Source organism: Bombina bombina, chromosome 8 (assembly GCF_027579735.1).
Source record: "Bombina bombina isolate aBomBom1 chromosome 8, aBomBom1.pri, whole genome shotgun sequence".
NCBI classification, from domain to species: Eukaryota; Metazoa; Chordata; class Amphibia; order Anura; family Bombinatoridae; genus Bombina; species Bombina bombina.
Window position 1 is genome coordinate 56,975,174 of NC_069506.1, and position 72,089 is coordinate 57,047,262.

The following is a 72,089-nucleotide window of genomic DNA, read 5'->3' on the forward strand; positions in this document are numbered from 1 at the left end:
AAGAAGAATCTGCCTGTAATTTCTATGATCTTAGCAGAAGTAACTAAGATCCATTGCTGTTCTCACATATTCTGAGGAGTGAGGTAACTTCAGAGAGGGAATGGCGTGCAGGTTTTTCTGCAATAAGGTATGTGCAGTTAATATATTTCTAGGGATGGAACTTGCTAGAAAAATGCTGCTGATACCGGATTAATGTAAGTTAAGCCTAAATGCAGTGATTTAATAGCGACTGGTATCAGGCTTATTAACAGAGATACTCTTTTAAAAGTGTAATATGCTGGCATGTTAATCGTTTTTATATATGTTTGGTGACAAAACTTATTGGGGCCTAGTTTTTTCTCCACATGGCTGGCTTGATTTTTTCCTGAAGCTTTCCACTGTTGCAAAATGAGTGGGAAGGGCCTATTTTAGTGCTTTTCTGTGCAGATAAAAATACTGACAGAGACATTCAGCTTCCCTCTGCTTGATACAGGACATCTCTGAAGGGCTCTAAAGGCTTCAAAAGTCGTGTTTGAGGAGGGTAACAATCACAGTAGACTGTGGCAGTTGTTGTGACTGTGTTTAAAAAACGTTTTTGTCATTTATTATTCTGTTTTTGTTATTAAGGGGTTAATCATCCATTTGCAAGTGGGTGCAATGCTCTGCTAACTAGTTACATACACTGTAAAAATTTTGTTAGTGTAACTGCCTTTTTTCACTATTATTTCAAATTTTGTCAAAATTTGTTTCTCTTAAAGGCACAGTAACGTTTTTTATATTGCTTGTTAACTTGCTTTAAAGTGTTTTCCAAGCTTGCTAGTCTCATTGCTAGTCTGTACAAACATGTCCGAAACAGAGGATACTTGTTCATTATGTTTAAAAGCCATGGTGGAGCCCCATAGGAGAATGTGTACTAAATGTATTGATTTCACCTTAAACAGTAAAGATCAGTCTTTATCTATAAAAGAATTGTCACCAGAGGGGTCTGTCGAGGGGGAAGTTATGCCGACTAACTCTCCCCACGTGTCGGACCCTTCGCCTCCCGCTCAAGGGACGCACGCTAATATGGCGCCAAGTACATCAGGGACGCCCATAGCGATTACTTTGCAGGACATGGCTGCAATCATGAATAATACCCTGTCAGAGGTATTATCCAGATTGCCTGAATTGAGAGGCAAGCGCGATAGCTCTGGGGTTAGACGAGATACAGAGCGCGTAGATGCTGTAAGAGCCATGTCTGATACTGCGTCACAATATGCAGAACCTGAGGACGGAGAGCTTCAGTCTGTGGGTGACATCTCTGAATCGGGGAGACCTGATTCAGAGATTTCTAATTTTAAATTTAAGCTTGAGAACCTCCGTGTATTGCTTGGGGAGGTATTAGCTGCTCTGAATGACTGTGACACAATTGCAGTGCCAGAGAAATTGTGTAGGCTGGATAAATACTATTCAGTGCCGGTGAGTACTGATGTTTTTCCAATACCTAAAAGGCTTACAGAAATTATTAGTAAGGAGTGGGATAGGCCCTGTGTGCCCTTTTCCCCACCTCCTATATTTAGAAAAATGTTTCCAATAGATGCCACTACACGGGACTTATGGCAGACTGTCCCTAAGGTGGAGGGAGCAGTTTCTACTTCAGCAAAGCGTACCACTATCCCGGTTGAGGACAGTTGTGCTTTTTCAGATCCAATGGATAAAAAATTAGAGGGTTACCTTAAGAAAATGTTTATTCAACAAGGTTTTATTTTACAGCCCCTTGCATGCATTGCGCCTGTCACTGCTGCGGCGGCATTCTGGTTTGAGGCCCTGGAAGAGGCCATCCATACAGCTCCATTGACTGAAATTGTTGACAAGCTTAGAACTCTTAAGCTAGCTAACTCATTTGTTTCTGATGCCATTGTTCATTTGACTAAACTAACGGCTAAGAATTCCGGATTCGCCATCCAGGCGCGTAGGGTGCTATGGCTCAAATCCTGGTCAGCTGATGTGACTTCAAAGTCTAAATTACTCAACATTCCTTTCAAGGGGCAGACCTTATTCGGGCCTGGTTTGAAAGAAATTATTGCTGACATTACTGGAGGTAAGGGTCATACCCTTCCTCAGGACAGGGCCAAATCAAAGGCCAAACAGTCTAATTTTCGTGCCTTTTCGAAATTTCAAGGCAGGTGCAGCATCAACTTCCTCTGCTTCAAAACAAGAGGGAACTTTTGCTCAATCCAAGCAGGCCTGGAAACCTAACCAGTCCTGGAACAAGGGCAAGCAGGCCAGAAAGCCTGCTTCTGCCTCTAAGACAGCATGAAGGAGCGGCCCCCTATACGACAACGGATCTAGTAGGGGGCAGACTCTCTCTCTTTGCCCAGGCGTGGGCACGAGATGTTCAGGATCCCTGGGCGTTGGAGATCATATCTCAGGGATATCTTCTGGACTTCAAAGCTTCTCCTCCACAAGGGAGATTTCACCTTTCAAGATTATCTGCAAATCAGATAAAGAAAGAGGCATTCCTAAGCTGCGTACAAGATCTCCTTGTAATGGGAGTGATCCATCCAGTTCCGCGGACGGAACAAGGACAGGGGTTTTATTCAAATCTGTTTGTGGTTCCCAAAAAAGAGGGAACCTTCAGACCAATTTTGGATTTAAAGATCCTAAACAAATTCCTCAGAGTTCCGTCATTCAAGATGGAAACTATTCGAACCATTTTACCCATGATCCAAGAGGGTCAGTACATGACCACAGTGGACTTAAAGGATGCCTACCTTCACATTCCGATTCACAAGATTCATCATCAGTTCCTGAAGTTTGCCTTTTTAGACAGGCATTGCCAATTTGTAGCTCTTCCATTCGGGTTGACTACAGCCCCAAGAATTTTTACAAAGGTTCTGGGTTCACTTCTGGCGGTCCTAAGACCGCGAGGCATAGCGGTGGCTCCTTACCTGGACGATATCCTGATACAGGCGTCAAGCTTTCAAATTGCCAAATCTCATACAGTGATAGTTCTGGCATTCCTGAGGTCGCATGGGTGGAAAGTGAACGAAGAAAAGAGTTCTCTATCTCCTCTCACGAGGGTTTCCTTCCTAGGGACTCTAATAGATTCTGTAGAAATGAAAATTTACCTGACGGAGTCCAGGTTATCAAAACTTCTAAATGCTTGCCGTGTTCTTCACTCCATTCCGCGCCCCACGGTGGCTCAGTGCATGGAAGTAATCGGCTTAATGGTAGCGGCGATGGACATAGTGCCATTCGCGCGCCTGCATCTCAGACCGCTGCAATTATGCATGCTCAGTCAGTGGAATGGGGATTACACAGATTTGTCCCCTCTACTAAATCTGGATCAGGAAACCAGAGATTCTCTTCTCTGGTGGTTATCTCGGGCCCATCTGTCCAAGGGTATGACCTTTCGCAGACCAGATTGGACAATTGCAACAGATGCCAGCCTTCTAGGTTGGGGTGCAGTCTGGAACTCCCTGAAGGCTCAGGGTTCATGGACTCAGGAGGAGAAACTCCTCCCAATAAATATTCTGGAGTTAAGAGCAATATTCAATGCTCTTCTGGCTTGGCCTCAGCTAGCAACACTGAGGTTCATCAGATTTCAGTCGGACAACATCACAACTGTGGCTTACATCAATCATCAAGGGGGAACCAGGAGTTCCCTAGCGATGTCAGAAGTCTCCAAGATAATTCGCTGGGCAGAGACTCACTCTTGCCACCTGTCAGCAATCCATATCCCAGGTGTAGAGAACTGGGAGGCGGATTTTCTAAGTCGTCAGACTTTTCATCCGGGGGAATGGGAACTCCATCCGGAAGTGTTTGCTCAATTGGTTCTCCGTTGGGGCAAACCAGAATTGGATCTCATGGCGTCTCACCAGAACGCCAAGCTTCCTTGTTACGGATCCAGGTCCAGGGACCCAGAAGCGGCACTGATAGATGCTCTAGCAGCGCCTTGGTTCTTCAACCTGGCTTATGTGTTTCCACCGTTTCCTCTGCTCCCTCGTCTGATTGCCAAAATACAAACAGGAAAGAGCATCGGTGATATTGATAGCGCCTGCGTGGCCACGCAGGACCTGGTATGCAGACCTAGGGGACATGTCATCCTTTCCACCATGGACTCTGCCTCTGAGACAAGACCTTCTAATACAAGGTCCTTTCAATCATCCGAATCTACTTTCTCTGAGACTGACTGCATGGAGATTGAACGCTTGATCCTATCAAAGCGTGGCTTCTCCGAGTCAGTAATTGATACCTTAATACAGGCACGAAAGCCTGTCACCAGGAAAATTTACCACAAGATATGGCGTAAATATCTTCATTGGTGTGAATCCAGGAATTTACTCATGGAGTAGGGTTAGGATTCCTAGGATATTGTCCTTCCTCCAAGTGGGTTTGGACAAAGGATTATCAGCTAGTTCTTTAAAGGGACAGATTTCTGCTCTGTCTATTCTTTTACACAAGCGTCTGGCAGAAGTTCCAGACGTTCAGGCCTTTTGTCAGGCTTTAGTTAGAATTAAGCCTGTGTTTAAACCTGTTGCTTCTCCATGGAGCTTAAACTTCTTTCATGGAAAGTTCTTTTTCTGATGGCTATTTCCTCGGCTCGAAGTGTCTCTGAGTTATCTGCCTTACATTGTGATTCTCCTTATCTGATCTTTCATTCAGATAAAGTTGTTCTGCGTACAAAACCTGGGTTTTTACCTAAGGTGGTTTCTAACAAGAATATCAATCAAGAGATTGTTGTTCCATCATTACGTCCTAATCCTTCTTCAAAGAAGGAACGTCTTTTGCATAATCTAGACGTAGTCCGTGCCTTGAAGTTTTACTTACAGGCTACTAAAGATTTTCGCCAAACATTTAACCTGTTTGTTGTTTACTCTGGACAGAGGAGAGGTCAGAAGGCCTCGGCAACCTCTTTCTTTTTGGCTTCGGAGTATAATCCATTTAGCTTATGAGACTGCTGGACTGCAGCCTCCTGAAAGGATTACAGCTCATTCTACTAGAGCTGTGGCTTTCACCTGGGCCTTTAAAAATTAGGCCTCTGTTGAACAGATTTGCAAGGCTGCAACTTGGTCTTCCCTTCATACTTTTTCCAAATTTGATACTTTTGCTTCTTCGGAGGCTGTTTTTGGGAGAAAGGTTCTACAGGCAGTGGTTCCTTCCGTTTAAGTTCCTGCCTTGTCCCTCCCATCATCCGTGTACTTTAGCTTTGGTATTGGTATCCCACAAGTAATGGATGATCCGTGGACTGGATACACTTAACAAGAGAAAACATAATTTATGCTTACCTGATAAATGTATTTCTCTTGTAGTGTATCCAGTCCACGGCCCGCCCTGTCCTTTTCAGGCAGGTCTAAATTTTTAATTAAACTACAGTAACCACTGCACCCTATGGTTTCTCCTTTTCTTGGCTTGTTTTGGTCGAATGACTGGATATGGCAGTGAGGGGAGGAGCTATATAGCAGCTCTGCTGTGGGTGATCCTCTTGCAACTTCCTGTTGGGAAGGAGAATATCCCACAAGTAATGGATGATCCGTGGACTGGATACACTACAAGAGAAATAAATTTATCAGGTAAGCATAAATTATGTTTTTATTTTCGCTGTTCTGGTGATTTTTTACATACTTTTATTAACCTCTCACAATAGAAATATATCATTCTTTCATTTGGAAGACAATTCAAACAAGGGGTTTTGTGTATAGGTATCAGGTGTTAATGCTAGGGCTTATAGGTCCATCTCTAATGAATAATAATAAAAAAAAATTGGAAACTGGATGCGTATGTTTTATTTATATATATATATATATATATATATATATATATATATATATATATATATATATATATATATATATATATATATATAAATATACATACATACATACATACATACATGAATTCATTATTAAAATGAGTTAAAGGGACAGTAAACCCAAAAATTTTCTTTCATTATTTAGAGAATACAATTTTTAAAACGTTTCAAATTTACTTCTATTGTCAAATTTGTTTAGTTTCTAACAGGAACTGAAAAGCTCATCATTTTAGAATGGAATTACAGAAGAAAGGGACAAAATAAATATTGTATATTGCAGAGTTATTTTTCTATATACTATTTATCATTTTTATATACCTATCTCAAAGTGTTTAATGTCCATTTAAGTGCACAATACAGCTGATAAAAAGCCAGCAACGTCACTGATCTGTGAATGTTCACTGCATATGCCACAGGGTGGGAGAATACTCAAACATGGCAGCTCCCAGTATGAAGATGTGGCGCTTCACCAGTCGGCACCAGTGAGAGGTTAAAATAAGAGAATGGCTTTAAAGAGAGCTTGGGGAGTTACAATCATGCTATTGTAGTTGTGCCAAGCAGGTAAATGTCCCTTTAACTACACAAATCTGTTTTGAGACAAGTGTTTGCATTGATAGCATTAGCAATGTGTTCCCGTCGCTTGGTGTATAATGAGTCACCATGTCCCGGGGGAGAGCAGTGCGGGGGTCAGCATCAGTCTGCAGCTTGCGGACACGTGTGTGCGAGCCCAGCCTTGTGGGCGGACACATTGGGACAAGACTGCTCTTGTAAATGTGTGCAGCTGCAAGCAGCACAGAATGCCAGACTCCCTGAGGACTGACGGTGCTGCCTGCGTCCGGTGCTTGACATTTGTTTACATTTAAGTCATTACAAAGGCTGATCGCTTATAAACCCGCTAAATATAAAGAGTGCTTAGTATCCAGAAGATCCTGAGAGTGCATCTTTTATATTATCTGGACTCTCCTTAAACTGTTTTTTAGCCTGTTTCATTGTCAGGTCAGTAAACTATTCAGCTTGTGTTTTAATATTGTAGTGTTGGCTGTTAACCTGTGTAGAATATACACATTATTTGTGTGATATATATATATATATATATATATATAGACATAGACACACACACTGTGTGTATGTGTCTATATATATATATATATATATATATATATATATATATATATATATATATATATATAGTGTATATATGTATGTGTGTGTGTCAGTAATGTGGGGCAGGAGTTAATACTGTGATGGCACTAGGTATCTGCATTGAGGTCTAGTGGGTGGACATAAACATACAAACTCTCCCTCTTTCTTCTCACCCTAGAGTGCTGCTGGATATTATTGTATATAGTGTTCAGGTACATGATCCAAAACTGGCCTTAATATTATTTGTTCCCAGTAATTTCAAGAGGCAAAACCTAAAAAGTAAAAAACAAAGTTAGTTACAGGTTACTGGCTTTTCGTTCATTATTATTTTTGATGATGATAATCTGTGTGTATGAAGTTTATCTAAGGGTCTGTTAACTGCATGATATATAACAAAGCTGAGGTGTGACATTTCTATAGTGAGCAGATTAGGTTTATTCAGCAGAGCTAATAGAACAGGCTGAGGCATATTTATATAGACCCAAGCTCAGTCCGTATGAGAAGAACTATATAAGGGAATTGTAATTAGGATCTTATAGGGGAGGGTCTGTTTGAGAATTACATGAGGGATAGTGGGCTCCAATAGTAAATACTGAGTAGTATAAGGGTCTGGCACTGTTATACACTGGGGGATGTAGTAGGTTAGTGCCCGGCGCTGCGCATTTTATGACAGCGCTTTCAGTGCATGTGAGCGGCTTCCTGACGTCTCTCCCTTTCTCTTGCAGATGATCAGCCGCTGAGCACAACCAGATCATGGACAAACCAGCGAACACGTCTCCCGGTACCGGGCCGCAGGAGGCCTCACTACCGTTCTTCGATGCCGCTCACGCCCTGCACCTGCTGCGCGGCATTAACGAGCTCCGCACCGAGCAGAAATTCTTCGACATGACGGTGAGCGCCGGCGGCCACGACTTCCAGTGTCACCGCACCGTGTTGGCCGCGGCCAGCAACTACTTCCGAGCCATGTTTGCCGGACGATTACGGGAGAGCCAGGCCGAGCGAGTGCTCCTGCACGACGTCACCGGCCCTATCCTGGCCCTGCTGCTGGATTTCTGCTACACCGGGCGGGTGACTGTCACCCAGGAGAACGTGGAGCTGCTGCTGCAGGCCGCCGACCTCTTCCAGTTCCCCTCAGTGAAGGAGGCCTGCTGTGCCTACCTGGAGCAGCAGCTCGATGTCAGCAACTGCCTGGAGATCCAGGACTTTGCCGAGGCCTACGCCTGCCGGGGCCTAGCGGAGAGCACCAAGCGCTTCATCCTGGCCCACATGGTGCAGCTGACCCAGGCCCACGAGGTGGAGCGGCTGCCGTGGAAGCGTATGCTGGAGTACATTAGCGATGACCGGCTGTGCGTGGACAAGGAGGAGACGGCCTATCAGATCGTGCTGTGCTGGGTCAGAGCCGACCTCAAGCACCGGCAGCACTTCTGGCCCGAGCTCTTCCAGCACGTCCGCCTGCCCTTTGTCCGCCGCTTCTACTTGCTGGCGCATGTGGAGAGCGACCCTTTGGTTTACTACAGCCCAGCCTGCCTCAAACTCATCGGGGAGGCCAGGCAGTTCCAGTCCTGCGAGTACGACCGGCATGACCTGCCCTGCGAGAGAATGAGGCCGCGACCCTCCACGGGTCTGGCTGAGATCCTGGTGGTCATTGGAGGCTGTGACCAGGACTGTGACGAGCTGGTCACCGTGGACTGTTACAACCCGCTCACCGGGCAGTGGAGGTATCTGGCCGAGTTTCCAGATCACTTGGGTGGCGGATACAGCATCGCTGCTCTGGGCAATGACATGTATGTGACAGGTGAGTGACAAGTGACAGATGAGTGACAGGTGTAGGGGACATTCAGGGTCAGTACATGGGCTAATCAACTGCTTCCCCCAAATTAGTCACATTTAAATAAAACAGGTGACACCACAGTTTATGCTGTGCAGATTGGTATGGGGTGGCTTATACATGAAACACATTGTGACATTTTACATTTTATTTTTTATCATGTATGGAAGTGCTGCAGTTCAATATATTAAAAAGGACTAAGTAAAAGCAACTTAGACGTTAAAGGGACAGTCTAGTCAAAATTAAGCTTTCATGATTCAGATAGAGCAGGCAATTTTAAGCAACTTTCGAATTTACTCCTATTATCAATTTTTCTGCATTCTCTTGGCAAGAATATAAGCTTAGGAGCCGACCCATTTTTATTTCAGCACCTGGGTAGAACTTGCTGATTGGTGTCTTAATGTAGCAACCAACTAGCAAGTGCTACCCATATGCTGAACCAAAAATGAGTTGGCTCCTTAGCTTACATTCTTGCTTTTTCAAATAAAGATACTAAGAGAACAAAGAAAAATTGATAACAGGAGTAAATTAGAAAGTTGCTTAAAATTGCATGCTCTATCTGAATCCACGAACGGTTAATTTTGACCCAACTATCCCTTTTAAAACTAACGGGAATTGCATTAATTATGAGCAATTACTACTTAAAGGGACAGTAAACCTTAAAAATAATGTTATATAATTCTGCACATAGTGCAGAATTATATAACATTATTTAGGTGCTATAGCCATAAAACCCTTTTTTACCTTTTAAAATGTAAAAATGACAGCGCTTTTACAGACCCGCTCTCTGCTGAGCGGGTCTGTAATATTTAGTCAGCGCATCGGGCCAGCTGTATAGTCACAGCCCGGCCCGACCGCACCATAGCACTAAGTGCAGCTCACTCCTGTGACAGGAGCGAGCTGCACTTAGTGCTATGGCGCCGTCGGGCCGGGCTGTGACTATACAGCTGGCCCGATGCGCTGACTAAATATTACAGACCCGCTCAGCAGAGAGCAGAGAGCGGGTCTGTAAAAGCGCTGTCATTTTTACATTTTAAAAGGTAAAAAAGGGTTTTATGGCTATAGCACCTAAATAGTGTTATATAATTCTGCACTATGTGCAGAATTATATAACATTATTTTTAAGGTTTACTGTCCCTTTAATTGCTTACTGGGTAACTGACAACTACCACAGAAAACGTTGGATTATTCAGAACAGGAAGAACAAAGGACAGGTTTGAAAATCCTTAGAGCAGTGTTTCCCAAGAACCCCTAAAAGGCCAGATTGTCATATCTTAACTAGAGCACAGGTGAAATAATCAGCTGATAGTTGAGAGCAGGTTAGTAACCATGGTTACTGATCAGCTGATTATTTCACCTGTGCTCTAGTGTAAGGGATAGGAAAGTTAAAATTGCATGATTCAGGTAGAGCATATAATTTTAAGACCCTTTTAAATTCACTTCTGTTTTCAAATGTGCTTTGTTCTCATGGTGTCCCTTGTTGAAAAAGAATACACACTAGTGGGAGCTAGATGCTGATTGGTGCCTGCACACATTTTTGTCTTTTGTGATTGACTGACTAGATGTTTTCATCTTGCTGCCAGTAGTGCAATGCTGTTCCTTCAGCAAAGGATAACAAGAGAACAAAGCAAATTTTATAATGGAAGTAAATTGGAAAGTTGTTTAAAATTGTATGTTCTATCCAAACCATTGAAGAAAATTTTGGGGTTTCCTGTCCCCTTTAAAATACGAAAATCTGTCCTGTTAGGGGTATTTGAGGACCGTGGTTGAGAAACACTGGCTTAGAGCGTTGGACACAGGCTAGAGCACTATATGGCAACAGTTTTGCAACAATGCTTTTTTCATATAGGTGGTGAGAGTCCACAATCCATTATTCCTGGGTATTACTCTTCCCTGCCACTAGGAGGAGGCAAAGATACCCAAACCCCAAGTGCTCTATAAAACCCCTCCCACCTCACTCGAAAACTGGTCTTGTCTTTGCCGCCACTGGAGGAAGGTGAAGAATGAAGATGTGCTTGTTGTTGTTCAGTGGTTCTCAGACTAAGTTGAGGCCTGTTTCCCCTCAGAGTGCAGTGTTCAAGGGATCTATTGGTAGTGACCGGTTTTTCATCTGTTGGGAATTAGTCACAAGCCTTCCACAGGTGTCCTTTGCTTCCTCCTGTTAGGTAGTCGATATACATCTATTCCAGATCCTCTGCTGATCTGTTGCAGCACTGGTTTGGCTTTCTGCTGTTTTTTTTCCAGTAGACGAGTGTCTATAGGTAAGTACTGTTTTTATTTAATTTGGGCACTGTTTTTATTTAATTTGGGCACTCTATTAGCCTGATAACTTATTTTGTATATAGCATTGGGACAGATTTATTTTTAAGTTATTCCCCTTTTTTTCTTAATATATTTCTTAGCTTGCATCAGGTTTAATTTTGCGCTCATTGGCTTTGAGTCTGCACGCATCAGGATAGCATATGTAGGCTTCTTGGAATAGTGTGCATTGGGTTTTTGCTCGCTGGTCACTTTTGATAAGCTTTTCCTCCTATCTGACGTATGAAAATGCACGCTCCTTCATCACTTAGGTGTGCTATTTGCAGGTCGGATATGGTGTCTCTGTCTCTCAGTGCGTTATCCTGCATGTTGGATTAGCACGCTTTTCTCTTTCTTCAAGAGCGCTTTTTTGGTGTTATAATTGCATGTTTTATTTCATGTGCACATTACTAGTGTTGTAGTTTTCTGCTGTTATGGAGCCTTCTGATTCTGTCCCTAAAACTACTTTAGAAGCTGAGCCCTCTGAACATTCTCTCCTTTCTGTGTTAAATGTGTTTATTGTAAACATACTGAGATATTAAACTCCAGCACATTTATGTAGCACGTTTTAATGCATTAAGACCATTATAATGCTGCTCTTGCTTCTAAAGATTTTACTGCTCCTTCTGTTTGTGCTTTACAGGGGCGTTCTTCAGATCTCGCTCCTGGAGTCAAGAACTTTAATTTGTTCTACAGTTTCTGAAATGGTGTCAACTATGCCTCCTTTAACCCTTTCCTGCCAGGGCTAAAGTGTCTACATCGGAACAACTGTTCCGATGTAGACAAATTGAAATCACATTGTGAGATTTCAATTATTGGATTGGGTCTGGGGGGCATCCCTATAACCCTAGGAACGCCCTCCAGACCGTGATCAAATCCAGGAAGCACTGAAGGCTTCAGGACAGCCATTGGCTATGACGTTCTATTCCGTCATAACGGCTCTAAAGCCCAGTGTAATTATGTCGGAATAGAACGGCATAACGGCGTTAAAAGGTTAAGTAAGCGTAAAAGGTCAGTCCATAATTTACCTTCTATTAGTTCTAAGCCTGCTGAGGTTAATGTTTCTAGTCATGAAGCTGCAGAATCCTTTAGAAGGAGAGGATTTCTCTGATGATCAGTGGTCTTCTGGTTTCTTATTTAAAGGGACATGAAACCCAATTTTCTTTTACAAGATACGATGAGTCCACGGATTTCATCCTTACTTGTGGGATATCGCCTCCTGGTCAGCAGGAGGAGGCAAAGAGCACCACAGCAGAGCTGTATATATAGCTCCTCCCTTCCCTCCCACAACAGTCATTCTCTTTGCCTGTGTTAGTGATAGGAAGAGGCAAAGTGAGGTGTTAGTTTTAGATTCTTCAATCAAGAGTTTATTGTTTTAAAAGTAGTGCTGCTGAGTGCTGCTTTATTCTGGGGTGTAGCCTAGACCAGATCAGTCTCTTCAGTTAAAAGAGAAGCATTTGGTAGCTTTAAAGCAATGGGAACTTGTGGGATATAATTCTCACTGCGCCTCCCAGACTGTGATGCTGCCCTTCCTGTGATGGCCTAAGATGAATCTAACTCAGGCTTCATCTTTCTATAGGACTACAGGAGGGACCCAATGGACCTCTGAACCCTGTTGAGGCTGTCTTGCTGTCGGACAGCATAGGAGGTAAGTTCAGTCTTTATTTCTCTATAGGATAGTCCTCAAGGGACCTATATACCTCAGGGAGGTTTTCTGCACTTACATATGTTTATGGGAATTAGGGGCTCTGTCAGTGAAGAGATTTTTCCTGACAGCATGCCGCAGTGCTATTCTTGTATGGGGACTAAGTCTTTTTTGCAAGCTGGCTGCACATATTTTTATTACATAAAAGATGCTTTAAACTCGGGTTTTGTTGTCACTCCCGGGGCTTTGTCATGGCCATATCTAGCAGCTACCCACTGCATGTTGTGTGGAGAACGGGCGGTTGTGTTTGTCCCTACCGGAGTTTTTCTTGTTATGCTTAATGGCGACCGGGAGATGATTTACGCCCACGATGGGCAGGGTTTTTGATCTGGTAAGGCTGTTCTTTAGGACAGAGAGCTATCGGTCTTGTTTTGTCGTACTGTTAATTTGTCTCTCCCGATACCCAATACAGTTGTCTTTATATGGGTAATATATGACTTCGGATGGATCATTGCCATATGTAATTGAATATGGCGACCGGGAAATAGCTGGCGGTACGCCCACGAGGGGCGGAGTTCATACAGAGCGCCAAAGTAAAGGGCACCAAGACCGCTCCTTACTCCTATTTGTCTCACGGAGTGGAGGACCTTAATTTGTTAGACATTTTTCCTTCTTGCCATGTTATAAGTTCGCAAGGAATGGAGGAATCTAGTTGGACACTTCCGGTTTTCGGAAGTTAGGTCGCTGTTGTTGTGAGCAGCTATGTGCATACTGTAAAGAGCCAGTCTCACACAAAACACAGTGATCTAGTTTTATAAAGGATTTCTGCTTGTCCGTGTCAGTTCATCCGTTGACTTTGGATGAAAATACACACAATAAATTGTCACTTTAGGGTTAGAGACAGTATTATATTTTCATGTGTTAATGTTAGTTATACATTCTTTTTCTAGCGACAGCTGTTAGCAGTCTGGTACCATTGGTCAATCCATGACTCATTTTTCAACCCTAATATAGTGTCCAGAATGATTTATGACCCACAGGCAGTGCTTTGCGGTTCTCTGCAAGGAAATTATCTTTGATATTCATAGCAATATTCATATTGTTATTGGATATTTCTGCACAACAGAAATAAGGCGTTCTTTTTAAATTTAAAGAGGCAGTAACATATTTTTTCTCTGTAAATTTTATTGCACGAATTGCAGGGGCTTATTTGTTTATTCATCCTTTATGAAGTGGGATGGTACAAAAGATATTAAGTCGGTCATAGACACAAAGTTGAGTCACTTTTAGATTTAGAGAGACAGTACTGTTTTGTTCTATGTGCATTATAATACATGACTGTCAGCTGTTTATTTGTTGCTTCATCCTTTCTTGAAATAAACTTTTTGTTAACCTAAGTTTTTTTTTTCTACTCAGTGAAATATCTAGTTACTGTTTAAGATGAAAGAGTCAATAACATTTTTTTTAGTCACTGTCCCACGATGGGTGCCCTTTTACTGGCGCCTCGCCTACATCCTAAGATTGGCAGGTGCCCAAACTTGCATGTAAATTTCTGAAGCTACGTTATGCAATATTGCGCGCGAATATCATTTACTTTTGTACGATAAAGTAAATAGTCTCAGTTTTAGCAGTTCAAGTGACAGTAAGGGTCATTTTTATTAGGACTTTACTGCTGTTCCTTGGTGTGCATTCATCCTTTGTGACTTAGGATGGAACAGAAGCACACAACAGAGTTTCCTTTAAGATATATAAGGAATTAAATATCTTAACTTAGCTAATTCAGTTATAATATTTCTGATATTTCCTTGCAGATTACCAAGTTGGCGGCTAAGAGTTAGGAATTTTCCGTCTTAGCACGCAGTGCCTTATGGTTGAATTCTTGGTCTGCGGATGTGTCATCTAAATCTAAGCTTTTGGCTATTCCTTACATGGGGAGGACCCTGTTCGGGCCTGACTTGAAGGAGATTATTTCTGACATCACAGGAGGTAAGGGTCATTCCCTCCCTCAGAATAAGAAATTCGAACAGAGGGGGCGACAGGGTAATTTTTGTGCCTTTCAAAACTTTAAGGAAACCAGTCTTGGAACAAAGGTTAACAATCCAAGAAGCGTGCTGCTGTTTCCACATCAGCGTGAAGGGTTGGCCCACGATCCGGGACCGGATCTAGTGGGGGGCAGACTGTCTTTCTCATTCAGGCTTGGATAAGAGATGTTCAGGATCCCTGGGTATTAGAAATAGTGTCTCAGGGATACAAGCTGGAATTCAGAAATTCTTTCCCCAGAAGAAGGTTTCTTCTTTCTCGATTGTCTGTAGACCAGATAAAGGGAGAGGCGTTCTTACGCTGTGTAAGAGACCTCTCCTCCATGGGAGTACTTTGACCCATTCCGATACAGGGACAGGGGTTTTATTCAAATCTGTTCGTATTTCCCAAAAAAGAGGGACCTTTCAGACCTATCTTAGATCTCAAGAGTCTAGACAAGTTTCTTAGAGTTCCATCTTTCAAGATGGACGCTATTCGTACCATTCTTCCATTGATCCAGGAGGGTCAATTTATGACTACCGTGGATTTAAAGGCTGCATATCTTAATTTTCCTATCCACAGAGATCATCACAAGTTCCTGAGATTTGCCTTTCTGGACAAACATTTTCAGTTCGTGGCTCTGCCTTTCGGTCTGGCCACGACACCCAGATTTTTCACAAAGGTTCTTGGGTCTCTACTGGCGGTTCTAAGCCCGCGGGGTATTGCAGTGGCGCCTTCTCTGGACAATATTCTGATCCAGGCATTATCTTATCGTTTGACAAAGTCTCCTTCCGACATTGTTCTATCCTTCCTGAGGACTCATGGGTGGAAGGTAAATCTGGAAACGAGTTCGCTAGTTCCACAGACAAGGGTTCCTTTCTTGGGAACTCTAATCGACTCTCTATCCATGAAAATCTTTTTGACGGAGGTCAGAAAATTTAAAGATTCTGAACACATGCCGAGCCCTTCAGACCAATCCTCGGCCGTTAGTGGCTCAGTGCATGGAGGTAATTGGATGGATGGTAGCGGCAATGGACATTGTTCCGTTTGCTCGGTTTCATCTCAGGCCTCTGCAACTGAACATGCTCAGACAGTGGACTGGAGATTATACAAATAATCGCTGGATCATCTATCCCAGGGGACATGCTTCCGCAGACCCTCGGTGATAGTGACAACCGATGCCAGCCTGATGGGCTGGGGAGCAGTCTGGAACTCCCTGAGGGCCCAGGTTGTATGGACTCGAACGGAGTCTCTCCTTCCCTTCAATATCCTAGAGTTGAGAGCAATATTCACTGCACTTCAGGCTTGACCTCAGTTGGCTTCGGCCAAATTCATCAGATTCCAGTCGGACGACATTACGACTGTAGCTTACATTAATCATCAGGGAGGAACAAGGAGTTCCTTAGCGATGACAGCAGTATCCAAGATACTTCAGTGGGCGGGTTCTCACTCTTGTTATCTGTCGGCGATCCACATCCCAGGTGTGGAAAACTAGGAAGCTGATTTTCTGAGCAGACAGACATTTCATCCGGGAGAATGGGAACTTCATCCGGAGGTATTTGCCAACCTGATTCTCAGATGGGGCAGGCCGGAGTTGGATCTTATGGCGTCTCGTCAAAATGCCAAGCTTCCGCAATACGGGTCCAGGTCCAGGGATCCCCAGGCCAAGCTGATAGATGCCTTGGCAGTACATTGATCTTTCAGCCTAGCTTATGTGTTCCCTCCATTTGCTCTCCTTCCCCGGGTGATTGCTCGAGTCAAACAGGAGAGGGCTTCGGTGATCCTCATCGCTCCTGCGTGGCCTCGTAGGACTTGGTATGCCGATCTGGTGGACATGTCATCTCAGCCACCATGGAAGCTTCCATTGAGGGAAGACCTCATTCAGAGACCCTTCCATCATCCGAATCTAGTTTCTCTGCAGCTAACTGCTTGGAGATTGAACGCTTAATTTTATCCAAGCGAGGGTTTTTTGATTTGGTTATCGATACCTTGATCGAGGCGCGTAAGCCTGTTACTAGGAAAATTTACCATAAGATATGGCGTAAATATCTTTATTGGTGCGAATCCAAGGGCTACTCATGGAGTAGGGTTAGGAATCCCAGGATTTTGTCTTTTCTCCATGACGGATTGGAGAAAGGGTTGTCAGCAAGTTCCTTAAAGAGACAGATTTCTGCTTTGTCTATTTTGTTACACAAGCGTCTGGCAGATGTTCCAGATGTTCAATCTTTTTGTCAGGCTCTGACTAGAATCAGGCCTGTGCTTGGACCAATTGCTCCTCCTTGGAATTTGAATTTCGTTCCGTTTGAATTTATGCATTCCATAGATATTAAGTTACTATCTTGGAAAGTTTTATTTTTGGTTGCTCTATCTTCTACTCGCAGAGTATCTGAGCTTTCAGCATTACAATGTGATTCTCCTTATCTTATTTTTCATCGGATAAGGTGGTGTTACGTACCAAACCTGGCTTTCTTCCTGTGGTTGTTTTTGAATAAAAAAATTAATCAGGAAATTGTTGTTCCTTCCTTGTGTCCTAATCCTTCTTCTAAGAAGGAGCGACTGTTGCATAATTTGGACGTGGTCCGTGCCTTGAAGTTTTACTTACAGGCCACTAAGGATTTTCGTCAATCGTCTTCCCTGTTTGTTATGTTTTCTGGGAAGCGTAGGGGTCAGAAGGCTAAGGCTACCTCTCTCTCATTTTGGCTGACGAGTATCATCCGTATTGCTTATGATATTGCTGGACAGCAGCCTCCTGATCGAATTACGGCTCATTCCACTAGGGCTGTGGTTTCCTCATGGGCATTCAAAAATGATTCTTCTGTTGAACAGATTTGCAAAGCTGCAACTTGGTCTTCTCTTCACACTTTTTCCATATTTTACATATTTGATACTTTTGCCTCGTCCGAGGCTGTTTTAGGGAGAAAAGTTCTTCAAGCAGTGGTGCCTTCCGTTTAGGTTCCCTGTCTTGTCCCTCCCTTTTCACCCGTGTACTATAGCTTTGGTATTGTATCCCACAAGTAAGGATGAAATCCGTGGACTCATCGTATCTTGTAAAAGAAAAGGAAATTTATTCTAACCTGATAAATTTGTTTCTTTTACGATACGATGAGTCCACGGCCCGCCCTGTTTTTATATGACAGGTCTATAATTTTGTTAAACTTCAGTCACCTCTGCACCTTGGCTTTTCCTTTCTCTTCCTAACTTCGGTCGAATGACTGGAGGGGGAGGGAAGGGAGGAGCTATATATACAGCTCTGCTGTGGTGCTCTTTGCCGCCTCCTGCTGACCAGGAGGCGATATCCCACAAGTAAGGATGAAATCCGTGGACTCATCGTATCGTAAAAGAAACAAATTTATCAGGTAAGAATAAATTTCCTTTTTTCTTTCTTTCATGATTTACAGAGCATGCAATTTTAATCATCTTTTCAATTTACTTTATCTAATTTGCTTCATTCTCTTGCTATCCTCTGTTGAAATGCATATCTAGATAGGCTCAGTAGCTGCTGATTGATGGCTGCATATAGATGCCTCATGTGACTGGCTCACCCATGTACATTGCTATTTATTCAACTAAGGATATCTAAAGAATGAAACAAATGAGATAATAGAAGTAAATTGGAAAGTTGTTTAAAATTGTATTCTCTATCTGAATCATGAAAGAAAACGTTTGGATTTCATATCCCTTTAAGGTTGAACATATTTGTTTACTTTTAAAGGAGATTTTGCTTACTTTATAGGTTAAGAATCCTAAGGCTGTAAATTGTTAAAGTGATGGTAAATCCTAGCATTTGTGAGACACTAGGATTTTCCATTGGAACAAATAAAGGGGATTTTCAGTCATGAAGTATAAAATACTTCATGCTGAAAGTTACTTTGTTTGAAGCATTCGCTGCACTTAGCGCCTCAGACAGCCCATGGCAGAACGCTATTTTGCTGAGGTGATGTTTCCATGTCTTAGCCAATAGGCGGCTTGGCGCCAGCTGGGACACACGGCTATTTGCTAAAAGGTGGAAACGTCACCTCTCAGCAAAATAGCGTTCTGCCGTGGGCTGCTTGAGGAGCTCGATGCACTAGGATTTACCATCACTTTAAGACTTATTTTATAAATCTATGGTTAAACCTCCTGAGGCGTTTCCTATTCCTGATGCAGTCTCTGAGATATTTGCTAGGGATTGGACTAAATCAGGTAATCCATTTTTAATCCTTCAGCAAAGTTTAAGAAAATGTATCCTTTACCGGCTTCTAATATTTAACTTTGGGAAACCATTTCTAACGTTGATGGGGCCATTTCAACCTTGGATAAGCGTACTACTTGATACCCCTTTGGAAGATACTTTTTCCTTTAAAGGGACACTAAACCCAAAACTTTTCTTTCATGATTTAGAAAGAGAATACACATTTAAACAACAATTCAATTTACTTCTATTATTTATTTTGATTACATTTTTAGATACCCTTAGTTGAAGAAAAAGCAATACACATGGGTGAGCCAATCACATGAGGCTTCTAAGTGCTGCAACCAATCAGCAGCTACTGAGCCTATCTAGATATGCTTTTCAGCAAAGAATATCAAGAGAATAAAACAAATTAGATAATAGAAGTAAATTAGAAAGTTGTTTAAAATTGCATGCTCTTTCTATATCATGAAATTAAAAAAATGGGTTTTATGTCCCTTTAAAGACCCTTTAGATAGAAATTTAGAATCCTTTCATATGAGGGCTTTTAAGCAAGCTGGTTATATTTTTAGGCCAGCAGTTTCTATTGCTAGTGTGGCTGCTGCTTCTTCCATTTGGTTAAATAGCAGAATAACCAGAAAACTTCAGATGGCCCTCGGTTTACGCCGGTTCAATTTACGCCGTTTCAGAATAGCAACCTTTTTTCAGTCATGTGCAGCAATTAAAAAAGCCAGTAGGTGGAGCTGTCCGCTTGTTTTGCAGCAAAATTATGCAACTTAACAGGTCTGAAATTGATTTGTGTACACAGAACAGACATTAGCTAACGAACAACAAGATTTAGCAGCCACTTCCCTATTATCTTCCTGTCCAGCTGCTTGAGGTGAGGGTGCCTAACTGCCTATTAATCACTGCAGATTGAAATGCATAGAACAGGTGCAGACCCAATAGTATCTAACATGCTAACAATGCAGAGAACTGATTGCAGAAAAATGCAAGTAAAAAAACATTTTTTGTTCATTAAACTTAGTTTGATGATGATACAATCTATATTATTAGGTTTAAAATGCTGTTTATCATTTAAAGTCTTCATTTCAAAGCTTTAAAAATAATGTATTAGGTGTTACTTATGTCAGTTTTGAGAGGGGCCTGGAACCTAACTCCCTCACTTCCCACTGACTTACATTATAAACTGGGTCTCAATTTACAACGGTTTCGATTTACAACCATTCCTCCTGGAACCTAACCCCGTATGTGTGTGTGTATATATATATATATAGATGGATAGATAGATAGATATATAGATATAGATAGATAGATATAAATAGATAGAGATAGATATAGATATATATAAATAGATATATATATATATATATATATATATATATATATATATATATATATATATATATATATATATATATATATATATAGATTAATTCTACGAGTATGTCTTAGGCAGTACTTTCTATGAGAGCTTTATGGTTATTGGTCTGCTGGCATGGCTTTTAAATTCAGACTTTTATCTCTCTCTTTGTAGGAAAATATGTTGTTTAGATTCTAATATATGTACTGTTACTGGAAATAAGGAAGCTTTTCTTCCTCTGGACAAGAAGTCCAAAGGTTAATTCAAAGCTTCTAATTTGTTTCCTTTAATCAGAACAGGAGCAGGGATCAGAAATCCGTTTTCCTCTTCTCAGATATTAAGTTCCTCTGGCTCTGTCTGGAAGCCTACTTTAAACTGGAACAAGTTTAAGCAGTCCATAAAATCTACTCTGTCATTCAACTCTGCATGAATGTGCGGCCCCCGATCCAGAGGCTCTGGTGGGGGGCAGGTTGCACCATTTTCTGGAGGCTTGGTTTCAGTCTGTTCAGGACCCCTGGGTTCTAAATATAGTCTCACATGGTTATCTGATAGGTTTCAGAACAAGCCCTCCCAGAGGAAGGTTTATTCTGTCCAATGTTCCAAAGAATCCGGTAAAGGCTCAGGCCTTTCCCCCCCCCCCCCCCCAATCCATTTCAGATCTAGAATCCATGGGAGTGATTGTTTCTGTTCCTTTGTTGGAACAGGGTATGGGATCTTATTCAAATCTTTTCATTGTGCCAAAGACCAAGTTTCAGACCTTCTCTGGATCTAAAAGCTCTAAACAAGTTCCTTGGAGTTCCTACTTTCAAAATTCAAACTACTCTGCCTTTTGTTGAGCAAGGTCAGTTTGTGTCCACAATAGAGTTAAAGGATGCTTAAAGGGCCACTAAACCCAAAATCTTTCATGATTCAGATAGAGAATACAAATTTAAACAACATTACAATTTACTTCTATTATTTATTTTTTCTTACATGGTGTATCCAGTCCACGGATTCATCCTTACTTGTGGGATATTCTCAATCCCTACAGGAAGTGGCAAAGAGAGCACACAGCAGAGCTGTCCATATAGCTCCCCTCAGGCTCCGCCCCCCCAGTCATTCTCTTTGCCGCTTTAACAAGTAGCATCTCCACGGGAGGGTAAAGTGAATGTGGTGTTAGATTTGTAGTTTTTATTTCTTCAATCAAGAGTTTATTTTAAAATAGTGCCGGTTTGTACTATTTACTCTGAGGCAGAAAGTGATGAAGATTTCTGCTGAGAGGAAAACGATTTTAGCATGTTGTAACTAAAATCCATTGCTGTTCCCACACAGGACTGTTGAGTACCGGAGAACTTCAGTTGGGGGGAACAGTTTGCAGGCTTAACTGCTTAAGGTATGCTCAGTCACTTTTTTTCTAACAAGACTTGGTAATGCTAGAAGACTGACAGAAATCCCCATGTGGGAAGGTAAGCCATATTCTGAGACTCAGTATAGAAGGATGGCTTAGTTAAAGGGCTTAAATCACTGGTGGACACTGTTATGGGGAAATCGATTTTATTACTATAATCTGATATTTGCACAAGTGTTTATTATGTTTGAACCACTTTTTTTTTTTTTTTTTTTTTATACACCTGGCATATTTTTAGACACCTAATTTGGCTTAGGAAGGCCCCACAACTCCGGAGTGAAGAGGGAGGGGGCCTAATTTTCGCGCCTCAGTTGCGCAGTTCTTTTTGCAAGACAGCTTCATGCAGCTTTACGTGTAGAGTCCAGAGATTGCAGGAGGACTCCAGGGAGGCTTATTTTCGTCCAAAACTAATCCCCAAGGAAGGTAGGGCCACAGCAGAGACTGTGGCATGGTGCTGTAGTGTGTTAAACCGGTGGCAAACTTCAATTTGCTCCGGTTTGGGCAATAAGGGGTTAATTGTATTGAAACTTAGTGTGCAATCATTTCAAAGCATTAGGATCATATGGTGAAAATTTCATAAAGATTGGATGTTTTTTTGAGATTTGGTAAAAAAGTGTGCGCTTTTTATTATTTAAAGGCACAGTACCGTTTTTTCAAAAAGTGTTTTTTACTGTATTTGAGTGCTGTCTAAGTCTGTTTAACATGTCTGAGCCTACAGATAGACCCTGTTCTATGTGTTTAAAAGCCATGGCGGTACCCCCATTGCATTTGTGTTTAAAGTGTGCTAAGGTATCTAAACATTTTAATGACCATGCAGTTACACTTAAAAATGTAGCCCAAGATGATTCTTTGACGGAAGGTAATGATAGTCCTCCTTCCTCTCCCCATGTGTCGACACCAGTTACGCCCGCGCAAGCGTTGCCTAGTACCTCTAGTGCATTGGCCCCTATTACATTACAACAATTAGCAGCAGTCATGGATAATTCCCTTGCGGCCTTTCTATCCAAACTGACAGTTTTTCCAAAGAAACGTGATAGCTCAGTTTTAAGAACAGAGGATGAGCAATCAGAAGCTTTGGATGATTTATCTGTTGTACCCTCACAACACTCCGAAGTGGCAGTGAGGGATGGTCTGTCCGAGGGAGAAATTTCTGACACAGGAAAAGTTTCTCAGCGGGCAGAGTCAGATTCCTTAGCGTTTAAATTTAAGCTGGAACACCTCCGCGTCCTGCTTAAGGAGGTTTTAGCTACGCTGGATGATTGTGACCCCATGGTGGTCCCAGAAAAAATGTGTAAAATGGACAGGTTTTTAGAGGTCCCTGTATACACTGATGCGTTTCCGATCCCGAAGAGGGTGGCGAATATTGTGACTAGGGAGTGGGAGAGACCAGGTGTACCTTTTGTTCCCCCCCATCTTTAAGAAAATGTTCACCATAAATGACCCCAGGCAGGACGCGTGGCAGACGGTCCCTAAGGTAGAGGGAGCAGTTTCAACACTTGCTAAGCGTACAACTATACCAATAGAAGACAGTTGTGCTTTTAAAGACCCTATGGATAAAAAATTGGAAGGTTTGCTGAAGAAAATATTTGTTCAGAAAGGTTTCCTTCTTCAGCCAATTGCCTGCATTATTCCTGTAACTACTGCAGCGGTTTTTTGGTTTGAGGTGCTGGAGGAGTCGCTCCAGAGGGAGACTTCATATGACTAAGTCATGGATAGAATTCATGCTCTAAAGCTGGCTAATTCTTTTATCACTGATGCCGCTTTCCAATTAGCTAAGTTAGAGGCGAAAAATTTGGGTTTTGCCATTATGGCGCGAAGAGCGCTTTGGCTAAAATCATGGTCGGCTGAGGTGTCGTCCAAAACAAAGTTACTAAACATTCCTTTCAAGGGAAAGACCCTTTTTGGTCCCAAGTTGAAAGAAATTATAGTGGATATCACTGGGGGTAAGGGCCATGCCCTCCCGCAGGATAGACCGTTTAAGGCCAAAAACAAGGCTAACCTTCGCTCCTTTCGCAACTTCAGGAGCGGACCTGCTGCAACCTCTGCTGCCGCAAAGCAAGATAACGCTTCACAGCCCAAAGCAACCTGGAAACCCTTGCAGGGCTGGAATAAGGGTAAACAGGCCAAAAAGCCTGCACCTGCTAACAAGACAGCATGAAGGGGTAGCCCCCGATCCGGGACCGGATTTAGTAGGGGGCAGACTTTCTCTCTGCTCAGGCTTGGGCAAGAGATGTTCCAGATCCCTGGGCATTAGAAATTGTTGCTTAGGGGTATCTTCTAGAATTCAAGGACTCTCCCCCAAGGGGAAGGTTCCACATTTCTCGTTTGTCTTCAGACCAGACAAAGAAACAGGCGTTCTTACGCTGCGTAGAAGATCTTCTAAAGATGGGAGTGATATACCCAGTTCCAATTGCAGAACAAGGACTGGGTTTTTACTCAAACCTGTTTGTAGTTCCCAAAAAGGAAGGAACTTTCAGGCCAATCCTGGATCTAAAAATTCTAAACAAATTCCTCAGAGTTCCATCTTTCAAAATGGAAACCATTCGGACAATCTTGCCGATAATCCAGGAAGGTCAATATATGACTACCGTGGATCTAAAGGATGCGTACCTACATATTCCTATCCACAAAGATCATCATTAGTTCCTAAGGTTCGCCTTTCTGGACACGCATTACCAGTTCGTGGCCCTTCCTTTCCGTTGGCCACCGCTCCCAGAATTTTCACAAAGGTGCTAGGGTCCCTTCTTGCGGTACTAAGACCGCGGGGCATTGCAGTAGCACCTTACCTAGACGACATCTTAATACAGGCGTCGTCTTTTTCACAGAGCCAAGGCTCATACGGACATTGTTCTGGCCTTTCTAAGGTCTCACGGGTGGAAGGTGAACGTAGAAAAGAGTTCTCTGTCCCCGCTCACAAGGGTTCCCTTCCTGGGAACACTAATAGACTCGGTAGAAATGAAAATATTTCTGACAGAGGTCAGGAAGTCAAAGCTTTTAACTACTTGCCGAGTTCTTCATTCCATTCTTCGGCCTTCTGTGGCTCAGTGCATGGAGGTAATCGGATTAATGGTTGCGGCAATGGACGTTGTTCCTTTTGCCCGAATTCATCTACGACCACTGCAACTGTGCATGCTCAAACAGTAGAATGGGGATTATGCAGATTTGTCTCCTCAAATACAAATGGACCAGAAAACCAGAGACTCTCTTCTCTGGTGGTTGTCTCAGGATCACCTGTCTCAGGGAATGAGATTCCGCAGACCGGAGTGGATCATTGTCACGACCGATGCCAGTCTGTTAGGCTGGGGTGCGGTCTGGGACTCCCTGAAAGCTCAGGGTCTATGAATCTCTTCTCCCGATAAACATTTTGTAACTGAGAGCGATATTCAATATGCTCCAGGCATGGCCTCAACTAGCGGAGGCCAAATTAATCAGATTTCAGTCAGACAACATCACGACTGTAGCATACATCAATCATCAGGGAGGAACAAAGAGTTCCCTAGCGATGAAGGAAGTAACCAAGATCATCAAATGGGCGGAGGATCACTCCTGCCATCTATCTGCAATTCACATCCCAGGAGTAGACAACTGGGAGGCGGATTTTCTGAGTCGTCAGACTTTCCATCCGGGGGAGTGGGAACGCCACCCGGAGGTTTTTGCTCAGCTGACCCAGCTATGGGGCATTCCAGAATTGGATCTGATGACGTCCCGTCAGAACACCAAACTTCCCCTTTACGGATCCAGGTCCAGGGATCCCAAGGTGGCATTGATAGATGCTTTAGTCGCGCCTTGGTCATTCAGTCTAGCTTATGTTTTTCCACCGTTTCCTCTTCTCCCTCGGCTAGTAGCCAGAATCAAACAGGAGAAGGCTTTGGTAATTCTGATAGCGCCTGCGTGGCCACGCAGGACTTGGTATGCAGACCTAGTGGACATGTCATCGGTTTCACCATGGAAACTGCCATCGAGGCAGGATCTTCTAATACAAGGTCCATTCAAGCATCCAAATCTAGTTTCTCTGCAACTGACTGCTTGGAGATTGAACGCTTAATTCTAGCTAAGCGTGGGTTCTCTGAATCAGTTATAGATACTCTGATCCAGGCCAGAAAGCCTGTCACCAGAAAAATTTACTATAAGATATGGCGGAAATATCTTTGTTGGTGTGAATCCAAGGCTTACTCGTGGAGTAAGATTAGGATTCCAAGGATATTGTCTTTTCTCCAAGAAGGATTGGAGAAAGGTTTGTCAGCTAGTTCTTTAAAGGGACAGATATCTGCTCTGTCTATCCTGTTACACAAGCGTCTGGCAGCTGTACCAGACGTTCAGGCGTTTGCACAGGCCCTAGTTAGAATCAAGCCTGTCTACAAACCAATGGCTCCTCCATGGAGTCTAAATTTAGTTCTTTCAGTTCTTCAAGGGGTTCCGTTTGAACCTTTACATTCCATAGATATTAAGTTATTATCTTGGAAAGTTTTTTGTTTTTGGTAGCTATTTCTTCTGCTCGAAGAGTTTCTGAATTGTCTGCTTTGCAGTGTAATTCTCCTTATCTGGTGTTCCATGCAGATAAGGTTGTTTTGCGTACCAAACCTGGTTTCCTTCCAAAAGTGATTTCTAATAAGAATATTAACCAGGAAATCATTGTTCCCTCTCTGTGCCCTAATACATTTTCGAAGAAGGAACGACTGTTACACAATCTTGATGTGGTTCGTGCTTTAAAATTCTATTTACATGCAACTAAAGATTTCAGACAAACATCATCCTTGTTTGTTGTCTATTCTGGTAAGAGGAGAGGTCAGAAAGCGACTGCTACCTCTCTTTCCTTCTGGCTGAAAAGCATCATCCGATTGGCTTATGAGACTGCTGGACAGCAGCCTCCTGAACGAATTACAGCTCATTCCACCAGAGCTGTGGCTTCCACATGGGCTTTCAAGAATGAGGCTTCTGTTGAACAGATTTGTAAGGCAGCAACTTGGTCTTCACTGCATACATTTGCCAAATTTTACAAATTCGATACTTTTGCTTCTTCGGAGGCTATTTTTGGGAGAAAGGTTTTGCAAGCAGTGGTGCCTTCCGTTTAGGTTACCTGACATGTTCCCTCCCTTCATCTGTGTCCTAAAGCTTTGGTATTGGTATCCCACAAGTAAGGATGAATCCGTGAACTGTATACACCATGTAAGAGAAAACAGAATTTATGCTTACCTGATAAATTACTTTCTCTTACAGTGTATCCAGTCCACGGCCCGCCCTGGCAATTAAGTCAGGTTCAAATTTATTTTTGTAAAACTACAGTCACCACTGCACCCTATGGTTTCTCCTTTTGCTCCTAACTGTCGGTCGAATGACTGGGGGGGCGGAGCCTGAGGGGAGCTATATGGACAGCTCTGCTGTGTGCTCTCTTTGCCACTTCCTGTAAGGATTGAGAATATCCCACAAGTAACGATGAATCCGTGGACTGGATACACCGTAAGAGAAAGTAATTTATCAGGTAAGCATAAATTCTGTTGTTGCTTCATTTTTTAGATATCCTTAGTTGAAGAAAAAGCAATGCACATGGGTGAGCCAATCACACAAGGCTTCTATGTGCAGAAACCAATCAGCAGCTACTGAGCATATCTAGATATGCTTTTCAGCAAAGAATATCAAGATAATAAAACAAATTAGATAATGGAAGTAAATTAGAAAGATGTTTAAAATTGATTTCTCTTTCTAAATCATGAAAGGAAAAAATGTGGGTTTAATGTCCCTTTAACTTCATTTTCCAATTCACATGGAAAATGATAAATTTCTAAGGTTTGCCTTTCTAGACCAGTATTTTCAGTTTGTTGCTCTACCATTTAGTCTGGCTATAGCTCCTAGAAAATTCTCAAAGGTCCTGGGTACCCTTTTTGTCTGTAATCAATCAGTGTTTCCTTACTTGGACAATATCTTGGTTCAAGTTCCATCTTTTCATGTAGCAGAATCTCACACCAGCAGGCGGTTGTTTCTTCAGCAACATGGTTGTAGAATCAATTTTCCAAAGAGTTCTTTGGTTCCTTGGACAAGACTTGGTTTTCTGGGCGTACAGATGGAATGTTTCCTTGAGTCTCTCTTTGACAGATCAAAGGTTGAAGCTGGTATGAGCTTGTCAAAACCTTCAGTGTCTGTCTTTTCCCTCAGTCGTTCTTTGCATGAAGGTGTTAGGTGTCACAAGCAAATGTAATCGCATTCAAAGCAGCAATCATGAGACCTAACACTTCCATGCAATTACGTATGCTTGTTTCCACATGAGGCATCTTCAGCATTGTGTGCTTCAGCAATGGTGCAGGGATCATACTCAGCTGTCTCAAAAGATCTATCTAGATCACAGAACAAGCCAGCCCCTGTCTTGGTGGCTTAATCAAGCCACCTGGGTCTCAGATGACACAAGGGGTTTGGTTTCCTCTGGTGGCGGTGGGGCAGTTGTCTCAGGTTAATTTTGCTTATGCTTGTCAATCGTTTTAATTGCATGAAAAAAAAATAAGTGAAAGTATTTATCTTGTTTGTTCTATTTGAGTTGTGGATTTAGTTTCTGTGTGGAAAAAAAAATAAAAAATCTTTTTATTCTGCCCTTGTTTCTCATTTACCTGTGGACCCCAAAGCTTGTGTATTAAGTCCCAGGAGTAATGGATCATGGACTCTTGCCACCTGTATGAAAGAAAACAATATTTATGCTTACCTGATGATAAATTAATTTTTCATGGTGGCGAGAGTCCATGAGATCCCACCCTGGTTTTTTTTGTGTTGGTGTACTTTTCCTCTATTTTCTTTTCCTTCTTCTCTTGCTTGGCTACACGTCAAACTAGTTTTTTTGTTTTAGTGAAGTGGGAGGGGTTTTATATAGCCCTTTGGGTTTAGGAATCTTTGCCTCCTCCTAGTGGCAGGGAAGAGTGATGAATCATTGCCTCTCATCACCATGAAATAAATGTATTTATCATCTAAGCATAAATGATGTACTTTACACTGTTGTACATTTTTGCAAACACTGCTGCTGTCATGTAGTGCTCCAAGTATATAAAATTATTAAAAGGACACGGAACCCACCATTTATTATTTCATGATTCAGATAGAACATACAATTTTAAACAACTTTCCAATTTACTTCTATTACCAAATTTGCTTAATTCTCATGGTATCCTTTTGAAGGAGCTGCAATGCAATACAGGGAGCTAACAAAACACATCAAGTGAGCCAATGAAAAGAGGCATATATGTGCAGCCACCAATCAACAGCTAGTCCCCAGAAAAGCATTGATGCTCCTGATGCCTTTCAACAATGGATACCAAGAGAAGGAAACCAGTTGGATAATTAAAGTAACTTGAAAAGTTGTTTAAAATTATGAGCTCTACCTGAATCGTGAAGAAACAATTTTTTTCGTGTTTCGTGTCCATTTTAAACACTAATTGCTTCTGTGTAAAATGTGTGCTTTGTCCCATGCTTCCAAGCGAGGCCAAAAAGCAATATCTGTAAAATAGGTGTTCAAAATGCTGCAAACTGCTTAAACCAGCTGTTTGATTTGCAGGTTACAGATTTTCTTTTTTTTGTCCTCCTAGGGAGTGTGGGACAAACACATTCTTTACACAAGAATGCGGTATAGTGCCCAGATGTGCACTCTACCGAGGTTACCTAGGTATGCTCTACAAGAAAGGACACCAGCAAAGCTAATTTGATCATATATATTTTTTTTTTATTTTTTTAAATGTATTTTTACGCTCTGTCTGAATCATGAAAGAAAAATTGAGTTCCTTGTCCCTTTAAAACGCACACAAATACGCAAAGACCCTTTCAATTCTCAGTATAACTGCTACGTAGCTATATTATATGATCCTCTTTGTTTGTTGCCATTTGGCAGATTACAGCACCTTTTGGCTCTTTCGTCCTGGCTAGAGTCCATAATAGAGTTTTTACTTTCTGCAAATAAATATCTATCACGCGGCTGTATATTAATAGCTCCGAGGCTAAAAGATGGAGTGCTCCAATCAACAGCTTAATCCAAAAATACTTTTACATGTTTTTGTAGAAGAGAGAACATTTTCAAATCCTGATTAATTAAAAGGGTTTTGCTTAATTTGTATAGCCTTGTTGCACGGATGACAGAGTTCAATCATAAACCAGTGTACTGAGAAGACGGTTACACATTTTATTTATTGAGCATGTAAGGAAGTACGTATACAGCAGGGCATGACACATAAAGGATCCAACCAGCTATGGCTCCTTAAAATGTTAAATTGGCTTCCAATTGTTTGTGTACATGCATCTCTATGTAAAATCATGGCATGACTCTCAACAAAAAACACGTATAGCTGGCTCCTCTGCATTCTGGTTTCGTCCTAAGATACATTTTCAACCCTTTTGTAGAATAATCTGTTATGGAGAGGGATATTGGAGATATTTTGGTTTATTTTTTTTATTTTTTTATAACATTCACGTACATGTCATGGAAAGGGGTTATTTACAGAGTTTAAAACGTATGGGATATTGCACATTTAGGTTTATTTTTGTATGTGACATAGCAGTTTCTGCTAATTTTGAAGCCCAATAAAATGGGATGAGCTTGCAGGCAGAGTAGACCACACACACACACTCTAAAGGAGCTCTACCAAGGTTGGCTTAAGAGCTGCAATGCACAACTGGGAACTAGCTGGTTATTGGTGACTTAACACATATGCCTCTTGTCATTGGATCACCATATGCGTTTAGTTATGAGGTATGTCCCAGTAGTGCATTGCTGCTATGGCGATGATTTTAAAGTGAATGTAAAGTTTCATGAATGAGTGTCTGTTTTTTAAAAATTCTATTAAAAACGGGCCCTTTAATTCATGAAACTTTACACTGCAGCATTTTTAAAAAAATACTTAACTTTTTCTTCAGCAAAGCCGGACCGGCGATCCCTCGCCCGCTTCTCATGCTGTGTTCAGCACAGCAATGACGAAACTGGCTTCATCCAATCACGACGTGGTCTCACGAGTTGGAACGCTCTGGGGTGCACGCCATGATTGGAGGAAGCTGTTTTCGTCATTGCTGAAGTAAGTACAGAGGAGCTGCGGACGGTGGATCGCCGATCGAGCTTTGCTGAAGAAAAAAGTTGTTTTTTTTTTTGTTTTAAAAAACGCTGCAATGTAAAGTTTCATGAATGAAAGGGACCCTGTTTTTTTTTAAAAGTATTTTTAAAAACCTGTACACTCATTCATGAGTTTCCATGTTTTCAGGTGTTAAACACATATCCAAGCAAAATTGCAATAATAAAATGCTCTAAAACATTAAAGGGACGTAAAATAAGTGGTATTTGAATACTGGTGCATGGGCCCTTACAGGATATGTGCATATGCCGCAGAAAAACAGTAATCGTTTTACTAGAACCATTTTTACTAATGAAATCCTATTGGAAAAATGCTTCTGTTTCACATTGAAATGCACATTTTATTTTCTAACCCTTTAACGCCTTTTCTGAAGTTAAACACATGGCTCTGTGTACAGCATTTTATCATTGCTCCTTTATGTCCCATTAATATCTGATGTCTCACCCCCTGCAAAGAATACTCCTTTTGCTCAGTTATACACTCTAGTAGTCATTTTTTATTATGGGAAAGAAACACATTTTAAAAATCAAACAAAATAAAAGTGAACATAGTCTTGGTATTAAAGCAAAAATTGGAATCCACATGAATGCTTTTCAGTTTTGAATAGAAGCATTTATGTAATATACACGTATTAGGAAAAATGCTTCTAATAAAAGCTATAGCTGCTTCAAAAGTGTATTTAAGTATGCACCGTGCACCAGCATTTTAAGCACAGCACTTGCTCAGAGAGCTTGTACCATCTGGTAATGACTCACTTTGTTAATTGCTGACATGATACAAGCCCCACTGGTGCTCTGAGCGGCTGCAGTATATAAAATGTTGGTGCACTAAGAATATCTAGCTATGCTTCACATGCACGTGCAGAGAAAAATGTCAACACTAAAACAGTCATAACTTTTACTAGAAGCATTTTTGCCAATACATTTATATTACAAATATGTTTCTATTCAAAGATGTTATTCATCTGTGCTTTTGACTGGAATGTCCCTTTTTAATTTAACTTTTGACTGTGCATCTCTAATAGGAATACTTTGAGCACCAAGCATGATTAACGTTTCTTTGTTTTTTCCAGGAGGATCAGATGGCTCGAGGCTTTATGACTGCGTATGGCGATACAATTCTAGTGTAAATGAATGGACGGAGGTGTCGCCAATGCTGAGAGCACGAGAATACCACAGCTCCACAGTACTTAAAGGGATGCTGTATGTTATTGGCTCGGACAGCACAGAACGTTACGATCATAGTTTAGATTCATGGGAAGCACTAAGGCCAATGCTCTACCCAATGGATAACTGTTCTACAACTTCCTGCAGGGGAAAGCTATATGCTATTGGTTCATTAGAAGGCAAAGAAACCATGGTAATGCAATGCTATGACCCTGACACTGACCTGTGGTCCTTGGTGAACTGTGGACGGATGCCGCCGTGGTCTTTTGCACCAAAAACTGTGACTCTGAACGGTCTTATTTATTTTGTCAGGTGAGTCTATGCAGTAACTCGTGAATGTTATGAGAGTATAAACAGTGGTGTATTTTAAAGGGACATGAAACCCAATATTTATCTTCTCATGATTCAGATAGAGCATATCATTTTAAACAACTTTCCAATTTACTTTTAGGATCAATTTTGCTTTATTCTCTTGGTATCTTTTGTTGAAGGAGCAGCTATCCACTACTGGGAGCTTGTGGCTCACATCCGGTGCGCCAGTGACAAGTGACATGTGCAGACACCAATCGGCAGCTATTTTTCATGAGTTCATTGCTGCTCCTGAGCATACCTAGGTATGGGTTTTCAGCAAAGGATACCAATAGAACAATGCAAATCCCATAAGAGAAGTGATTTGGAAAGCTGTTTCAAATTACATGCTCTGTCTGAATTTCTACTTTACTGTCCCTTTTTAATATTACGTTCTCTTTCTTTATAGCAAGAAATTATCTTCTTATTATTAAAGGAACACTGAACCCAATTTTTTTCTATCGTGATTCAGATAGAGCATGACATTTTAAACAACTTTCTAATTGACTCCTATTATCAAATTCTTTTCATTCTCTTGGTATCTTTATTTGAAATGCAAGAATGTAAGTTTAGATGCCGGCCCATTTTTGGTGAACAAACTAGGTTGTTCTTGCTGATTGGTGGCTAAATTCATCCACCAATAAAAAAGTGCTTTCCATGGTACTGAACCAAAAAAATAGCTTAGATGCCTTTTTCAAATAAAGAAAGCAAGAGAACGAAGAAAAATTGATAATAGGAGTAAATTAGAAAGTTGTTTAAAATTGCATGCTCTATCTGAATCACTTAAGAAAAAATTTGGGTTCAGTGTCCCTTTAAGGTTCTTATTGTTTCTTAGTATTGCAGTTATTTTTATGATAGCTTTTGTGCCTTTTTAATGCATAATTGTGCATGGAGGTAATTTTGTTGCAGATCATTATTAGTTCATTATAAGTTTCCACCCTTGTGTGTATTTTTTGTTTTTGTATCTTTTGTTTACATCTAGCTCCCATGTACAAATCATGCCGCCATAGGGTGATTAAAGGGACAGTTCACTATTCGGAACGGAGCATTCAATTTTAAACCGTTTTTTAGTTCTATTAATTTTTTTTTCCTTCTTTCGCTTTGTATCCTTTGTTGAAAAGGATACCTAGGTAGGCTCAGGAGCAGGGATGCAATCCTGGGAGCTAGCTTGTTATTGATGGCTACACACATATGCCTCTTGCTATTGGCTCACCAAAAGTTAAAACTGGAAAGTTGTTTAAAATTCAGTGATTTCACTCCTTGATTGTCCAGAACACTCGAGCAGCAGTGTTTTTAACCTATGCTTGGCCAACCAAACAGGTTAAATTGCTGCTGCAAACCTCACTCTGTGCTTGAGTTAACCCCTTAAATGCCCAATCACTTGCAGCAGTGACCTGACCATTTTCTTAGTCCCAGGGTTACAATGCCAAGTAATGGGTTAAAAGGACAAGGATGAGAGCACTGCATGTGTGATGGAATGGCCCAGTTGTCAGCCCTGCATCCCTCTTGTTCAAAGAAAACAGGAGCAGAGCACTTTTCTATGCACTTTGTAGACCTGTAGCAGAGTGCCCTATGTGAGGGTTACACATATAATAAGCTTGGATATATATACTGTACATCAGGGCTCGACAAACCCAGAGGCCAGGGAGCTACTGGCTCCTAACCTTTTGGGTTATTATTCACATATCTTTATACATTATATTACTGTCTGGCTCCTAAATTTTAAAAAGATTTGTTGACCCCCCCTGCTGTACATTTATTTTTGCTTTAGCTGTCCCTTTTAAGCTACTGAAAAAGGGGATGTTTTAAGAAGTTACATTGACTTTTTATTATTTTAAATATTTTAACACAATGGAAAGTATTTAGGTACATTAGATCCTATTTCAGTTTTATGAGCTCGGCCGCTTGTAAGAAGTTGAGCTATAAATAAAGGATTGTACTGAGACAGAACGGATCATGTAAAACAGTCTAGCAGTGTTTGTACATTAAGAGAACATTGTGTTCCCTTGAATACTCAGATCCTTGTACGTAAACATCATACAAAGAATTACTCTTCTGAATATGATCGTAAAGGATTAGGATCTGGATAGGATCACAAGACGTCTTATTTTACACTGCAGGGAACTGAGCACCTGTATTACTAATGTATGGATCTGTTTGGATTTCTTCCAGGTCTTTTCATCTTCTGAGTTTTGCGTTTTGCTCTGGTTGTATGTAGACTATTGCTATAGCCTTTAACCCCTTAATGACCGGACCATTTTTCAATTTTCTTACCCTTAATGACAATGGCTATTTCTCCAACATAGGTGTGTCCGGTCCACGGCGTCATCCTTACTTGTGGGGATATTCTCTTCCCCAACAGGAAATGGCAAAGAGCCCAGCAAAGCTGGTCACATGATCCCTCCTAGGCTCCGCCTACCCCAGTCATTCTCTTTGCCGTTGTACAGGCAACATCTCCACGGAGATGGCTTAGAGGGGCTTATTAAGACTGTAGACTTTTTCTGGGCTAAATCGATTGATTATTAACACATATTTAGCCTTGAGGAATCATTTTATCTGGGTATTTTGATATAATAATATCGGCAGGCACTGTTTTAGACACCTTATTCTTTAGGGGCTTTCCCAAAGCATAGGCAGAGCCTCATTTTCGCGCCGGTGTTGCGCACTTGTTTTTGAGAGGCATGGCATGCAGTCGCATGTGAGAGGAGCTCTGATACTTAGAAAAGACTTTCTGAAGGCATCATTTGGTATCGTATTCCCCTTGGGGCTTGGTTGGGTCTCAGCAAAGCAGATACCAGGGACTGTAAAGGGGTTAAAGTTCAAAACGGCTCCGGTTCCGTTATTTTAAGGGTTAAAGCTTCCAAATTTGGTGTGCAATACTTTTAAGGCTTTAAGACACTGTGGTGAAAATTTGGTGAATTTTGAACAATTCCTTCATGTTTTTTCTCAATTGCAGTAATAAAGTGTGTTCAGTTTAAAATTTAAAGTGACAGTAACGGTTTTATTTTAAAACGTTTTTTTGTACTTTGTTGTCAAGTTTATGCCTGTTTAACATGTCTGAACTACCAGATAGACTGTGTTCTGAATGTGGGGAAGCCAGAATTCCTATTCATTTAAATAAATGTGATTTATGTGACAATGACAATGATGCCCAAGATGATTCCTCAAGTGAGGGGAGTAAGCATGGTACTGCATCATTCCCTCCTTCGTCTACACGAGTCTTGCCCACTCAGGAGGCCCCTAGTACATCTAGCGCGCCAATACTCCTTACTATGCAACAATTAACGGCTGTAATGGATAATTCTGTCAAAAACATTTTAGCCAAAATGAACACTTATCAGCGTAAGCGCGACTGCTCTGTTTTAGATACTGAAGAGCATGACGACGCTGATAATAATATTTCTGAAGGGCCCCTAACCCAGTCTGATGGGGCCAGGGAGGTTTTGTCTGAGGGAGAAATTACTGATTCAGGGAACATTTCTCAACAAGCTGAACCTGATGTGATTGCATTTAAATTTAAGTTGGAACATCTCTGCATTCTGCTTAAGGAGGTATTATCCACTCTGGATGATTGTGACAAGTTGGTCATCCCAGAGAAACTATGTAAAATGGACAAGTTCCTAGAGGTGCCGGGGCTCCCAGAAGCTTTTCCTATACCCAAGCGGGTGGCGGACATTGTTAATAAAGAATGGGAAAGGCCCGGTATTCCTTTCGTCCCTCCCCCCATATTTAAAAAATTGTTTCCTATGGTCGACCCCAGAAAGGACTTATGGCAGACAGTCCCTAAGGTCGAGGGAGCGGTTTCCACTTTAAACAAACGCACCACTATACCCATAGAGGATAGTTGTGCTTTCAAAGATCCTATGGATAAAAAATTAGAAGGTTTGCTTAAAAAGATGTCTGTTCAGCAGGGTTACCTTCTACAACCAATTTCATGCATTGTCCCTGTCGCTACAGCCGCATGTTTCTGGTTCGATGAGCTGATAAAGGCGGTCGATAGTGATTCGCCTCCTTTTGAGGAGATTATGGACAGAATCAATGCTCTCAAATTGGCTAATTCTTTCACCCTAGACGCCACTTTGCAATTGGCTAGGTTAGCGGCTAAGAATTCTGGGTTTGCTATTGTGGCGCGCAGAGCGCTTTGGTTGAAATCTTGGTCGGCTGATGCGTCTTCCAAGAACAAGCTACTTAACATTCCTTTCAAGGGGAAAACGCTGTTTGGCCCTGACTTGAAAGAGATTATCTCTGATATCACTGGGGGTAAGGGCCACGCCCTTCCTCAGGATCGGCCTTTCAAGGCAAAAAATAAACCTAATTTTCGTCCCTTTCGTAGAAACGGACCAGCCCAAAGTGCTACGTCCTCTAAGCAAGAGGGTAATTCTTCTCAAGCCAAGCCAGCTTGGAGACCAATGCAAGGCTGGAACAAGGGAAAGCAGGCCAAGAAACCTGCCACTGCTACCAAGACAGCATGAAATGTTGGCCCCCGATCCGGGACCGGATCTGGTGGGGGGCAGACTCTCTCTCTTCGCTCAGGCTTGGGCAAGAGATGTTCTGGATCCTTGGGCACTAGAAATAGTCTCCCAAGGTTATCTCCTGGAATTCAAGGGACTTCCCCCAAGGGGGAGGTTCCACAGGTCTCAGTTGTCTTCAGACCACACAAAAAGACAGGCATTCTTACATTGTGTAGAAGACCTGTTAAAAATGGGAGTGATTCATCCTGTTCCATTAAGAGAACAAGGGATGGGGTTCTACTCCAATCTGTTTATAGTTCCCAAGAAAGAGGGAACGTTCAGACCAATCTTAGATCTCAAGATCTTAAACAAGTTTCTCAAGGTTCCATCGTTCAAGATGGAAACCATTCGAACAATTCTTCCTTCCATCCAGGAAGGTCAATTCATGACCACGGTGGATTTAAAGGATGCGTATCTACATATTCCTATCCACAAGGAACATCATCGGTTCCTGAGGTTCGCATTCCTGGACAAACATTACCAGTTCGTGGCGCTTCCTTTCGGATTAGCCACTGCTCCAAGGATTTTCACAAAGGTACTAGGGTCCCTTCTAGCTGTGCTAAGACCAAGGGGCATTGCTGTAGTACCTTACTTGGACGACATTCTGATTCAAGCGTCGTCCCTTCCTCAAGCAAAGGCTCACACGGACATTGTCCTGGCCTTTCTCAGATCTCACGGATGGAAAGTGAACGTGGAAAAGAGTTCTCTATCTCCGTCAACAAGGGTTCCCTTCTTGGGAACCATAATAGACTCCTTAGAAATGAGGATTTTTCTGACAGAGGCCAGAAAAACAAAACTTCTAGACTCTTGTCGGATACTTCATTCCGTTCCTCTTCCTTCCATAGCTCAGTGCATGGAAGTGATCGGGTTGATGGTAGCGGCAATGGACATAGTTCCTTTTGCACGCATTCATCTAAGACCATTACAACTGTGCATGCTCAGTCAGTGGAATGGGGACTATACAGACTTGTCTCCGAAGATACAAGTAAATCAGAGGACCAGAGACTCACTCCGTTGGTTGCTGTCCCTGGACAACCTGTCACGAGGGATGACATTCCGCAGACCAGAGTGGGTCATTGTCACGACCGACGCCAGTCTGATGGGCTGGGGCGCGGTCTGGGGATCCCTGAAAGCTCAGGGTCTTTGGTCTCGGGAAGAATCTCTTCTACCGATAAATATTCTGGAACTGAGAGCGATATTCAATGCTCTCAAGGCTTGGCCTCAGCTAGCGAGGGCCAAGTTCATACGGTTTCAATCAGACAACATGACAACTGTTGCGTACATCAACCATCAGGGGGGAACAAGGAGTTCCCTGGCGATGGAAGAAGTGACCAAAATCATTCTATGGGCGGAGTTTCACTCCTGCCACCTGTCTGCTATCCACATCCCAGGAGTGGAAAATTGGGAAGCGGATTTTCTGAGTCGTCAGACCTTACATCCGGGGGAGTGGGAACTCCATCCGGAAATCTTTGCCCAAGTCACTCAGCTGTGGGGCATTCCAGACATGGATCTGATGGCCTCTCGTCAGAACTTCAAAGTTCCTTGCTACGGGTCCAGATCCAGGGATCCCAAGGCGGCTCTAGTGGATGCACTAGTAGCACCTTGGACCTTCAAACTAGCTTACGTGTTCCCGCCGTTTCCTCTCATCCCCAGGCTGGTAGCCAGGATCAATCAGGAGAGGGCGTCGGTGATCTTGATAGCTCCTGCGTGGCCACGCAGGACTTGGTATGCAGATCTGGTGAATATGTCATCGGCTCCACCTTGGAAGCTACCTTTGAGACGAGACCTTCTTGTTCAGGGTCCGTTCGAACACCCGAATCTGGTTTCACTCCAGCTGACTGCTTGGAGATTGAACGCTTGATCTTATCGAAGCGAGGGTTCTCAGATCCTGTTATCGATACTCTTGTTCAGGCCAGAAAGCCTGTAACTAGAAAGATTTACCACAAAATTTGGAAAAAATATATCTGTTGGTGTGAATCTAAAGGATTCTCTTGGGACAAGGTTAAGATTCCTAGGATTCTATCCTTCCTTCAAGAAGGATTGGAAAAAGGTTTATCTGCAAGTTCCCTGAAGGGACAGATTTCTGCCTTGTCTGTGTTACTTCACAAAAAGCTGGCCGCTGTGCCAGATGTTCAAGCTTTTGTTCAGGCTCTGGTTAGAATTAAGCCTGTTTACAAACCTTTGACTCCTCCTTGGAGTCTCAATTTAGTTCTTTCAGTTCTTCAGGGGGTTCCGTTTGAACCCTTGCATTCCGTTGATATTAAGTTATTATCTTGGAAAGTTTTGTTTTTAGTTGCAATTTCTTCTGCTAGAAGAGTTTCAGAATTATCTGCTCTGCAGTGTTCTCCTCCTTATCTGGTGTTCCATGCAGATAAGGTGGTTTTACGTACTAAACCTGGTTTTCTTCCAAAAGTTGTTTCTAACAAAAACATTAACCAGGAGATTATCGTACCTTCTCTGTGTCCGAAACCAGTTTCGAAGAAGGAACGTTTGTTGCACAATTTGGATGTTGTTCGCGCTCTAAAATTCTATTTAGATGCTACAAAGGATTTTAGACAAACATCTTCCTTGTTTGTTGTTTATTCCGGTAAAAGGAGAGGTCAAAAAGCAACTTCTACCTCTCTCTCTTTTTGGATTAAAAGCATCATCAGATTGGCTTACGAGACTGCCGGACGGCAGCCTCCCGAAAGAATCACAGCTCATTCCACTAGGGCTGTGGCTTCCACATGGGCCTTCAAGAACGAGGCTTCTGTTGATCAGATATGTAGGGCAGCGACTTGGTCTTCACTGCACACTTTTACTAAATTTTACAAGTTTGATACTTTTGCTTCTTCTGAGGCTATTTTTGGGAGAAAGGTTTTGCAAGCCGTGGTGCCTTCCATTTAGGTGACCTGATTTGCTCCCTCCCTTCATCCGTGTCCTAAAGCTTTGGTATTGGTTCCCACAAGTAAGGATGACGCCGTGGACCGGACACACCTATGTTGGAGAAAACAGAATTTATGTTTACCTGATAAATTACTTTCTCCAACGGTGTGTCCGGTCCACGGCCCGCCCTGGTTTTTTTTTTAATCAGGTCTGATAATTTATTTTCTTTAACTACAGTCACCACGGTACCATATGGTTTCTCCTATGCAAATATTCCTCCTTAACGTCGGTCGAATGACTGGGGTAGGCGGAGCCTAGGAGGGATCATGTGACCAGCTTTGCTGGGCTCTTTGCCATTTCCTGTTGGGGAAGAGAATATCCCCACAAGTAAGGATGACGCCGTGGACCGGACACACCGTTGGAGAAAGTAATTTATCAGGTAAACATAAATTCTGTTTTTTACATTTCTGTGGTGTTTGTGTTCAGCTGTAATTTTCCTCTTACTCATTTACTGTACCCACACATATTATATACCGTTTTTCTCACCATTAAATGGACTTTCTAAAGATACCATTATTTTCATTATATCTTATAATTTACTATAAAAAATTTTATAAAATATGAGGGAAAAAATGGAAAAAACACACTTTTTCTAACTTTGACCCCCAAAATCTGTTACACATCTACAACCACTAAAAAACACCCATGCTAAATAGTTTCTAAATTTTGTCCTGAGTTTAGAAATACCCAATGTTTACATGTTCTTTGCTTTTTTTGTAAGTTATAGGGCCATAAATACAAGTAGCACTTCGCTATTTCCAAACCACTTTTTTTTCAAAATTAGCGCTAGTTACATTGGAACACTGATATCTGTAAGGAATACCTGAATATCCATTGACATGTATATATTTTTTTTAGAAGACATCCCAAAGTATTGATCTAGGCCCATTTTGGTATATTTCATGCCACCGTTTCACCGCCAAATGCAATCAAATTAAAAAAAATGTTCACTTTTTCACACATTTTGTCACAAACTTTAGGTTTCCCACTGAAATTATTTACAAACAGCTTCTGCAATTATGGCACAAATGGTTGTAAATGCTTCTCTGGGATCGCCTTTGTTCAGAAATAGCAGACTTATATGGCTTTGGGGTTGCTTTTTGGTAATTAGAAGGCCGCTAAATGCTGCTGCGCACCACATGTGTTTTATGCCCAGCAGTGAAGGGGTTAATTAGGGAGCATGTAGGGTTAATTTTAGCTTTAGTTTAGTGTAGTAGACAACTCCAAGTATTGATCTAGGCCAATTTTGATATATTTCATGCCACCATTTCACCGCCAAATGCGAGCAAATAAAAAAAACCTTTAAATTTTTCACAATTTTAGGTTTCTCACTGAAATTATTTACAAACAGTTTGTGCAATTATGGCACAAATGGTTGTAAAAGCTTCTCTGGGATCCCCTTTGTTCAGAAATAGCAGACATATATGGCTTTGGCGTTGCTTTTTGTTAATTAGAAGGCCGCTAAATGCTGCTGCGCACAACACGTGAATTATGCCCAGCAGTGAAGGAGTTAATTAGGTAGCTTGTAGGGCGCTGGCAGGGTTAATTTTAGCTTTAGTGTAGAGATCAGCCTCCCACCTGACACATCCCACCCCCTGATCCCTCCCAAACAGCTCTCTTCCCTCCCCCACCCCACAATTGTCCCCGCCATCTTAAGTACTGGCAGAAAGTCTGCCAGTACTAAATAAAAGGAGTTTTTTTTTATTTTATTTTTTAAAAAAATGTATTCTGCTTTAATGGAGTCCTGCCTTAGCCCCCAACCTCCCTGATCCCCCACCAAACAGCTCTATAACCCTCCCTGCTACTTAATTGCCGCCATCTTGGGTACTGGCAGCTGTCTGCCAGTACCCAATTTGCCCCCAAAAATATTTATAAATTTTGCCCCCAAAAATATTTATAAACTTTTCTGTAGTGTAACAGCCCCCCCCCTCAATACCCCCAACCCCCCCCGATCCTTTTATATATATATATATATATATATATATATATTTTTTTTTATGTTTTGAACTTTTTTTTTTTTCATTGGTGTCAGTGGCTAATATGCGTGCGCGCGCGCCCCACGTGCACGCGCGTCCCCCACGTGCAAGCGCGCCCCCCACGTGCACGCGCGCGCCCCCCACGTGCACGCGCGCACCCGCACGCTGCTGCCTCTTTGCTTCCCTTCCCCCCCGGAACACTGCACCATTGATACCGGTGCAGAGAGGGCCACAGAGTGGCTCTCTCTGCATTGGAGGCTTGTTAAAAGGTATTGCAGGATGCCTCCATATCGAGGCATCACTGCAATACCCTGAGAGCTGCTGGAAGCAATTGCGATCGCTTCCAGCACTCTCTTAAACAACTGACGTACCAGGTACGTCCATTGTCACTAACTGCTAGTTTTTGCAGGACGTACCTGGTACGTCAGTTGTCATTAAGGGGTTAAAGGGACATAAAACAAGTTGGGAAACGGACACAATATAATATGTACTTTAATTACTTTATCTGCAAATTTTTACTGCAGTGCCTCGCCCTTAAAGTGAATGTCAATTTTGATGCTAAAGTGCCCAGTTTTTAAAAATTCGATTAAAAACGGGGGCACTTTAATTCATCAAAATGTACATTTCACTCCTGTTGTGGAAAAAAAAAACCTTACCTTTTAAACTTGACAGCTGCTCCAGCTTCCTCCACCCGTCGCAAAGCCTCTTCCTGGGTCTAAAATGAGTAATCTGGCTTCCTCCAATCACGGCGTTGAATCAGACACTGATTTCCCCGGGGGAAGCCGTGATTGGAGGATGACCTATCCATGATTTCTGACGTCCAAAATGGCTTGCAACGACCGGAGGAAGCTGGAGCTGCTGTCAAGTTTTTAAAAGGTAAGTTTTTTTGTTTTTTTTTCTTCTTCTTTTTTTTTTTTTTCTCAACGGGAGTGAAATGTAAATTTGGATGACTTAAAGTGCCCCTGTTTTTAATCGAATTTTTAAAAACTGGGAACTTTAGCATCAAAATTGACAATCACTTTAACCCTTTCATATAAGCTTGTGCACAGATCAACCAGTCACTGCGGTATGTAGCAGCATCACAGTCCTGTATTTTACAGAATGCACTAGGGCCTTTATGAGCTGGAAGCACTGCGATTTTAAAGAGTTATATTGCAGGAAAAACTGGTAAAATATATAATAAAAATGCATTGCAAACTTTTTAATTATGCAGAATTAAACATTTTCGGAGAATGCAATTTTGAGTTTAAAGGACCACTAAAGTCAAAATTAAACTTTTCATAATTCGGATAGCGCACACAATTTTAAACAATGTTTCAATTAACATTCATTCTCTAAATAGGCACAATCTTGTTGTTTGCACACTTTCTGAGGCACCAGGTCCTACTAAGCATGTGCAAGATTCACTATATACATATATGCATTTTGTGATTGGCTGATGGCTGTCACATGATGCAGTCTGGAGGAAAATAAAACTAGCTTTTGAAATTTGTTCAAAAAATCTACTATTCATGTTGATTTTCAAACTAAGTGCTTTTGCATTGGCTATTTATTATGCATGTATTGATAATGCTAGTCTGCTGTGCTTTGTGATCTTTTAATTTCCTTTTAAGGTGTTTACAATCGATCAATACTTTTTTGTGTTCCCCTTTACCCCCCATAAAGTCATCTTCATGGGACAAGTGTGAAGCCTACAGACAGTTACAGCTAATACTTGTCACCTGTCTCTGTCACACACATGTTCCTATAATAAAACGGTTAGAAATGTGTGCAGGGTCATGTTCCATTCTTCACAAGAACATTGGTCTAACTTGACAGTGGCAATTCTAGGTATAAAGCATGGCTTGACCTTTTGTTTAAAGGGACAGCATACTTTATAACTTCTAAATCTCTGCCTGTTTCTAAGCCCCTGCTGGCCGCCTTCATCAGTGCATTTTTATAGCTTTTCACAGCAAGACACTGCTTGGTCATGTGCTCCCTCCCGAGGAGTTATGCAGGTACTATCACTAATTGGCTAAAATGCAAGTTTGTAAAAACAAGTACTTAGGTGAGGAGGCTTCATTCCGAACATTAACACTTGCCCCCGTTCTGAAGGGGTTAAAGACAGGAAAAAAGTCTCATTTTTACTCATCCACTACAATTTCTTACTCATCATGACTAGTGCCAGTGGCATGACTGCTGTGTAACTAGCACTGCTGTTTGGGTCAGCAGCAGTCTCTGCTCAGGACCAACCAGTACTTCTACTAGGTGTTTTAACCCTTTTGCGGGTGTTGAACACACAGAGGTGCAGGGTTGCTAGTTTTAAAATTACAGGCTCTAACAAATTAGAGCAAGCCATTCTTTTCACCTGTCATGAATCTTTAATATGCTTTAACCATATTGCAAGGGTTAAACACAGAGAATTTAATTATTGCACTATAGCTTGTATATAACACAATTATAGCAATATAGTTTTGCATTTTTATGTCCCTTTAAAGCAGGGTTCTTCAAACCATGTGTCGCAACACCGTGTTTACTGAGTTGCAATGAGATATATATGAGTGTGTGAGTGTGTTGTATGAGTGTGTGAGGTGTGTGTTGTATGAGTGTGTGAGGTGAGGTGTGTGTTGTATGAGTGTGTGAGGTGTGTGTGTGTGTTGTATGAGTGTGTGAGGTGTGTGTGTTGTATGAGAGTGTGTGAGGTGTGTGTGTGAGGTGTGTGTGTGTTGTATGAGAGTGTGTGAGGTGTGTGTGTGTTGTATGAGAGTGTGTGAGGTGTGTGTGTGTGTTGTATGAGAGTGTGTGAGGTGTGTGTGTGTGTTGTGTGAGGTGTGTGTGTGTGTGTTGTATGAGAGTGTGTGAGGTGTGTGTTGTATGAGAGTGTGTGAGGTGTGTGTGTGTGTGTGTTGTATGAGAGTGTGTGAGGTGTGTGTGTGTGTTGTATGAGAGGGTGTGAGGTGTGTGTGTGTGTTGTATGAGAGGGTGTGAGGTGTGTGTGTGTGTTGTATGAGAGGGTGTGAGGTGTGTGTGTGTGTTGTATGAGAGGGTGTGAGGTGTGTTGTATGAGAGTGTGTGAGGTGTGTGTGTGTGTGTTGTGTGTGAGGTGTGTTTTATGAAAAAACTTGCAGCTATCTTGTGGTATATTTCTTCAGAAATTTTCAGGCTAAGCATAAAAATTTGCTCATGAAGGTGTGCATTGCACTGGGTCGTGGGGGGCAAAAGTGCTAACATTTCTTGCCTGCTTTAACACATGCACATTGATTTTTGGAGAAGTTGAGGTCCAGATAAAACGTACTTATATGCAGGCCTTGGGTTGCACAAACTAGTCGTAAACCTGTTGATGTAAACAATACATTAACAGAATAAGTTATAGTCATTACCTTTTTATGACCATTTTTCTTTCTCTTATTGCAGAGACGACTCTGCAGAAGTTGATGTATACAGCCCTTCGAAGAATGAATGGGACAAAATACCGCCAATGAAACAGGTGTGTCTTTTTAACCTATTTTTGTTGTAAACAGCTAACCAGTAATTATCTATACAGTCCTTAAAGAGACAGTAAACACCTTGTAATTACAAGACATTTCTGTTGTGTTGCTATAGAATAACTAACATATCGGTCAAGTCTAAAATTTTTTTTTTTTAAAATGACATCCATTTTAATCCAATTATTTTTCAATAGCCAAACTCCACCCACTATTTTCCTTTATCTAGAGGAGCCAATCTGGGCTTTAGTCGGTAGACGACAAGGCTATAACCTGCCATAAAGGTAGTATAAAGCAAATTGTTTTGCAGTTGTTATCTGATAATGTCAATTAGGGACAGATATGTAGTAGAGTTAGCCTTGAGAATTCAGTAGGGTGCATTTCAAGTTCTGAGAATTAGAAATGTCTCAATGTTTAGAGCTAACTTAAATGAAAAGAGAATACTAAATAATGAAAATATGACAAAGTTGTTTGATTGCACATAACCACTAAATATTTTATATAAAAATCTCAAGGTGTTTACTGTCCCTTTTTAATTTTAAGGAACAGATACTTAAATTCTCTCTGTACGCTCTAACATAGAATGTTTAAAATAAAGTAATCTAGTGAGTCCTAAGACTGGGTTGTATAAATCAAGCACCTTCTGTTGTTGTTGCCGCCCCCCCTCATCATCATCATCATCATCATCATTACCTGCCTTTTTACTTTTGTAAAATGATGATGGTCCATACTGCTCTATAACACATGGTATATATTTCCTGCCCCTAAGAAGAAGTCAAGAACCTGTACAAGAGCTTTAAATCCCTCCCACCTTCCATCTCTATCCATTTTTGTTCTTGGCCTCACAGGAGAGGATTGAGAATAGAGGTGTTCCAACTACTTGCTTATGGATTTATATTTAAGATCTCAGAACAATGTGAGACCCTTAATCCATGGGACCTATCATTCATTTATGTCAGCTGAAATACTCTAGTCACTTTGTAAAGTCCTATTAGGGGTCTCATTTACACTCAGGCAGCTTATATTAGACATTGTGGTTCAATACGGTGCAACCAATGTATACCGCCTATAATGTATTATCTTTATTTAATTGCTACCTTTTTCCATAAGGGGTTAACAATATTTTATTTACTGTGTGAATGTCCTCATGATTACCTTATCTTACAGTTTATATGTATTTAATACATTTACACCTATCTGCAATACTAATGCTTATATATATCTATGTAGATAAAGCATAATTAGACGTATGAGTGCTGCCAGCATTGCTGTAGAGGTTAAAGGGGTGGTGGGTCAGCCTGTCAGTGCTCAGACCATACACAGCACACTGCATCAAATAGGTCTGCATGGCTGTCGTCCCAGAAGGAAGCCTTTTCTAAAGATGATGCACAAAAAAGCCTGCAAACAGTTTGCTGAAGACAAGCAGACTAAGGACATGGATTACTGGAACTATGTCCTGTGGTCCTTTGAGACCAAGATAAACGTATTTGGTGATGGTGTCAAGCTTGTGTGGCGGCAACCAGGTGAGGAGTACGAAGACAAGTGTGTCTTAGCTACAGTCAAGCATGGTGGTGGGAGTATCATGGTCTGGGCCTGCATGAGTGCTGCCAGCACTGGGGAGCTACAGTTCATTAAGGGAACCATGAATGCCAACATGTACTGTGACACACTGAAGCAGAGCTTGATCCCCTCCCTTCGGAGACTGGGCCGCAGGGCAGTATTCCAACATAACGGCCCCCCAAACACACCTCCAAGACGACCACTGCCTTGCTAAAGAAGCGGAGGGTAAAGTTGATGGACTGGCCAAGCATGTCTCCAGACCTAAACCCTATTGAGCGTCTGTAGGACATCCTCAAATGGAAGGTGGGGGAGCGCAAGGTCTCTAACATCCACCAGCTGTTGTCATGGAGGAGTGGAAGAGGACTCCAGTGGCAACCTGTGAAGCTCTGGTGAACTCTATTCCCAAGAGGGTTAAGGTAGTGCTGGAAAATAATGGTGGCCACACAAACTATTGACACTTTGAGCTCAATTTGGACATTTCCACTTAGGGTTGTACTCACTTTTGTTGCCAACGGTTTAGACATTAATGGCTGTGTGTTGAGTTATTTTGAGGGGACAGCAAATTTACACTGTTATACAGGCTATACACTCACTATACACACTGTTATACAGGCTATACACTCACTACTTTACATTGTAGCAAAGTGTCATTTCTTCAGCGTTGTCACATGAAAAGATATAATAAAATGTTTACAAAAATGTGAGGGGTCTACTCACTTTTGTGAGAAACTGTAGATAAAGCATTGTACTACTTTTACTTCCAGTGCGTGTAAGCAGATAGATTTGTGTTGTATACTGTAGTACATTTTATGAAAATAGGAGTGTTATTTGCAACAATGTGCTCAATGTATTTCATATACATATTTCTAAGTATATGCATACATTTTCCATGTGCACTCATACATGCACATACATGTGAATTGCATGTTTCTATATGTCTTTCTACATACAGTATAACTCCACATGACAAGTACAGATGGGTTGTGCTTTTCTCTTTCTCAGTACAACAGTGAAAAATTCTTTGGAAGAAACAGTTATGGTTATCTGCATAAGTGGATCTTTATGCAAATACGGATTATGATCGTATATTTTTACATGCAATGTACAATTATATAGAATGGTCTATGTAAATGTTGACTCTGTTAATGTTAAAGGGACAGTCTAGTCCAAAACAAACTTTCATTATTTAGATAGGGCATGTAATTTTAAACCATTTTCATCTATCACCAATTTTGTTTTGTTCTTTTGGCTTTCTTAGTTGAAAGCTAAACCTAGGAGGTTCATATGCTAATTTCTAAGCCCTTGAAGGCCGCCTCTCATCTCACGGCATTTTGACAGTTTTTCACCACTAGAGGGTGTTAGTTCATATGTTTCATATAGATCACACTGCTCACGCGTGTTGAGTTCCTAGGAGTCAGCACTGATTGGCTAAAATGCAAGTCTGTCAAAAGAACTGAAATAAGGGGCAGTTTGCAGAGGCTTAGATACAAGATAGTCACAGAGGTAAAAAGTATATTAAAATAACTGTTGGTTATGCAAAACTAGGTAATGGGTTATAAAGGGATTATCTATCTTTTAAAACAATAAATATTCTGGTGTAGACTGTCCCTTTTAAGTCTGGACGTGGTTTTTTAGAGTACAACGAAATATCTGTTTCTCTATATTCTTCAATATGTGTAGATGAACTGCTGGTCTAGATATTCATGTCATTCCATGGTAAAGGTGTAGGTATTGTATTGGTCTATCCATGGTATCGGTACATACAGATACAGAAAAAAATAGTTTGGAAAGAAGGTTCCTTTCGTTCCTCAAAATGGAGGTGTTTTTTTTTTTTGTTTTGTTTTTTTCATAGAGTTCCCCAAGCTGACCTGTCAACCTGAATCTTTTCAGAAGGCCTGGTTCCAGTCAGCTTATGTTCCCTGGTTTCAAAACATCATTTCCCAGGGCTACAGGATAGATTTTCGGTCTGGGCCCCCTCAGAAACAATTTCCTCTGTCTAATGTTCCCAAATCCTTAGGATATGACAGTAATTATTCCAATATTAATGTCTCAACAGGAATTGTACTCCAATTTTTTCATTGTCCCAATGAAGGAAAAGACTTTCAGAAAAATCTCAGATTTGAAAACCCTTAACAAGTTTGTAAGGGTTCCCAGTTTCAAAATTGAAACAAATTCACACAATTTTACCCTTGGTTCAACAGAGTTTTGTTTATGGCTTCTATAGGCCTCACGGATGCATACCTGCACCTCCCTATCCACAAGGGTCACTTTCCGTTCCTGAGATTACATATCTAGACAGACACTACCAGTTTGTTACTCTTCCTTTTTGGTTTAGTCTAGCTACAGCTCCTCGCATCTTCACAAAGATTTTTGGTGGTAATTATACCTCAGCGGCTTTCAATAGCATCTTAACTGGATGATATTTTAGTGCAGGCGCCTTTCCTGTCTCTAGCTTATTACCCATATCAACAGGCTCCTGTCCTTCCTCCAAGACGGTTGGAGAATCATTGCTCCTTATATTCTGCTCCCAGGGTAGCGTTTCCAGGAGTCATAATAGATTGTCCTTAGGCGTTTTATTTCTGAAGAAACCACACAGAAAGTGTCTCTCCCTCCAAAGTATTCCATTTCCATCAATGGCTCAGTACATGGAGGTGGCGAATCTTATGGTAGCTGTTCCTTTTGTCCGTCTCCCTTCAATTATCTATGCTAAATCAGTGGTCAAAGAATTATCTACATTCGGAGCAACAGATTGTTCTGGATCTCTCCGTCAGACAATCTTGTGGTGGACACAAAGTCCTTCTTTACCCTTGGAGCATCTTTTCTTCGTCCGTCATTGGCTATTGTTTTGACGGACGCTATTCTTTTTCAGGCTGGGGTGTGGTCTGGAATTCTTGAAGTGCGCAAGGAGTTTCGTCTCCTCTGGAGGCGAGGTTACTTATCAACTTTCTGGAACTGAGAGCGATTCTTCTGGCTCTTCAGTCATGGCCCCTTTTGAAACAAGAAAATGTTATCAGTTTTCAGTCGGACAATATCACTGCGGTGGCCTACATAAATCATCAAGGAGGTACCCTCAGTTCACTGGCTATACAGGAAGTGTCTCATGTCTTGGGCAGAGAGGAATCAGTGCCTCCCTTTCACTAGTTCACATACCAGGTGTGAACAGCTGGGAAGCGGATAACTTCAGCCAGCAAATCAGTCCATCCAGAAGAGTGGTCTCTCCATCAGGTAATTTCCAATCACTTACTGATCAAATAGATTCTACCAGACACAGATCTGATGGCCTCTCATTTAACTCATAAGGTTGCAAGGTATTGTGCAAGATCAAGAAGTCCAAAGGCTCACATGATAGAAGCCTTGGTATGTCCATGGGAATTTCATTTTGCATGCCTGTTTCCTCCAGTTTGTTTTTCCAAGAGTAAAAACTCGGATCAAACAGGAGTCGGCTTAAGTGATCTTGATTGCTCCAGCTTGGCGCAGCAGAACATAGTATGTGGATCTAGTGCAGATGTCCCCCATCTCCTCCATGGCTTCTTCCTTTTAGACAAGACTTGTTGTCTCAGGGGCCTCTTTTTCATTAGGATCTCAAATCTATTAGTGTGGAAGTTGAACGCCTAGTTTTTGAGTCTGGTTTGATTCAAGCCAGAAAGCCTCTGACACTGAAAATTTACCATAAAATTTGGAGGGCATATTTTGAGTGGTGCTTTGCCAGAAGTTTTTTTTTTCCCACCATTTTTTTTTTTTTTTTTCATGCATACAAAAAGAAACTAAATCAATATATTTGTTGAACATCATATTAATTAAATAATTACAAAGACCTAACAAAAAACAAACAAAAAACATACATATAAGAAGGACCCCTTCTTTATAACTGGTATTGAGTTTACCATTTGCTCAATATTTGTTCAACACCTGCATTGGAATTTAAATAAATATATATATATTTTACAGGCAATATTCATCTATATAATTACAGTAACTTAAAGGGACAGTAAAGTAAAAAAAATATTTCATGATTTAAATAGGGCATGTAATTTTAAACAACTTTCCAATTTACTTTTATTACCAATTTTGCTTTGTTTTTTTTGGTATTCTTAGTTGAAAGCTAAATCTAGGAGGTTCATGTGCTAAGTAAGACCTTGAAGACTGCCTCTAATCGGAAAGCATTTTGACAGTTTTTCACCACTAGAGGGCATTAATTCATGTGTTTCATATAGATAACATTGAGCTCCGGCATGTGAAGCTCCTAAGAGCAAGCACTGATTGGCTAAAAATGCATGTCTGTCAAAATAACTGAAATAAGGGGGCAGTTTGCAGAGGCATAGATGCAAGGTAATCACAGAGGTAAAAAGTATATTATTATAACTGTGTTGGTTATGCAAAATTGGGGAATTGGTAATAAAGGGATTATCTACCTTTTTTAAACAACAAAAATTCTGGTGTTTACTGTCCCTTTAAGTAAAGGTTTTGATTTCTTATTGCTGTAGTAAATCTTTACATTATTAATCATGTATGAATAATTGACTCCAAAACAGATTGTGAAATATTTTTACCCATCTCAAAAAAAAAAAAAGGGGGGCAGGGTTTTCTTGGTATTCCTTTAGGATTCCTAGAATTCTTCAGTTTTTACTGGATGGCCTTGTCTCCTAGCTCTCTAAAATTGTAAAATTTTTGCTTTATATGTTCTTTTTCTTAGGAAGTTAGCTAAACTTCCTGATGTTCAGACTTTTGTCCACGCGTTAGAATTAGGCCAGTTGTGAGACCTATTTCTCTGCCCTGGAATTTGAATCTAGTTCTTTCTGTATTACAAGGTCCTCTTTTTAAACATATGCATTCCATTGATATCGTGCTTTTCTTGTTAGAAACTCTCCTAGCTGAGGAAATTGCTGAGTTGTCAGCCTTGTCCTCTGATGCTCCCTTTTTAATTATTCACAAGGACAAGGCTGTACTTCATACTTAATATGATTTTCTTTCTTTCTTTCTAAGGTAGTTTTTTCGGAAGATATCAATCGGGAGATTGTTGTTCGTTCTTTGTGTCCACATCCTGCTACCTTTTAAGGAGCGACTCTTGCGTAATCTTGATGTAGTCAGAGCTTTGAAGTTCTATCTTCAAGCTACTGAAGAATTCAGACACTCTTCTAGTTTGTTTATTACTCCGGGACTCGTACATGGCAGAAGGTTACTACGGTAGCGTTGGCCTCTTTGCTCAAACAAGTTATTTACAAAGCTTACCTGGTGGCGGGAAAGTCGCCTCCTAAGCGTAATCACAGCTCACTCTACAAGAGCAGTTGCAACTTTCTGGGCTTTTAAAAAAGATGATGCATTTTTTGGAGCAGATTTGCAAAGCTGCAACATGGTCTTCTCTGCATACTTCTTTAAACAGCTTTTGCAGGAAAGTCCTTCAGGGCCTCAGTGTCTGCTGGAAATATTGTCCCACCCTTTCCATAACAAAGACCATCTGCTTGGGTATTAATCCCATATGTTATGGAGCACTATGGACCATCATAATTTTGCAAAAGAAAACAAAATTTATGTCTGATTGCTAAATTCTTTTATTTCAGAATGATAAGTTTATAGGTCCCCGCCCATTTTAATCTTTGGGCGACCAGTTCTAATTGACACCTCTACAGACCCTGCTTTGTCTTTCCTACCTATATGTTTCCTATTCTCTGTTTGGTTATACGTTGAACTGACACCTCTACAGACCCTGCTTTGTCTTTCCTACCTATATGTTTCCTATTCTCTGTTTGGTTATACGTTGAACTGAATAGAGATGAGGGATTTTAAGCTATGATATGGGTTATTGACTTTCTCCTAGTGGCGGGAAAATATACCCCATATGTTTATGGAGCACTATTGGACCATCCTTTCAAAATTTTTTTATTTTTTTTTTTTAAATCCGGTAAGCATACATTTTTTGCAATTTCCTAGAAGATGGAGTGGGTTTCCTAAAATCAAGAACCCTGACCCTCCAACGTTGCACAGTAATTGCTAGATCAGTACAGGAGCTAATTTTATATTTGACCCTTTTTGACCACAGCAAAGAAGATAAGATAAAATTAGGTATTTCAATGTGTTAGCCCCTTATCTACTAAACATTTATTTATCCCTTATCTGCAGTTAAAACATTTTATTTTGTATGTAACCATATTTTCATAAAACTAAATATAGGTAGCCATTTCTTTTCTTTAATTCCTTTTTTATTTTTTATTTAATTGACTGCAGGTTCACGTTGAGGAAGCCTTGCAGCTCTGGGGAGAAAAGCTTTATGTGTCCTGGCGGTTACGACAATACGTTTGAATTATCAGATGTTGTGGAAGCCTATGACCCTGGAGCAAGGACATGGTGCATTATGGGACATCTCCCTCAGCCAACATTCTGGCATGGCAGCGTTAGCATATTTAGACAGTTTATGCCTAACAGTCAGTACAGTTTTGAGGGTATTACGCTAGACAATGTCAATATGAAAGAAATACGAACAATCTCAACAGACGAAGACAGACCTTACACAATCATAACCCTTAATGAGTTACACAGGCGATAAAATATATATATAGTTTTACAAACTCAAGTTAAAGAAAGGGGAAAAAAAAATGCTATGGAGATAAAGGTCCAAATAAAGGGACTTTAAACTCTAAAAAATTCTATCATGCATGTGAAAGAGCACTGTTTACTTTTTTCATGCAAAAAGCAGCTGTAAGGCATGTAAAGGGAAGTGCTTGTTTGTGTGCACGCTGGTACCCTAAGGACTGGATTGCTCACTGGTGGGTAAGGAGAAACTCCCAACGGTCTATTGGCGGAAAGAGAAGCCTCCCAAGCATAAAGCAAAAAATGGTTGTTCTAAATATAGGAAACATACATTTTACAAAAAATATAAACCTGTAACAACATTTTAAAAAACATCTCCCTTCTATATGCAGCAAAGAAAATATTTTGACTTTAACGTCCCTTAAAACTGAAATAAATTTTAAGAAGTTTGCTAACACTACTTAAAATGAATTTCTCTTATGTTGGTGCTGTATATCCTAAGGTTTACAAAGAAAACGTGCATGTGCAAAGCTGCTATGAGTCTTGATTTATAAAGACTGATGGCTTACAAGGTTGGCATAGAATTTATTTTTTATAATAAATATGTTAAAAAATAAAAAAAAAACTTTAAAAATACATAGAAACTTCCCCTGATGTTTTAGAGTTCGAGGATGAATATAGCGCATGCAGTTGGTGGTGAACTCAATTTGTATCATTATAAAATGTAATACTCTAACATACCATGGCTTTTTATTCACTTTGATTTTTTTCTTTCTTAAGGATTGCTTGTGAAACAAAACTGTCAGTTGGGAGTTATATGCAAAGCTTAAAGGGACATAAAACTCAAATTGAATTCTATTTAAATTTGCTAATTGTACCTAGTTGTTTTGAAATATTTTCAATTTTTTTGCCTCCTTTTCCTGTAATTTGCTCTGAAAGTTGTGTATTTTTTTTCCCTTTGAGAGGTAGAAGTGCGTAGTCCAGGACCTTAACAATTCTACATTCAAGATCGTAATTGCTTGATTGGTCTCAGCCACAGAGACAAGATGAATAATATTCAAGAGGCTTGATAAGAATATGTCTATTTGCTAATATAAACAGTTTAAATCAGGAGTCGGCAACCTTGGGCCCCCAGATGTTTTGGAACTACATTTCCCATGATGCTGAGACTCTTTAAGCTGTCTGAGCATCATGGGAAATATAGTCCAAAACATCTGGGGGCCCAAGGTTGCTGACCCCTGGTTTTAAATACTTTGAAAACATTTGTGTTGTATGCAGATATTTTGCAGTACAACTGCAGATATGTTATCCATGTTGAGTTTGATGTCCATTCGAAGGATCACTAAATTAAATAGAAATGAACAATAGACAAATATATAATAAATAAAAAAGACAATACAATAGCATTTACTTTTGAATTTGAAATGAGCTGTATAATATTTATTTCTGGCAAATATCAAATTTAACACAATTTTCCCTCCCCCAGTATCATGTGACAGCCATCAGCCAATCACAAAATACATACATGTATATTCTCTGCACTTTTGCACATGCTCAGTAGGAGCTGGTGGATCAGAGAGTGTGCATATAAAGATAATGTGCATAATGTGTTTCAATAATGGATGTACTGTATATTGGGGTTTTTTTTTTTATTACATCTATCTGAATCATGAAAATTCAATTTTGACTTTAGTTACTCCTTTAATACATTTATACTAAACAAAGTTCATTGCCACAAAAAAACGTTTCTCAGTTTTGTCGTCATTGGGAGTTGCCTAGATCTCACACATAATTTATCAGAACATTAAACTGCGGATCGTGACCACAGTCACATGGTTATAACTCACTATGCTATTGGTTTTCCTGCTGTGCCTGCAGCTCTCTTTAAAGGGACATTATACACATTTTTTTCTTTGCATAAATGTTTTGTAGATCTATTTATATAGCCCATAAAGATTTGTTTGTTTTTTTGTTTTTTAAATGTAATGTATAGTTTGGCTTATTTTTAAATAACATTGCTCTGATTTTTAGACTCCTAACCAAGCCCCAAAGTTTTAGCTACCTACTCCAGCTTGCTCCTGTTTGTGTAAAGGGTCTTTTCATATGCAAAAGAAGAGGGAAGGGGTAGTGTTTGCTATTTGCCACTTGCAGTGGGCTTTCCAGCTACCTTTTTTAATAGAGCTAAACTGAGAGCTTCTAAGTAAGTTTTTAAACCGCTTTATACCGGATTTTTATATCAGTATCTGTGCATCTTATTCTTTATAGTAGTGTCTATTAAAGGCAGTTATATGAAAATGAGTGTATACTGTCACTTTAAAGCCGTTCTCCAGTTTAAAGGAACAGTCTAGTATAAATTAAACTTTCATTATTCAGATAGGACTTTTAATTTTAATCAACTTTCCAATTTACTTTTATCATCAAATTTTGCTTTTTTCTCTTGGTATTCTTAGTTTAAACTAAACATAGGTAGGCTCATATGCTAATTTCTAAGCCTTTGAGGGCTGCCTCTTATCACAGGCTTTTTAAATCTCTTTTCAACACAAAGAGACAGAAAGTACACGTGGGCCATATAGATAACACTGTGTTCAGGCACAGGGGGTTATTTAAGATTTAGCACAAAACAATGCTAAATTTAAGACAAAAGATGATAAACAGTCACAGTCATGTGATCAGGGGGCTGGAAGAAGGTTCCTAGATACAAGGTAATCACAGAGGTAAAAAGTATATTAATATAACTGTGTTGGTTATGCAAAACTGGGGAATGGGTAATAAAGAGATTATCTATCTTTTAAAACAATAACAATTCTATGGTAGACTGTCCCTTTAACCCCTTATGGGATTTAGTTGATAAAGACCCTTGCCTATATACAGGGTACCATCATCTTGGAGCTTGGGAATGTTTACAACTTTTGACAGAAGCATCCTGTAATGACAAAGGAACTGGCAGCATTATTCATACTGCATACTTTGGTCTAGAACATTATACTGTGCGGGGATCTTACATTTTTGCATTGGTCTAATATATTCCTGAAGGAAATTTTTTTAATCAACCCCTTGCTAAAATGAGCAATTTATAGGTCCTAATCTAAAAGAGAATATATTTACATATGTTAAATTTAACTCTTTAGTTTCACATAGAAACAAAATATTTTACTTAAAGGTTACATACAATATATAAAATAAAAGCCCTCATAAGAATATGGAGTAATGCATGAGCTTCAAGATGGTAATGCCCTATTATATGAAGGCACAAACTTCACTAACCAGCACCTGTAATGGGTTAAAATAGAAGAGAGGTGTAGCCACAGGGGTTAACGCATTAAAGGGGCAGTCTACACCAGAATTATTATTGTTTTAAAAGATAGATAATCCCTTTATTACCCATTCCCTAGTTTTGCATAACCAACACAATTACATTAATGCACTTTTTACCCCTGATTACCTTGTATCTAAGCCTCTGCAGACTGCCCCCTTATTTTAGTTCTTTTGACAGACTTGCATTTTAGCAAATCAGTGCTGACTCATAAATAACTCCATGTGCGTGAGCACAATGTTTATCTATATGACACACGCATGAACTACCACCCTCTAGTGGTAAAAAAAACTGTTGAAATGCATTTAGATAAGAGGCGGTCTTCAAGGTATAAGAAATTAGCATATGACCCTACTAGGTTTAGCTTTTAACCAAGAATACCAAAAGAACAAAGCAAAGTTTGTTTTATTGGTTTATTTTGTACTAGACTGTCCCTTTAACAGTAGTGACCATACTGGTATAGTTATGCCCAGCTGGTTAATGTCCATTTAAAGGCTCATACACATATTAGCAGGTAACACTTAAAGGGACAGTTCACCCCAAAAAAAATCTCCCATTTAAGTTTTTCCCAATGATCCATTTTACCTGCTGGAATGTATTAAATTGTTTACAAGTAGCTCCTTTATCCCTATTTTGGCCTTTGAAATAGCAGATTTAGCCTGTGATATCCCCACCTATATTGAAAGTTTTGATACTGGAGTCTCAGCTATTGAATAGCCTAAGTAAACACAGCCAGCAGAAGAGATTACACTCTCAGTGGGGTGCAGGATAGTTAAGTAATAAAATGATAATTTTCCATTGTTCTCTCTATGTATTGAGCTTTGGTTTTCCGGACTAATATAAGATAAGGAAGCAAGTGTGTGTACACAAAGTGATAACATAATGAGATCTGATATTACCTGAAGCTCAACCCATTATAATAGGCTGTGGTTTAAAAGCACAAAACCAGCTACTTCATATACACAAATAAACCCGAAAATGCAATTTCTCATACATTTTATACTCTGCAGCTGGTATAAAAAGTAATTGAAAATACATTAATATAAAAACACTTTTACAATGTACTGTCCCTTTTAATATGTTTTCATTATTGTGCTTTAGTTGTAAATTTCTTTGTCTTTTACATAATATTTATATTACAACCAATATGTGTGGCACTATAGATTGGGTTTTGCATGGTAGAACATTTTATTAATTTAAGTATGATTTACTTGACAATAGGAAATAGTTACTGTTGATACAAAACAAATATGTATCTAGATTTGGAGGCATTTTGTATCAATTACAAGTCATATTACTGACATTTAAAATATACATTTAAAGGGACACTAAACCCAAAATTTTTCTTTCATGATTCAGATAGAGCATGCAATTTTAAGTAACTTCCTAATTTACTCCTATTATCAATTTTTCTTCATTCTCTTGCTATTGTTATTTAAAAAGCAGGAATGTGATGCATAGGGGCCGGCCCATTTTTGGTTGAAAACCTGGGTTATGCTTGCTTATTGGTGGGTAAATGTAAGCCTCCAATAAGCAAGCGCTATCCATGGTGCTGAAGCTAAAATGGGCTGGCTGCTAAGATTTACATTCCTGATTTTCAAATAAAGATAGCAAAAGAACAAAGAAAAATTGATAATAGGAGTAAATTAGAAAGTTGATTATAATGTCATGCTCTATCTGAAACATGAAAGAAAAATGTTTGGGTTCAGTGTCCCTTTAATATCCAGTTTATTTCAATGCCTACAGCTGCAGGGGCATTTTTTTTTTATGCTTTAACTCTTGGGTCACAGCAGCAGATTTACCATGATCCAGTTATGCACGTACTTTATATTATTATTTTTTTTTTTTTAAACTCTCGGGTCCCTGCAAAAGCAGGTGGCATGCTACTTGTATAAAATTTAGTTTCTATATGAGATGTTGAGACACCTACATTACAATATCATGCTCAGAAAAAGCACTCCATGATTATGTAATTTCTCTCCTTGCTGGGGAGTTTTTGATGTAGTCAGGCCTTCAATATCTTTCCCAACCAGGATACACCACCAATTCCCCCTTTTTTTTTTTGGGCTGATGGTGTCAGCACACGTCGGGAGTTATGTACAGTCACTTGGCACGCGTAAAGGGACATGAAACATTTTTTTGATTCAGATATAGAATACAATTTTAAACAACTTTCAGATTTACTTCTATTATCTAATTTGATTCATTCTCTTGTTATTATTTGTTGAAGGAGCAGCAATGCACCACTGGTTTCTAACTGAACACATGGGCGAGCCAATAACAATCGGTATATATATGCAGCCACCAATCAGCATATAGAACCTAGGTTATTTGCTACGCCTGAGCTTGCCTAGATAAACTTTTCAGCAAAGGATAACAAGAGAAGGAAGCAAATTAAATAATAGAAGTAAATTTAAAAGTTGTTTAAAATTTTATTCTCTGAATCCTGAAGAACAAATTTGGATTTTCATGTCCCTTTAAGGAAATGAGCTGGAATTTAGGTTTAGCAAGTTTGTATATTTTTTTACAATTTTTTTTTTAAGCATGTTTTTGCACAGACATTTTGGAAAATTATTTTATTTTTACTTAATTTTAATGCCTATAAAATTGTTTTTCTGTTAGGACTTTCAGATTGTTTAGGTGTACGTAGTAAAACCTTTAAGCTCATATTATTGTTTTTAATAAGCTTTCCTATACACTTTTTGCTGCTGTTAACCCCTTTTTTGTCACACATCAATTATATAGGGTCCTTTTATGCAGTCATTCTGAAATAGTGGTTCACAATCAACAAAAAACATTGCATTGGCTGTAACCGGCAGAGATCACTGTTAAATATATTATTATACAGGGGTGGAATAATATCACTATAGTTTACTGATCAGGGGTTAAAAGTTATTAGCTTGAAGATGAAAAAAATGTTTTAACAGTTCTCTTGCAGTTATACAGAAAGCAGTGCTCTCCGTGAAGTGACCTTTTCATTGTATTTAACAATGCGTTTCACACATGAGGTTTGTTTTTACATAGATATTTGGCTTGACGTGCATGCATCCCAACAACGTTGACTTTTATTAGAAAACAGGAGCGTACAAATTGCATCTTAACCCCTTTGTGTTGGCCTCAAAGTGTTCACATCGGAACAAAGTTCCGTTGTAAACACTTGCTGTACAAATACAATCGCCAATCATGTGATTTCAAGGCTGGGATCAGATAATGGGGGACAGCCTACGTTGCTAGACATGCCCCCAGTCCGATTCTTGCTTGCGTCAAGGAGGAGGCTGGAGGATGCCACTAAAGGGAGGACATCTATGCTGTCCTAACAGTGTTAAAGTCCAGCACTATTAGGATGGCATGGAACGTCCTAGAGGCGTGAAGGGGTTAAATCTTCAGTCTGACTAAAAAAAACATCAAAGCAGTTAGCACTGAAATGTTTACATATATGTGGGAAGTTATTAAAATAATATTTTTTTGCTGTCAAATACAGTACATGTAATAGACTTGGCTTTTGCAGAGAACGATATATTATTTCTTTCACTTTTGTTTTACATTATACATTTATTACACTTTTTTTCTGAATGAGTAGTGGTTTCAAGTTTTCTTTACAGTCCAATTTCTTTGAAACAAATGTGACAATCGATTATTGCCACAAATTAGAATTGGCACACAAAAAATTAAGGAAAGAACAAATTCAAGAACCCCAAATCGTTTTTGTTTTTTTAATATTAATAAAAACACACGGAACAGAGGGCCTTTAAAACCATATTAGGAGTATAAACCTAATTAATATTTCATCTCTATCAGGGCTCATATTTTCAAGTCTTAAAGTAAAAGTTAATTGACTATTGAAACCAATAAAGGGACTTTTATTGATGAAGTATTAGTTACTTCATGTAGAAAGCTCCTTTATTTGTTTCAATCGATTGCTGTTCTTAGCTGCTACAGCAGCCCACGGCTAAAAATGTTTTTTTTTTGCTAAGTGGTGACGTTTTCACCTCTTAGCCAATAGCTGTGCGGTAAATCTGGCTCCCATAGCCGCCAAATCGGATTTACTGCACGGCTATTGGCTAAGAGGCGAAAACGTCACCTCTTAGCAAAACAATTTTAAGCCGTGGGCTGCCGAAGCAGCTAAAACGGCGATTAATTGAAACAAATAAAGGAGCTTTCTACATGAAAGTATCCTTTATTTGTTTCGATAGTCAATCCTAGCGTTTGTAAACGCTAGGATTGACTTGCACTTTAAGCTACTAACCAGGACAAAATGTTACTTGTAGCTTCTAATCCCATCCATCACCTTCCCACACCCACTTTCCAAAGTCCTTTTAACCCCTTAATGACCAGCGACGTACCCTGTATGTCGCTGGTCTTTCTATGGGGGTGAGTTTTTTTAATAGAGTACTCTCGCCGCCAGCAACGAGATTGCGATATTATACAAAGCCTGCAGGTGGGAGGGTCTAATAGTATGGTCTTCCCACTTGCAGCAAGACCCGTGCAATTACACCCAGACAAACCCTTAACAACCATCAACGTACAGGGTACATCATGGTCATTAAGGGGTTAATACAATTATTTAAAATGTATTCATTTGCTGCCCATTTGGCACAGTATATAGACAGCATTTAGCTCCCTCTTGCGGGATTCAAAGTTATCCAAACCAGGGCAGGTTCATCTAAGGCAGCAGGGACATGAAATAAAATGGTTTAGTGTCCAATTTGCCTTTTTGTAATTTTGCATGGGTAGTGACCTGGACAACTAATTATGTGTGACCTTTAGTTCGATAAACGGGGCAGTCGTTCAAAAGTAGCTAATTTTGCCAGCAGGAACTGCCACCTATACTTTTTTTTTTTTTTTGTCAATGCTGCATCAAGAGGTAGTAGCAGTGTGCGTAGAATAAAGGGCCCAGCTCATTTGAAAAAGTATCCCTGTAGTTAATTTGAAATTAGCTGATTGCCTGAGTACATTTTCCAAAGGGGAGTTATTTGAAAAGCCCTAAAAATATCTTAAAGGTACAGTCTACTCTAGAATTTTTATTGCTTAAAAAGATAGATAATCCCTTCATTACCCATTCTCGCATAACTAACACTGTTATATTAATATACGTTTTACCTCTGTGATTACCTTGTATCTAGGCCGCTGCAGACTGCCCCCTTATCTCAGTTATTTCAACAGACTTGCATTTTAGCCAATCAGTGCCCTCTCATAAGTAACTCCATGGGCGCGAGCACAATATTATCTATTTGGAACACATGAACTAATGCCCTCTAGCTGTCAAACTTTGTCAAATGCATTCAGATAAGAGGCAACCTTCAAGGGCTAAGAAATTAGCATATGAGCCAACCTAGCTTTAGCTTTCAACTAAGAATACCCAGAGAACAGAAAATTTGATGATAAAAGTAAATTGGAAAGTTGTTTGAAATGTCATGCCCTATCTGAATCATGAAAGTTTAATTTTGACAAGACTCTTTAAGCTACTTTTTGTGGCTCAAATTTATTTCTGTAGATCCAAAAATCTCCCACCTAAATTCAAAATTGCCATTTAATTGGTACTGACTGTACCAATTACAGCAGTTTTGTGAGGTCACGAATGGGGAAGATGGTGCTATTTTCAGAGCCGGATTTCTTCTTATAAATATGCAGCGCACTAAGATATGTGCACATCCAGATCTTCCCCATTCATGACCTCATGAAAATGCTGAATGTACATCCCTAGTCTTCTCTATTTACACATGACCCTCTATCCCCTCATTTTGCAGTACCCCCCCAGACCACAAATCAGCCGGGCCCTACTTGCTTCACATAGGCCGCACTCCTGCTGAAGTCGCCTCTCTCCAACGCTGCTTCTCTCCATGACGCCTGCGCTTCTTAGCGACGCTCCATATTCATAGTAGAATTTTGCCACTGTGCCTACAGGCCCAGCCTTCGATAGTGAGTGAATGTAAATTCAACAGTCACTCACTATCTTTAACTACTTACTCCAGCTCAATTTCTACTTGCCCTGGACAAGTGGAAATGTTGAGCCCTGTGTGTGATACATGGATATATATATATATATATATATATATATATATATATATACATTAAAATTATGGCGGTGATAACATTTTGAGATTAAAATACTCTGTCTCAAAAGTAAATCAATAAAACATTTTTGCATAGGAAATTTGCAGATCTAGGCAAGTATCCCCACTTGTAAAAGCAAGCGAGGATACTTGCCTAGATGTGCTAATTTCCTATGCAAAAATGTTTTATTGATTTATACACACATACGTGTGTGTATATATATATATATATATATATATATATATATATATATATATATATATATATATATATATATAATTTACACACACACACACACACATACATATATACATACATACACTTGGTTTTGTTACTGATTAATATCTCTATGTAATAATATAATTGAAATAGCTGACCAGGATGATACCTAAAGGTCACAAACCAGGACTGTGTATTTTACATGGATAACATTGGTAGTTAGGATTATGCATATGCAATATTCTTTAAGATAATCATAGAAGTGATCTATATAAATGTGTTTGCTTATTTGTGCCTGCAATTATGCCACTTGTGTATGTTCACAATGTTATTTATTGATTTCTTAGAAAACTGTATGCACATTTAAATTTATTGCCAAATGTATTTAGATTTTATTCAAGGTTTGTCGTTTGTATTATTTTGTGTTTTAGACTTTTTAAAAATAAACCAATAAATAAAACAACTTATTTCTTTTATAGCTGTACAAGTTGGAGTGAAATAAGCTAAATAAAGTTTCTTGAATAACAATATATTAATGGCACTCAAACTTTTTTTTATGGAGAGAATTCACATAAAATCGTATAAAACAAAAATCACTCTTACACATAGAAATAACCAGATAATGTGCATTTGAAAGTATTTATTTTCATTTAAGGGAACGTAAATCAAAATAAACTGCTGAATAATGCTGATTGGATGTGCTCCCTTGCTTTTTAATTATAGAAGCAAATTCGTACAGTATCTATACATTGCACTGCCATATACAACTTTTACAGTGGTTGTTGAAATCAGCTTTGCATATACAGTAACATGAGAAAAGATGGCACAAGATTGTTTCAAGAGTTGATAAAGCAAAGAATACAATTGTCTCAATATTTAACATAGAACACATACACCAAAGATAGTATCAAATAAACAATATGCATATTCAGGAATGTAATCTTATGAGACATTCCAGCCTATCCAAACACTATATAACTTAATAGGACAGTCTAGACCCAATACTTATTCTTTATTACTTGTTACATACAATAAAAGCATTTTGCAACAAGTTCCATGTCTATAAATTTGCAAGAAGTACATAAATCTTTTGAATAATCGTGTGTTAGCAGCTGAAAATCGCAGCCAAGCTCCGCCCACAGCTTTCTCCAGTTAGCTGTTTTCTTTCCATAAGGCAGGGAGAGTCCACAACTTTATTCCTTACTGTTGGGAAATACAACACCTGGCCACCTGGAGGAGGCAAAGACACCCCAGCCAAAGGCTTAAATATGCTCATTCGTTTTCCTTGCGATCCTACTGCAGGAACTCTGGTAATTCTACAGAGAGCGTTCTATAACTGTCTGGGTCTAGGAAATGGTGAGTGCCCCAGCCATTGGGGTTATAAAGGTGCCTCTTTTTATTAATAAACAAGTCCCATAGAAATTGTTGTTTACATCGGTTTTCCTACTGTGGGATTGCATCTCCAGCAATGGAGGACTCTGATAATACATTAGAAGATTCTGCACCTTCTATTCTAAATAATACCTGTTTATACTGTGAGGAGGCGGTGGTTTGTCCGCCTGGGTACCGTTCTAAAGTTTAAGAAGGGAGCTAAATCTGCTAACCCCCCTAGCATAATTAGTCCCTCTGAGCCGTCAACCGCTCAGGATTCTGTGGTCCGGGAGATGTCTACCCTATCCCCTCAAACCGCTTCACATGCAGTTTCCCACGGAACACCTAATACTCCGGCTGGAGGGGGCTTTTTCTCTGCGGACTTTACCACATAGTTGCAATCTGCTGTGTCTGCGGCCCTGAGGGCCTTACCTATCTCTGGGAAACTAAAGAGAATTTCCAGTTGGATTTAGCCAATATGTCTCAATTGTCCAAGGATGAGTTAACCTCTGTAGCATCAGAGGGTAAACTCTCAGAGTCGGAGACTTCATTTACTAAACGCCCTCCTTCCGATTTAAGATTGAGGATCTGCGTTTTTTACTAAAGGAGGTTCTGTCTACTTTTGAGGTTCCGGAAACAAAACTGCCTGAGGAACTTAAAGGGCCACTGTAAGTAAATATTTTCTATGCCTGTTACTAACTAACTACCCCAAATACGCTTTTTATCAATAGCATTTCATTAACATATCTCTACCGTATATCAGAAATCTTGTCTGCAAATTTAATTGTTTTCCAAACCCACTCCGTGGGTATCCTTTGCTCTGTACCAATCTATTTACAATACCTAGGTTTCAAAATGGCGCTTTAAACACAAAGTTATTGGTTTAAGTATTTTGAACATGCAGTGCTGAAAATAGTGGGCAAGATAACGTGACATCATCGGTGAATAAAAGATATAACTGTTAGAACGTTATGAAACTTCGTTTTGGAGAAAATATAGGTCAGTAGGTTTTAATTAATGTTTATTAACTTTAATATGTTAGTTGTTTAGCTTAAAAATTATAACAGAAAGTAATCCTTTAAGATCCCTAAGTTAGACAGGGTTTATGAGGACAGAAAGGCCCTAAAACTTATCCTGTCCCAGTTCGCATGGCGAATATTATCAGTAGTGAATGGGAAAGAGTTGGAACTCCTTTCTTCCCCTTCTTTAACTTTTAAGAAGTTATTCCCGGTGCCTGATTCAAAGATGGAATTGTGGGGTTCCATCCCTAAGGTGGATGGTGCCATATTGACGCTAATTAAAGGGACAGTATACATTCATTTTCATAGAACTGCATGTAATAGACACTACTATAAAGAATAGGATGCACAGATACTGATACAAAAATCCAGTATAAAACTTTAAAAAAACTTACTTATAAGCTCTCAGTTTAGCTCTGTTGAAAAGGTAGCTGGAAAGCCCACTGCAAGTGGCAAATAAGACACTCCCCCCTTCCCCTTCTTTTGCATATGGCACTGCATTTTTTTTTTTAAATCCATGTCACGGACTCACTGTCTAATCACATGGTACCTGTTTACACTGCGCAACTAAATGTAGCACGCTGTTACTGCTTTACCCACCCCGGGAGCACGTTACATTTAGTTGAATGAAGCGATTAGACTTGCGGTGATTACACCATAATAATAGGCCCATCTGAGTTTTAGGGCTCCTGCACCTTTTTTAAGCTAACATAAGTGAATAACACAACATTTTATACCCAAACCACTAAAAATTGGGAGGAACTAGTTACATCACCAGCATACAAACATATTAACCCTTTTCTTCCCACTTGTTAGAGGAATGTGCCCAAATTTAAAAACCTGAGGAGGCAAATCGCAACAAAATAATTGCATTTTATCTCCTAGACGCCTTTAGGACTTCCATGCCATCCTAACAGCACTGGACTTTAGGACGACATGGAACATCTTACCTATTTTTGTCATCCTGCACCCTCCTCCTTTTAGGCAATGGGAAATCTGACTGGGGGCGTGCCTGGCATCGTAGGTGGTCCCCCATGATCCTATCCCGGCCTTGAAATCACATGATCGCATAGAGACATTTCAGTTGCTAGGATTTAACATATCTAAAAATAAATAGGACTTTCAACCATCCCTTTATAACAAAGTGTGCTAAAATTACCCTTTCTGTGCTGCGGCCTCCTTGTTAAACTCAACAGCTCCGGCTGCCTACGGCACAGCACTCTGAGGTAAAGTTCAGTGTTAATTTTGTCGATTAAAACTAGACTAAAATGACTATAAAACTAAAGAAATTCTAATGACTAAAATACGACTAAAACTAAAATGACATTTTAGTCAAAAGACTATGACTAAAACTAAATCAAAATGACATTTTAGTCAAAAGACTATAACTAAAACTAAATCAAAATTTGCTGACAAAAACATTTTATGCAAGTTGTTATAATCAATCCATATTCAATTACTGCTCTTTTGTAAAATTTACGAAACTTCATTTTATTAAATTTTAAGATAAAGACATGTTATATACCACAACAGTTAAATCTGTTAAATCTGTATTGCATGTTCAAACCTTAATACCATAAAAGAAAACAGGTTAATAAACCTTTACTCCAGGAGTTTATAATAAGTTTGGAAGTTCTAGAGCAGTGCTAATATCGTTGCCGAAACGTTTTTGAATCTGTGAACAATCAATTGATTCTTCCTATAGAAATAAGCATAACCTATGAATATGGGTTTAAGTTATGCTGTGCCTGTGCTAGCTGCAGAAACTTTTTGTTGTGTTGAGTTACTTGATACTTGTTTTAATTATTAACAGAGAACTGTTAAAGTTTTTATATTGGGTAATATGTGCAATAGCGTTACAGCCAATACAGTTTTTTTTTTTTTATATTTTAAAGTTGCACTTCTGTTTGTTTATGAAACTTGGTTTTATTTAATTTTAAGTTTAATAAAGACGTTATATATCACAACAGTTAAATCTGTGTCTGTATTGCATGTTTAAACCTTAATACCATAAATAATAACAGGCGTTATGTTTACTCCTGGAGTATATAATCAGTTTGCAAATGATAGAGAAATGCTTAAATAATGCATTACACTTTAACTAAACCCCTTAGATTTTAGTTGACTAAAATCTACTGGAGATTTAGTCGACTAAAATGTATTGGAGATTCAGTCGACTAAAACTAAAACAATTCAGATGACTAAAATATGACTAAAACTAAAATGGCATTTTAGTCAAAAGACTAAAACTAAGACTAAATTGAAACTTGCCGTCAAAATTAACACTGGTGAAGTTTCCACCTCTAAACCAATAGCAGTACAGTAATAGTAAAAGGTTTCATCTACAAAAATGACTATAATGTTTTAGGGCTTTTTTTTTTTTAATAAATAAATTAATTGAATTTCTTTATTTTATGCAGTGTAGGACCCCCCCCCCCCCCCACACACACACTTACCATACCACCTCTCTGATTCCTGCCCAACAGCTCTCTAACCCACCCTCCCTCCTAATGGTGTCTGCCAGTACCCAGTTTAGGTAATTTTTTTTTTTTGCAGTGTAACGGTCTCCCCACCTCCCTCTCCCTATAATCACCATTGTAAGGTCCCCCCCCACCCTAATTCCCCATTTTTCTGTAGTGTAGATTCCCTTATATCCCTCTCCCTTCCAAACTTTATTTTCTGCAGTCTAGAATAGAGCCACTACCTAAGCCCGTGTCACTGTCTATAACGATATGGCAATCTGCACTCATTTGGTAACGGAGCACCAATCGTCCTCTTACCATATGTGAACAGATTACTTGCAGCCGAGATTGCTGAAGCTTACTGAAGCTGCAACATATATATATATATATATATATATATATATATATATATATATATATATATATATATATATATATATATATATACTGTGTATGTGTGTATGTATATATATATATATATATATATATATATATACACACACATACACGTTATGCGGTACAATGGGCAATGTACTGCATGACGTATATATAAATCAGATTGAGTTAAGGGGTTAATCATATGTTCTAGGATTTATGAGTAGCACCTTAGATGTCAGAAGGAAAAAGTATCATTATGAAATTAGTTGTATTTACTGTGTCACTGATGTGTTACTGTATTCCCAGCAAATGTTAAAGGGAGTAAAGGGATGTTTCATTGTTGTGATAAAAAAAAATCACTAAGCAGTTGCTTATACCTAGTAGAAATAATTGTAATGTGTATTACTCATCTATTTAAATTGATTTTACATTTTTTTTTTTTTTTTACATAAGGGACAAACCTCCTATTCCGTCTTTAATTATTCTAAACACTTTACCGAAAATAAATACACAACATCACATGTGGGGAAAGACCGGTCACAGTCGCGTTTATTAACATAAACCTTTATCACAGCAAAATGCCATATCAGGCAACTTTTTCAAATTTGATTAACTTGTAACAAGTTCAGTAAAATTGGTGGTGGCATCTAACTCCTAACCTAACCCCTACTGCCAGCCGGCCAGGACCCACAATTTTTAAGGGAGTTATCCTAAAACCAAAATATGCTGCAAGGGGATAATCGTCTATTGGAAATAAATGATGTACCAAATCTAGTACAGAATTGATACTGACCTATTATGTATAATGTCATAGGGTCCATTTTATATTATACATAATAGGTCAGTATCAATTCTGTACTAGATTTGGTACATCATTTATTTCCAATAGACGATTATCCCCTTGCAGTATATTTTGGTTTTAAGATGACTCCCTTAACAATTGTTGTTTCCTCTTGTCATAGGCTCTTATCCGTACTATACACAGATGATGTTTTTATACACACATTACTTTGTATTGGATCTAGTCATATGTTTTTTAATGCTATTACACATGGGGATATATATCCTTAGGGTTAGCCAATGTTTTAGCCATTTCATTATCTGCTCATTTGATTAATGCAATTAACATGTTTTTTTGCAGCGCAGTGGCCTTGGTTTGCTGTGACCATGCACCGCCCATTAGATCTGCGTTATCGATTGGGTCTTCCTTTTACTACTATTATGAGCACTTTGGCAGTGAACGGTGCGTTGCCATGGCAACGCTGATGCTTGCTGCTGATTGGGCCCAGTAGGCATGTGCCCTTTCAGGAAGTACTTGGATTATGTTTTCTGATCAGGCTGTAACGGTTCCGTAATTAACAACGGCTTTACAGAGCCCCATTTATGTATAACAGGTTTTCTCGCATTATCTGTATAGTATATGAAATTTGCTGTATAGTGATTACGTTGCGATCAAAGTAAGATATGCATGCTAATGTGCATTTCATTGTTTGCCTGTTCCTCTATGTTGTGCCTGTTCTCTCATGCACACCATATTGTTCTAGTTACATGATACATGTCACATATATCTCACTCACATGCACTTATTATTAAGCTCAGACAGATTTGTGCATTAGTTTTGCTGTAATTAACTACACAGAATATTTGTTTACTATGTGATTGGGTGGTTACCATGACTACCTTTTGGCGTTTTTTTTGGTCCTAATTGGGGGGTGTTTTCATCTACTTAACTGCAAAGGGCTCCAAAGCACTTATATATAAGTCTATATATGTATGCAAGTGTCTGTAAATACGTATATACACACATAAATACATATGTACACACATATAAATATATATATACTGTGTATATATATATATATATATATATATTTAGACGTGTATGTATGTTTCTCTATGATAAAGCTCTTTGCAGTCTTTTTTTTGTTATATCACCTAAGACCTCATATCTTTGAGCCCTTATAACTTTTTAAAGAAATATTTTTTTTTATCAGATAGTCTTATTATGAGTGTAACTGTACTTTTAAATGTTGAGGTGTTTTGTGACTTCAGCAAAGTGTATCAAGGGAATTAAGCACATTTGATAATAGGAGTAAATTGGAAAATCGTTTAAAATTGCCTGTAATGTTATACTGAATCCTGAAAGAACAAAAATGGGTTTCATATCCCTTTAGTAGGTCCTATAGAATGTAACCTGTAGTGTACTACAAACATTTAACTATATATGCTCTCAAGAATTAGAACATTGTATTTTTTTTATCAAGGCATCAAAGCATTTACTAGACATGTGCAAAAATTCATACTTTATTATTCAGTTTGTAAACAAATAATTTAGTTATCCTCTTCCTTTGGCAATTACTTTGATCTGACACCAGAAATATGATATCAAAAGTACAATTTAAAATATCTAAATAGCTGATTTCTAAGCATTAATAGGGCTGTTTTTCAAGTTCTCAGTATACTGTTATTAAGCCTTCTTTACTATGTGTGTTTTTTTTTTACGTCATATATGAAGAAGTAAGGATTTTTAGGTTTACATTTATGCAGTGTGGATTAAATTTTCTAAGGGAGGCTTGTCTGTTTAACCGAGTAGTGGTCCTATTATAGACAGCTAGAGACCATAATGGCACTGACAAATGAGGCAAGTAGGCAACTTGGGAAATGAAGGCCTGCACTGAAATAAGCATGGACATAACTGCTAGGGCTTTTCAGGTGATCCAGTTGCTGCTATCATTAACAGATATTCTTTGTGTCCTCAAATATAAATATACAAAACATAACATGTCAAGGGCACTTAGAAATCAGGCAAAATCTCAGATCTTATGATATATGGAAGTCTTATTATTCTATAGTAGTTCTGCTTACATACAAACAGAGTACAAAAAGAGTGGTGTCTTGCAGGGAATAATATATTGTAATACTACAAATGTAAAGTGTTTTTTCACTATAGGCAGGTTGTTTCGCCCTCGTTGGGGCTCTTCAGTATGATGTAGGTGCTATGTTATTCAACTCAAGCATTGCTTCTAGGTTTACAGCTATATGCTAGTTTTGCTGATGATTACCTTAATTTTCATAACCACACTTACAAAGCGTGAAATGAATGCTTAAGCAGAACAGCAGCACCAACCATAGACAGCCTGTTTGGCCCGCTTGGGGCTCATCCCTCCATTGAATTAATCTTAGCAAAAAACAAATATACATATCTGTGCAAAATTGCAACACATAATTAAAAATCCATTTCAATATAATGGGCAGCCCTATAGCAAAGGGTGGAATGCTTGAGGACATCAGCATCAACCATAATGACTTGAGTGAGAAAGAGTCCCAAAGTAGCAAAACAGGCTGCCTATGGTTGATGCTGTGTTATTTAAGCCTCATGTATTTCACAGTTTGCTACACTACTGGTTTAAACTGACAGGAGCATAAGGGCTGCCATATTAAAAATGCATTTTGAATTAGTAATACACTCTGTGGGATAATTTGTATATTCTATCCATTGTATATTTATTCCTTGCTGAACTAATTAAATGGAGGGTTTATCTCACTCTATTAACAACAATGCATTCATTTGGTACAATGGAAGTTCCTGCTTTAAATGATTTCCATGGGTGTAAGTGCAGACCCTGTTCCAAAAAGCTTACAATCTTGTATTTAAGGAGCACTTACCTCTGGGTACTTACAGTGTAGGGAAATAAACTAAATCCCTGATGTAGGACTGCACCCAGCATGTGACATAACAATAGACCCTCTGAAGTCTTCAATCTTCCTGCAACCGCCATAGAGTATTCCAGCCTTCGTTATGCTGCTTGCAGATATGAATCAGTCTATGCACATCTTGTACAGATTTTTCATCCAATGCAAGAAAATAGGTGCACAACACACTGCACATTATAATGAAATATTTTTTTCCAGTTTCTAATCTGAGGTATAAAATACAGGACTATCCCATGACGTATCAAATCTTGTGCTTCACTAGGACTCTCTGCTTCAAAAGTCTAACAGTAGTACTTGTCCCACGGTGACTGTAGACATTCAAGTTTAGTGTCACAGATATGGTAGTCCTTGTTCCAGGGGGCTGCAGT

The 72,089-nt window shown here is 39.7% G+C and overlaps 1 protein-coding gene across 1 annotated transcript; it reads left to right on the top strand.

The window, feature by feature from the left end:
- The first annotated feature begins 6,562 nt into the window (after positions 1 to 6,562).
- LOC128638434 (kelch-like protein 21) lies at positions 6,563 to 53,244 on the top strand. The gene is given in 6 exon segments (XM_053690384.1): positions 6,563 to 6,769; positions 7,642 to 8,711; positions 31,789 to 32,194; positions 45,036 to 45,108; positions 52,889 to 52,939; positions 52,941 to 53,244. Coding segments are annotated over 5 exon segments (1,839 nt in total). The 5' UTR covers positions 6,563 to 6,769; positions 7,642 to 7,669; the 3' UTR covers positions 53,208 to 53,244.
- Positions 53,245 to 72,089: the final 18,845 nt, after the last annotated feature.